At 35.9% G+C, this 72,089-nt stretch overlaps 1 protein-coding gene and 1 non-coding gene across 3 annotated transcripts; both read right to left on the reverse strand.

The window, feature by feature from the left end:
* Positions 1–15,104: 15,104 nt before the first annotated feature.
* Positions 15,105–15,211, reverse strand: LOC141688643 (small nucleolar RNA R71). The gene has a single exon (XR_012562076.1). It is a non-coding gene; the product is annotated as a small nucleolar RNA R71 (small nucleolar RNA).
* A 19,362-nt stretch (positions 15,212–34,573) lies between these two features.
* Positions 34,574–41,614, reverse strand: LOC141684009 (uncharacterized). Of its 2 annotated transcripts, none has more exons than XM_074488841.1 (8): positions 41,302–41,614; positions 40,455–40,754; positions 39,275–39,591; positions 38,041–38,193; positions 37,828–37,920; positions 36,590–36,648; positions 35,401–35,494; positions 34,574–35,000 (listed from the first exon to the last, which is right to left on the reverse strand). In XM_074488841.1, exons 1-8 carry the CDS (start codon positions 41,558–41,560, stop codon positions 34,785–34,787), a joined length of 1,491 nt encoding a protein of 496 aa, XP_074344942.1. In that variant the 5' UTR covers positions 41,561–41,614; the 3' UTR covers positions 34,574–34,784. The 2 variants fall into 2 exon arrangements, with proteins under 2 accessions (XP_074344942.1, XP_074344943.1); XM_074488842.1 differs by having other exon boundaries at positions 34,863–35,000; positions 35,356–35,494.
* Between the last annotated feature and the right edge of the window lie 30,475 nt (positions 41,615–72,089).

Raw genomic sequence — 72,089 nt, forward strand, 5'->3', positions numbered from 1 at the left:
ATGAGCTTAGTGAACTGATGGCTGTTAATGAGTACCAGAATCCTTCCCAGAGACTGACTCAGGGAAAAGTAGCAAGAATTCTGGAGTTGGACGCAGTAACTGTTATAGCTACCCAACTTAAGGCATTGACAATGAAGGTGGACACTTTGGCTAATTATGGAGTTAATCAAATTAATAGTGTCTGTGAACTTTATGCTGGTGCCCATGAGACTTATCAGTTCATAATTTCTAATAAATCAGCTCAGTTCGTGAGCAACTTCCAGCGATCGCAACAACCTGTGCCAGCCACCTATCATCCTAACAACCACAATCATCTTAATTTCAGTTGGAGTAATGTTCAGAATGCGGTTCAATAGCCTTATCAAAAGTATCCAGCTAAGCAGTACAACCCCCCTGGGTTTCAGCAACCGCAGTATGCACCAAAACAACAACTTCAGCTACAATAAGCTAATAAAAAATCTGAATTAGAGGAGTTGAAGCTTATGTGCAAGAGCCAAGTTGTTTCTATCAAGACCTTGGAAAATCAAATTGGGCAGATTGCTAATGCTTTGCTTAATCGTCATCCTGGTACATTGCCTAGTGACACTGAAGTGCCAGGAAGGAAGGAAGCCAAAGAGCAGGTAAATGCAATCACGTTAAGGTCTGGAAAGGTTGCGAATCCCGAACAAACTCAAGAGTTGACTAAAGAAGTTGAGGCTGAGAAAGAAGTAAAGCAGCAGGATGAAGAAGTGAAACCAAAGAAGACTATTGTTGAGCACACTCTGCTTGAGGGTAATACATAGGAGAAACAGATCTATCCTCCACCGCCTTTTCCTAAGAGGCTGCAGAAGAAAAAGCTGGACAAGCAATTTTTGAAGTTTCTGTTGGTGTTCAAGAAACTTCATATCAACATACCTTTCGCCGAGGCTCTCGAGCAGATGCCTAGTTATGCAAAGTTTATGAAGGGTATTCTCTCTCAGAAGGTGGAGCTAGATGATTTAGAGACTGTCACTCTCACGGAGGAATACAGTGTTGTGCTGCAGCAGAAGTTGCCCCCAAAGCTTAAAGTTCCAGAAAGCTTCACTATTCCATGTACTATTGGAAAAGTGTCTTTTGATAGATGCTTATGTGACTTGGGAGCTAGCATCAATCTGTTGCCTTTGTCAATCTTCAAACAGTTGGACTTGCCTGATCCAAAACCAACTTACATGACCTTGCAGTTGGCCGACCGTTCTATTACGTATCCGCGAGGTATTGTGGAGGATGTCTTGGTCAAGGTGGATAAACTCATCTTCCCTGCTGATTTTGTCATTCTTGATTTCGAGGAGGATAAGAAAATTCCCATAATCTTGGGAAGGCCCTTCTTGGCAATTGGTCGGACCTTGATTGATGTGTAGAAGGGTGAGCTTACAATGCGTGTGTTGGATCAGGATATGACTTTCAATATGTTCAATGCTATGAAATTTCCTACTAATAATGAGGAGTGCTTAAAAGTCGAGTTGGTCAACTCTGTGGTCACATCGGAACTTGATAAAATGCTAAGGTCTGATGCCTTAGAAAAAAACCTTATTGGGAAATTCAGACAGTGAAGATGACGAAGGAGACGAGCAATTGCAATATTTGAATGCATCTCCCTGGAAGAGGAAGATATATATTCCTTTTGAATCTTTTGGAATGGAAGAATTGAGCAAAGATCTTTAACGCCTCAAGCCTTCTATTGAGGAAGCTCCTACTCTTGAGCATAAGCCTTTACCTGAACATTTGAGGTAAGCTTTTTTAGGTGATGCATCTATTTTGTCTGTTATTATTGCATCTGACCTTTTAGATAGCGATGAGGAAAAGCTTTTGAGAATTCTGAGAGAGTTTAAATCGGAAATTGGATGGACTATAGCAGATATCAAGGGAATCAACCCTACTTACTGCATGCATAAAATTCTGCTAGAGGAAGGTAGCAAGCCTACAGTCGAACAGCAAAGAAGACTTAATCATATCATGAAGGAGGTAGTAAAGAAGGAAATTCTGATGTGGCTAGATACAGGGATCATTTATCCTATCTCTGACAGTTTATGGGTGTGCCCGGTTCAATGTGTACCAAAAAAGGTGGTATTAATATGGTAGCAAATGAGAAGAATGAGCTTATTCCTACAAGAACAGTCACGGGATGGAGAGTCTGTATGGACTACAGGAAGCTAAACAAGGCCACTAGGAAGGATCACTTCCCCTTGCCCTTTATTGATCAGATGCTTGACAGGTTAGCTAGTCATGAGTACTATTGTCTTCTGGATGGTTATTCGGGGTATAATCAGATTTGTATCACTCCAGAAGATGAAGAGAAAACTACCTTCACTTGTCCATTCGGTACGTTCGCCTTTAGATGAGTTTCTTTTGGTTTGTGTGGTGCACCAGCCACATTTCAGTGATGTATGATGGCCATCTTTTCTGACATGATTGGCCAGAATGTGGAAGTGTTCATGGACGACTTCTCAGTCTTTGGCGATTCTTTTGATGAATGCTTGCAAAATCTTGGACACGTTCTCAAGAGGTGCGTTGAGACCAACTTGGTTCTCAATTGGGAGAAATGTCACTTTATGGCGTATCAAGGCATAATTCTCGGGCACAAGGTTTCTAGTAAGGGTCTTGAGGTGGATAAGGCCAAGGTGGGTGTCATTGAGAATCTTCCCCCACCTATTTATGTTAAGGGAATCCACAGTTTTCTTGGTCACGCGGGTTTCTACAGGCGTTTCATCAAAGACTTCTCGAAAATTTTAAAGCCATTGTGCAGTTTACTAGAGAAAGATGTCCCTTTCAAGTTTGATGACGAGTGTCTTGCGGCTTTTGAGACATTGAAGAAGAGTATAATCTCGGCACCAGTCATAACTGCACCTGATTGGAATGAGCTTTTGAGATGATGTGTGATGCAAGTGACTATGCAATTGGAGCAGTTCTTGGGCAGAGAAAGAATAATATATTTCATGTAGTCCACTACGCTAGTAAGACTCTAAATGGTGCTCAACTGAATTACACTACTACGGAAAAAGAACTTTTGGCTATTGTCTATGGTTTTGAGAAATTTCGATCTTATCTACTTGGGACTAAGGTGACAGTTTTCACGGATCACGCCGCCATTCGATATCTTGTCTCAAAGAAGGACTCGAAGCCTAGATTGATTTGATGGGTTCTTTTGCTCCAATAATTTGAACTACAGATCAAAGACAGAAAAGGAACTGAAAATCAAGGTTCTGGTCATCTCTCGTATTTAGAGAATCCTAATGCTACTTCATTGGATAAGACCTTGATAAATGAGTCTTTTCCCGACGAACAACTGTTTGGAGTGCAAGAAGAAGATCCGTGGTTTGCAGATATTTTGGACTACCTTGTGAGTAACATCATGCCTCACAACTTATCTTATGCTCAAAAGAAGAAGTTTCTACATGAAGTGAAGTGGTATATGTGGGATGTGCCGTTTCTTTTTCACCAAGGAGCTGACCAAATCATCAGGAGATGTATTCCTTACAGCGAAACGGGGGGGGGGGGGGGATCTTGCGAGATTGCCACTCAAAGGCTTATGGGGGACATTATGGTGGAGAAAAGACAGTAGCTTGTGTTCTTCAAGCAGGTTTCTTTTGGCCAAGATTGTTTAAAGATGTGCACCAGTTCATTTTGAAATGTGATTGATGTCAACCTGTGGGTAATATGTCTAAAAAGGATGAGATTCCTCTTAATGTGCTTCTCGAGGTTGAGGTCTTCGATGTTTGGGGAATTGACTTCATGAGGCCATTTGTCTCATCTTGCAACAATCAGTATATCCTGTTGGTGGTTGATTATGTGTCGAAATGGTTGAAGTTAAGGCGTTGCTAATAAACGATGCGAAAGTGGTGCTTAATTTTCTTCGCAAGAAAATATTCACAAGGTTTGGGACTCCAAGAGTCATAATCCGTGATAAGGGGTCACATTTTTGCAATCGCAAGTTTACTGCTATGTTGAAAAGGTACAATGTGAATCATCGCATTGCTACGACTTATCATCCTCAGACAAATGGTCAAGCTGAGGTATCTGTAACACCCCCAAATCCGGGGTCGGGGATCCGGGTTGTCACGAGTTCCATTTCCCTTAATAACACTTAACCTTTATAAACAACCAACTACTGCGTACTGTGACCCCACAATATACACACATACCACAAGTTATAGTCTCAGAGATGAATACCAAAAATAACACAAGTCATTTTATTCCACAATGATAAACCATTTCACCTCAAAAGGGTTTCTGAATAATTTACATATTCTTTGCCATTATTATAATTCATAATATACATAAGTCCGGTTCATCAATAGTTGAAAGCCTAGCCTATTGGTAGTTCCTACCTCAGCTACGGCGGCATCAACACTTCCAGAAAACTGCGGAATGTTTCCTAACTGCTTGCGAATTGGAAGCTTGGTCCTGTTTATCTTTTCTATCTGTTGTTGTATGATGAAAGAAGAAAGAAAGGGTGAGCAACAAGCCCACCAAAATAATATGTATAATGATTAACAATATATGAGCATTCTCATAGTATTCATGAAAGTCTTGGTCAAGAAGAATTGAACCAAGTTTGACCTCTTAATGCGACCAAGTCGCAAAATATTTAGTATATATATATATACTTTTCAAAATCTTTGAAATCCTCTGCCATGCATAATATTACACAGAGTTCCAGTTTATAACTGTATAAAAATATCGTTGCAAGGTGATCTCATATATCTAACCTTGTCTCAACGTTTTTCTGAAAATCTTTGTCATGCATAAGATAATCATTAACTGGATATAAGTTGAAAAGATGAAGTTACGAGATACTCCAATATACTTATATCTTTTCCGAATACTACTTGAACCACCACCATTCAAGGTATAAACAGTTTCGAAAGTTCATCACATAGATGAGACTACAAGATAAGACTTGAATAGATTCAATCTTTGAAATATTGTTTAAAAGAAATGAAGTTACGAGATACTTCATTTGAGGGAAACATCATTATAACGGTTTGACCCTGTCAATGCTTCAGTAATCACCCATCTGTAGCCTTTCGATCGAATGCTCCGGGTAGTATTGCAGAAATATCCAAACTGGATGATGAACTCATTACGGGAGTTTGCCGCGCCAGGAAGACCACTTACGATGATCAGTCGCAGTAGTGCAACCCCACCATTTTCTACATGTAGAGGAGAACCTGTCAGATTTACTTGTCAACCGAACACTGGACTCCTAAGGAATGGACCGTCTTAGCGGAACTTCCAGGCCATTTGGGCCAATATAATAAGGCTGGGCCGGCGCCACCCGACCACTTACGCCACTCCTAGTTCAGATGAAATCCATGACTCTGAAACGTAAAGCTCATCCCCCTTTCCCCAAGTAGAAACTTGTTGATACGACTCCCCCAAGAAGTCGTATCTAGTTGGAAAGGAAAACTCACTGATATTTTTCAGGCGGTGCCTGTTAATGGATTAACCTCTTCCAAGAATTTTACTTCCCGAGTGTTGGGTAAGCAATCAAAAACCCTTTTTTATTAAAACAGCAATCTTGTTGCGAATATAAAATACACCACATAGCCGGATCCCTCAGGTTTTGAGCGAGTATTTAAAATCCCCTTCGAAAGGAAGATCTTAAATATAAAAATGAGTTTTGGGATCCGCCCTAACTTTTAAAATCATTTTGAAGACTCGAAAACATCTTTAAGAATGTTTGGAGTAATGCTGATTTAATGAAATAAATCAGTCCCTATATATTTAAAAATATCTGAATATTATTATCTAAATAATATTCCCATGAAGGATAATCTTTATAAAAATAATTGAAGTAAAAGTTTTAAAACTTATACTTGAAATGAATAATAAATAACCAAAGATATACTTATACGAAAGTACGATCTTTATTTGTATAATCGAAATAAGTTTGATTATCGAAACACTATTCTTTAATAAAATAAAGAATATCATTTAATAAAATAAGCGGAGTCATAAGTCCTCGAATGAATATTTAAAATAATATTCATTAAATAAAATAAGCGGAGTCATAAGTCCTCGAATGAATATTCAAAATAATATTCATTAAATAAAATAAGCGGAGTCATAAGTCCTCGAATGAATATTCAAAATAATATTCATTAAATAAAATAAAGTCATCGAATAAACCTTATTCGATTAATAGTTTTGAAAACTATATCTATATATATATATTATACTCGGAAACATCGACTCCCGGTTTAGAAAATGTTCACCTTTGGGTCCCCTATACTAAGGGTATACGCAACTACTGCTTATCTCTAGCATAGGTATTATGCAATTATAAGCATTGGAATCAACAGATAGATATCAAGATTACGAAATAGACATGCATATAAACCATATCAGCATGCTCCAATATATCACAAGATTTGCTAATTAACCATCATGCATCTATCACAAGATAATGCATATACATGTATACATCACAACAACAGTATAACGGGTAGAAAACTTGCCTGAGTGTTCCCGGATAGACTTAAGCTCAGAGTGGGCCCGATAACCTATGAACAACAACATAAGTCGGAATTAAACCCCGGTTGCTTAAGAAACTAGACTTTAACCAATTGAACCCTAACATTCGCTTATGATCATTTCTACGCTTAACAAATCACATTAGTCGTTCGAGAACCCTCGGCTCCACCATTTTTAATAAATTAACCATTAAGAATTTTAAGGCGATTCTTTCGCGAGTACCCTACCAACTGCCTAATCCACTTTACATAATTGTTTCATACTCCAATTAGTCATTTAAGGACCTTAACCAAGGTTTCAAAGTAAGGCGAGGGGTAATGGTTCGTTCGCGAAATGCCGTTACTTAAAACGGTCGTTTCTCCTAAACTGTACATCGGATTCAAGCGAACCACATATCAAAACGAAGCTTACGACATAATCTAACTAAACATGGCAAAGTCACAGATTTAATAATTAGATCTCTATCCCGAACACTAAGAACAAGCAGTTGTATGAAATTGGGCATTACGACGACTATGTTTACGCGATTACCAAGTTTTAAACCACTCCAAACAACAAGCATTCAACTCACAACCAACAATACAACCAACCCTCATCCAAACCTTACTACATCAGTCCCCAAACCTCAAGATTTTCCAATTTATACAACCCCACACATGAACAACTAGCTATACTTAAGTTTCATTAACTATAAACAAGATTTCAACATCCAAATCACTACAAATCCAATCCAAACTCTAAACACACAAGCATCATACTTCTCATTTACTATAACCATCAAAACCATCGTAATAGTCAAAGTAAAATTAGGGTTTGGAGGTGTTATACCTTCCTTGGAGTGATTAGAGTAGCTAGGAAGTCTTAGAGAGCCTCCTACAAGCTTGATCTTTCCTAAGAAATCAAGAACACAAAGTTAGGTTTTGAAGTTTCTAAAAGTCAGATTGAAAGAACTGTCAAAACGAGGGTCTAACCATGCTTATTTGGACGAGACTTGTGAACAAGAGTTGTAGGCCATCTCAATACCTTTCCAAAGAGCTATAGAACATACTATTTGAGTGAGTATTGAAGGAGATATGGTAGTTTGAAGTTGCTACTCTGGTTTTGGCCGAGAGCTTTTGTTCTTGGAAAGCAAAAGTCAACTTCTAATTTGTGTTTTGTGATTTGTTTTGCCTTGGCTTGGTTGCTACCTTTTGTTTGTTAATTAAATTGTTACCATGGTAAAAATTGTGTGGCTCACAATCAACCAACCAATCCTTCCCACTTTGTCATGCTCATGTCATCTGCTTATGTCATCTTGTTACACTTGTCTTCCTCTTGTTGGTGTGATGACATCACCGTCCATTAACCTCTTTGATTAATCCCTAATTACTTCGCTAATGACCGCTGATCTGTTATATGGTTCACTTAACTTTCGTTCTCGTTTATCGTTTGAGGGATCATACCCGGGATCTTATTACTTGGGTTCTCCTAAACCTTTCTCAATATTTTATATTCCTTTTATGATCTCTATTATAATCCTTAAATTAAATCCTTTTAATCATGTTACCTTATACTCAATTCTTTCGGTATCTGGTGGATTTTCGGGAAAAATTAAAGTGTTCGAATTTGGATTCTGACGATCTTTACATACACTTATTTACTTTATGGAATACGAATACGATCATAGAATTCCCATAATAGTACTCCTATATAGCGTGGTCTGATAATTTTCCTTAATCAACATCATCAGTAAAAGTTACTATTCATCCGTGTTTCAAAAATTGGGGTTATTACAGTATCTAACAGAGAGATCAAGCTCATTCTAAAGAAGGTTGTGTGTCCATCAAGGAAAGATTGGTCGTTGAAGCTTGATGAAGCTGTTTGGGCGTATAGAAGAGCATATAAGACTCCAATGGGAATGTCGCCGTTTTAGTTAGTTTATAGTAAGGGGTGTCATTTGCTGGTGGAGCTCGAGCATAAAGCTTATTGAGCTTTGAAGAAATTGAATCTGGACTTGGATGCAGCTGGAAAGAAAAGGATGCTTCAATTGAATGAACTTGATAAATTTCGACTTCAAGCTTATGAGAACAAAAAAATGTACAAGGAAAAAGTCAAGAGGTGGCACGATCGGGGTCTAGTGCTCAAGAAATTTGTGCCAGGGCAACAAGTTCTTTTATTCAACCCTCGCCTCCGTCTTTTTCTGGAAAATTGAAGTCAAGATGGTCAGGGCCCTTCATAATCAAAACTGTGTTTCCACATGGAGCGGTAGAAATTTTTGAGAATGATTCGGGCCAAGCATTCAAGGTAAAAGGTCAACGGTTGAAGCATTATTATGGTGACACGGAAAACCGTGAGGTGGTTAGTGCCATTTTATTGTCCATTTGATCTCAAGATTCTACATCGAGCTTAGACATAAAAGAAGCGCTTCTTGAGAGGCAACCCAAGTTTGTTGTACATTAGTAGGTAGAGGAAGCAAGAAGAAAGAGAAAAACACAAAAAAATGAGAAAAAGGAAAAAATTTGGGGTCAAGTACAGAAGCTGGGCGCGGCCGCGCGTTAGCGCCATGTTTCCAATAGCTGAGCGCGCCCGCGCTGGTTTTCCAGAAGTAGAGCGCGCCCGCGCTGTCTCAATGCGCGGCCGCGACGGTCCCTTTGCGAATTTTTTTTCCAAGTGGCAGTTATAAGGAAAAATCAGGATTTTAATTCCAAAATCAATTCAAACCCGATTTTTACTCATCCACACCCCATAATTCCCTCTCCCAATCAATTCCATTATTGCCACGATTCCCATAATCAATTCCACTTCAATTCCTTATCAAATTTGCACCCCTCCACCTATAAATACATACACTTATACATAACTTCTCCACCAATTCACAAACATTAAAACACGAATTCTCTCTAAACACTTAAGTTTTTATTTACTCTTTTTCAATCCGATGGCACCCAAAAGATAGAGAACTCAAGTTGGAAGCAGCAGCACCGATTCATCATCTGCTGGTAGTGTGAGGCCTAGGTTTTCTACTTCGGAGGCCGAGAAGGAGTATACGAGGCTTCTCTCGAAGCCTATTGCTAAGGAGAGGGGGGTTTTGCCATCAGGGAGCGATGGTAAGCTTTTGGAGATAATCCTTGAGATGGGCTGGGTTTCTTTTTGTGAGGCTCCCGCTGCTGTGCCCATGAGTGTTGTGCGGGAGTTTTATGCCAACGCGAAGGCGGAGAAGAATGGTTTCACGGTGGTGAGAAGGATGACTGTTGAGTACAGTGTAGAGGCTATCAGGAGGGTGATTGAGCAGCCTGCGAGGAAGGTAGGTCAGGACATATGGAACGATAAGACGCCGGAGGACTTTGATTTGGATCTTATTGTTGCTACTCTCTGTGTTCCTAAGACTCATTGGAAGTTCAAGAGGGGCACTACTGATTACTCCACGTTCCCTGCTTCATGCATGAACAGGTTTGCACGGGCTTGGAACTCGTTTATTTGTGCTAACATCATGCCATCTTCACATGTGCATGAGATTACGGTGGAGCGTGCTCGTCTATTTTGGGGTATTCTGCAGGGTGATTACATTGATTTGGGGATGGTGATATATCAAGGGATCCTGAGGTTTTTGAGAGGAGGTACTACTAGGGCTATTCCCTATGCGTCCATTATGATGATGTTGTGCCTGTCAGTTGGTGTTCATTAGCAAGCACATGAGCAGCTTCAGATTCCCAGTGCTCCTATTGACAGTTCTACACTGCACAGCATGGTCGAGTGGTATGGAGGGAAGCCCGATCCTAAGGGGCTTGGTTACTCTTATGCTCATCTGCCAGGTGGTGTGCCTATGGAGGCAGCTACATCAGGAGGTTCTCAGCATGCCCGACGAGCAGCTTGGAGGGCTCTGTATGGAGAGGAGGCTGGACCGTCAGGATCGCGGCAGCATCAGCAGTAGCAGGAGGAGGCAGCAAGAGCAGAGATGGGAGTTGGTTTAAGTTCGACGCAGTATATGCGTCTTGCGAGGAGGATGGATGTGATGCACAACATCCATATTCGTTTTGCACGCGATCTCACCCAGGCACTTGGGACTGCTTTTAGGGCCACTGGAGTTGACATTCAGTGGCCATTATTTGGTGAGGACTCCATGTATCCGTCTCTGGACACACCTGACACTCCACCCGTTGAGGGTGATGATTCTGATTCTGAGTAGGTATGCCTGATTTCTTACTATTACCTTCACTGAGGACAGTGAATATTTTAAGTTTGGGGGTAGTAGTTGAAGGAATGTGATTGTGTGAGTCTCATATAGTTTGCATGTTCATGATAGTTTAATTCATATAGTTGCATATATTTTGCGATGTAGTTGCATATATTTTGCCATGTAGTTTTTTTTTATTTTTGGTAGTTTTTATGATAATTTGTTCATGTAGTTCATGCATTTGCATTATATTATGATTCCCTTAGATAATTTTTTTGATTAATTGGTGATATTGATGCTAGTGTAGTGATGTCGTATTTAGTGATGTTGAGTCTTATTGGATTGATTTGCATGCTAGAGACACTTGTATTTTACTAAGTCTTATAGGTTGCTAGAGTGATAGATCATAGTCATGATTTGTTGGTTTGTCGAGGTTTAATCACTTGTTTATATTTAGAATTTAGGATATTCTCTTAATAATAAAAGACATATATATTTAAAAATTAGAGGAATTTGGATTTCGTTGCTAGTTGTGTGGCTAGGTGTCAATTGGCTAGTAGCCGGCTCATATTTTTATGAGTAGTCTAGGGTTGAATGAGATGGAGCGAAACACACTCATTTAGAAATTGTTAAAAAAAAGAAGAAAAAAGAAAAAAAAAGAAAAAAAAAAGAAGAAAAAAGAAGAAAAGAAAAAAAAGAAGAAAAAAAAGAATAAGTGTTATGTATAATTGATCACGAGTGGGCTCTTTAGTACTCGAGTTATTAAGTTCTTAGGGGACTTTGTGCCTAGTGACCTAAGGGTTTTATAGTCTGGGATCCGCTAACCTAACGCTCGCTACACGGGTGCTATTGTATAAGTCTTTTGTGGACCTCATTCATTGCACGATCAAATAAGCATATGTGTTTTGTTTTGTTTGAATAAAAGCATGAATCCATGATTAATTCCGACATAAGAATTGAAGTGTTATAAGTTATTTTGAGTCTAGCTTTTATTCTGTTTATAAACTTGCGATTGTTTTAATGAGTAGTGAGTTATGATTGTCGATCTAGTTGTGATAGTATATCTGTAAGCATTTGCACACACGCACGTCTCTGGTGTGTAGATTGATTTGTGAGATTTGATGGATCTTTATGCGGATAATTGCATTTGCTGAGGTGTTGCTAGTTTATTGGTTTAGTTATTCTTTGGGGATCGATGCATTCATATTAGTTGCATTCATGCATTTTTATTTCTTGTTCATTGAGTCTGTTTATGCTTGAGGACAAGCATCGACTCAAGTTTGGGGGTGTGTTAAGTGGCATTCATGACACTTATTTATACTCTAATAAGCTTTGAGTTGGTGTATTTGTACTCAAGTTATTTGTGTTTTAACGTGTTTTCAAGTGTTTTTGCATTTCAGGCTTTACTTCGTGAATCAATTGAATTAGCATTATTTTGATGCTAATATGGTGTTTAGGATGTGTTGAAATAAAAGCTTGAAAGATTGGCTCAAACTGCAAGGAATAAAGCAGAAGAAAAAATAAAGTTTTGGTAGAAGGCGGGCGCGCCCGCATTGGTATTGCGCGCGGCCGCGCCGGGGGGAACTGATTCTTTTACAATTCGAATTATGGACTCCTGGGAATGCATGGATTGCTATATAAACTTAACTTAGGTCATTTTTCAGGGGGAGATACAGATATCCAGAGTTTTCAAAACATTAAGGAAGGAGAGGACGACAAGAGGCCTTTTGGCACAATTCAACAAAGGCGAAGACGATCTAGTTTATTCTTGTGAATCTTTGTTTCGAGTTGTAATTTGGATGCTTATTTCTTGTTTTGCTGAACCTATATTCTTCTGTGTACTTTGGTTTATTTATTCGTATATAGACTATGTTTGCTATATCATGTTTTCATTGGAACCCACATTGGCGATGAGTTCAATTATGGGATAATCGTTATCGTGGGGTTCTAGCGGATTTATTTATGGATTTCTTTAGTTAAATTGTTTGAAGCCTTAATATGTGGTGATTGTATGATATCCTAGTTATTGTTGTGCTTATTCGTCTTATGAGCGTCATGAACTTATAAGATAGCGTGTTAATTCTTAATGAAGCGAAAGTAAATTTAAGGGTTTAAAACTTGTCATGCTAGCACAGGTTCATGTATTGATATGCATAATTCGTAGGTAATTTTACCCATCTTACTTGCCCTATGTAATCAAAATAGATAACTTGTGTTTAAACCGTTATGTTGTCAAATTCTATAGAAATATAGGGTCTCAATATAATTGGTGTCTATTCTGCTTCTATCTCTTTTGTGGATGTCTGGTAGAATGGTACTCGCGCAACGAAAGTTGGCGTTTATCAGTTTTTTGTTGTCTGATTAGTGTCATCACCATTGCATGCTAAGTTTGAGAATAATAAGGCTATTGAATGAAGTAATTAATGAATTTAGAATCCCATGTTTGTCATATATATTAATCCAGTCTATTTTATTCTCTTAGTTATAGTTGTTAGCGTAATTCTTAGTTATCAACATTCTCAATTTGTTATTGTCTTAGCATTGAATAATAACCATATATTGTTGCTTAGGTGCATGAATTAATTAGTTAACCAATACAGTCTCTATGGGATCGAATCTGATTTATATCTTATACTACTTGCGAACTCGTATACTTGTGTGTAATATTAGCACGTGTTTAGCGACTAACAGCGGTCGCGCCAGGTCAGGATTTCAGAATCCTGTTGCAAGTAGAAGATTGATTTTCTAGGCTTTTGGATTGATTAGGATGCTATATAATGATAAATTAAGGTCATTTTTAATAAGAAGCACGTACCGGAGACTAAGGAGAAAAAAATAGAGAAGACCTAGGAGCACAAATACAACCAAGGCGAAGAGGATCTAGTTTATTCTTGTAATTCTTTGTTTTAAGTTGTAATCTTGGATGCTAGTTTTCTTGTTTTGTTGAACCTACTACTCTTGTTTAACGTACTTTATTTATTATTCAGTTTATAAAGACTTAGTTTATTATACAGTGCTTTCATCGGAACCCACGGTGATGATGAGTTCGGTTATGGGTTGATCGTTATCGTGGGGTTCTAATGGATTAATTTATGGATTTCTTTAGTTAATTTGTTTCCACACCTTAGTGTGTGGTGATTGTATGATTTTCTAGTATAGGTTGTGCTTATTCGTCTTATGACCGTTGCGAACTTATAAGATAGCGTGCTAATCTCTATTAAAGGGAAAGTGAATATGGGGGTTTAGAACTTGCCTTGCTAGCATAGGTTCATGTATTCGTTATGCATGATTCGTAGGTAATTTTAACCATCTTACTTGCCCTATGTAATCATGATAGAGAATGTGCGCATTAATCCGTTATGTTGTCATATTCTATTGACATATAGTGGTCTCAATATAATTCATGTCTATTTAGCTTCTATCTCTTTTGTGGATGTCTAGTAGTAGGGTATTCGTATAACGAAAGTTGGCGTTTACTAGTTTCGTGTTATCTGATTAGTGTCATCACCATTGCATGCTAAGGTTAATAACAAAAAGGCTATTGAATGAAGTATTTAATGAAGTTAGAATCCTATGTTTGTGCCATATAAACTAATCAACTTTAATTCTCTTAGTTAATATTAGTTAGTAAAATCTCGTAGTTATAATTAATCTCAATTTGTTATCATCTTAGCATTGAATAATAGCCATACCATTGTTGCATAATTATATTGATTGAAATTAACCTAAAAGAGTCTCTGTGGGAATGAACTAGAATTAATTCTATATTACTTGTGAACGCCTATACGTGCGTGTAATATTAGCGTGTGTTTTCTTCCTAACAAGTTTTTGGCGCCGCTGCTGGGGACTCGTGGTTTACTTTTAGTTTATGTGATTGACATCAGTGGTCGTTAAAATTCACTGACTCGGATATTTTACTTACTTGTTTGTTTTTTGCCTTTTCAAGTACTCTAGGGAGTGTGTATGCTAATGGTTCTCGATCTCGCAAGAGAACACTGGATAAAGTAGAGGAGGAAGTTGTAGTAAAGGAAAAGGTCTGAGTTGAGAAAGTTGAAGAAGAAGCTCTTATTGCAATGGGTGAACCAGAAGCGAATACAAAGGCTTTGATGGACTATTGCCAAAGATCAATGATATTCTGTCTAGCATTGTCAGACCAGCCATCGCGGCTAACACTTTTGAAATCAAGGCTAGAACAATTCAGATGGTGCAGAACTCGGTTCAGTTTGGGGGTTCTCCAACTGAAGATCCCAACATGCATATTAGAGATTTCATCGAGATCTGCGACACTTTCAAATTAAACAATGTTTCTGAAGATGCTATTAAGTTGAGGCTTTTCCCATTCTCTTTGAGGGATAAAGCTAAGTGCTGGTTGCATTCTCTACCACCAGGCTCTATCACTAAATGGGAAGATCTTGCTCAAAAGTTTCTTACTAAGTTCTTTCCTATGGCAAAGACTGCTGCAATCAGGAATGCTCTTACTCAATTTGCGCAGCAATCAGGAGAGTCTTTGGTTGAAGCTTGGGATCATTATAAGGAGATGCTTAGAAAGTGCCCTCATCATGGGATGCCTGATTGGATGATCGTTAGTTGCTTTTATAATGGCTTGGGAGCACAGTCTAGACCCATGCTCGATGCAACATCAGGTGGAGCCTTATGGGCTAAGAGCTATGATGAAGCTTATAAGCTGATTGAACTGATGGATGCTAATGAATACCAGAATCATTTTCAGAGACTAAATTAAGGCAAGGTAGCAGGAATTCTAGAGGTGGATGTAGCTACTGCTATAGCTGCTCATGTAATAACCCCCAAAATTTTCAACTTTTTGTAACCCTTATGAATAGTGTTTTAGCTGAATGAGAAAACTTTTCATGCCACACTATGTAGGGGTTCTGTTATGGATATTCTGAGATTTTATTAGTACTCTATATGGTATATAAGTGTATGTAAAGATCGTCAGAATCCAATTCCGAACACTTTGACTTTTCCCGGAAATCCACTAGATACGGAAAGAATTGAGTATAAGGTAACAGGATAAAAAGGATTTAAATTAAAGGATTGTAAGAGAGGATCATAAAAGGAATATAATATATTGAGAAAGGTTAAGGGAACCTAAGTAATAAGATCCCGGGTATGATCCCTCAAACGATAAACGAAAACGAAAGTTAAGCGAACCGTATAACAGATCAGCGGTCATTAGGCAAACAATTAGGAAGTTAATCAAAGGGATTAGAGAGGATGATGTCACCCAACCAATGAGAAGAGGACAAGGAGGGAAAGATGACATCATAGCATGACATAAGCATGACATGGGAAGGAAGGAAATGTGGTGGAATATTAACCACACAAAATTAAGGGTAAATGGATAATTGACCTAAAATAAAACAAATCTAATTTCATCCACCAAGCCAAACAAATCATTTCTCATCAAAACAAAATTTTATTCTTCATCACCAAGGCTTGCTCTCGGCTTTTGCCATTTTCAAGAGAAAGGAATTTCAAAACTCAAGATCAAGGCTTCCTAAATTGGTAAGATAATTCCCTAGTCATCCTTATGCATATTTATGGCTATCTTATGAGTTTAAGCCTTCAATTCTTTCTCAATCTTCTTCAAGAAATCAATGAAGAAGATAATGAATAGTGATTTCAAAGTTTTTAACTTGATTTTTTCTTGTTTTCCTTTAAGATCCAAGCATCCCTAAGACTTCTCAAGGCTTCTTAAGGCTTCCTAGCTACTCCCACCACTTCAAGGAAGGTATATCATCTCCAAACCCTAGATTCCTTTGTATAATAAGATGATTTTGATTGTTATGGTGATATAGTAGCTTAATGCTTGTGGTTTAGAGTTTGGGTTGGAGTGGTAGTGAAATGGAATGGTGAATCTTGTTGTTTTGGTTAAAAGAACTTAAGTATAGTTAAATTCAAGCTTAAGCATAAGTATTGAACTTATTGGGGATGTTATGATGTAATAAGGATGGACTTTGGTTGTATGAATGGATTGGGGTTGAATTGTGATGGTTTTGGAATGGTTTAAATTTGGGAAATCGCGTAAACATAGCCGTCGTAATGTCCGATTTACTTTAGACTGCTTTTATTCATAACATTTGGACCCGAGAACTCCCTGCTAGATTATGACCATTGCCATGTTTAGATAGTTCATGTTACGAGCTTCGTTTTGATATGTAGTTCGTTTGATTCCGATGCATGGTTTAGGAGAAACGACCGTTTTAAGTAACGGTGTTTCGCGAACGAAACATTTCCCCTCGCCTTACTTTGAAACATAGGTTAAAGACCAAAATGGGTTAATTAATGTATGAAACAATTATGGCAAGAGTGTTAGGCAGTTGGTAAGATACTCGCGAAGGAATCGCCTTAAAACTCGTAATGGTTAAATTATTAAAAATGGTGGAGCCGAGGGTACTCGAGTGACTTAAGAGAATCAGTAAGCGCAAAACAAGTGTTAGAGTCTAAGTTAGTTAAAGTATAGATTTACAAGTGACTTTGGTTTAATTTCAACTTACTTGTTGTTTATAGGTTACCAGACTCGTCCCGAGCCTTTTATCACCCCCAGTCACTCAGGCAAGTTTTCTACCCGTTATACTGTTGTTGTGATGTATATGTGTATATGCATGATCTTGCGATAAATGCATATTTGTTATTAGCAAGTTCTTGCGATATATTGTAGCATGTGATATGGTATATATGCATGCCTGTTTCATATTCTTGGATTATATATCTGTTGGTTAAAATGCTTACAGTTGCATAATACCTATGCTAGAGATAAGCGGTATTGAGTTTACCCTTAGTATAGGGGATCAAAAGGTGAACATATTTCTAAACTGGGAGTCGATGTTCCCGAGTATAATATATATATTTATATATATATATGGTTATAGTTTTCAAAACTATTAATCGAATAAGGTTTATTCGACAACTTTAACTTTATTTTATTATTGAATATTATTTCGAATATTCATCCGAGGACTTATGACTCCTTTATTTTATTATTGAATATTATTTCGAATATTCATTTGAGGGCTTATGACTCAGTTATATTATTAATGATTATTAATTGAATATTCATTTGAGGATGTATGACTCTGTTATTTTATTTAATGAATATTATTTATGATATTCATTCGAGGTATTATGACTCCGCTTGTTATTTAATAATATTCTTTATTTTATTAAAGAATAATGTTTCGATAATCAAACTTATTTTCGATTATTCAAATAAAGATAGTACTTTCGTATAAGTATATCTTTGGTTATTTAATACTCATTTCAAATATAAGTCTTACAACTTCTACTTCAATTATTTGTATAAAGATTATTCTTTATGGGAATATTATTTAAATAATAATATTCAGACATTTTCTAAATATATTGGGACTGATTTACTTCATTAAATCAGCATTACTCCAAACACTCTTTAAAGTGTTTTCGAGTCTTCAAAATGATTTTTAAAAGTTAGAGCGGATCCCAAAACTCATTTTTATATTTAAGATCTTCCTTTTAAAAAGGGGATTTAAATACTCGCTCAAAACCTGAGGGATCCGGCTCTATGGTGTATTTTATATTCGCAACAAGGTTGCAGTTTTGGTAAATGAATTGATTACTTACCCAACGTTCGGGAAGTAATTCCATCTATCGAGTCGGCATAAGCAACATGGGCTCAGTGCATCCATGATAGTGTAAGTGGCTCAGTGGGAGTCCATCAAATGCATAAGTGGCTGAGTGGCAGTCCAGCATAAAGTCCTATTGCGACCAGGGTGATGACCAGTGGGGAATTCGTCCATCTACTAGTAGAAAAGGTTACTTATTGGTATCTTTGCCTGATCAGCAAGATATCGGGTTTATGCCACAATTCTTTTTCCCTTCCAAAAATTCATTGGATGTTACAAACTCTGTTCATACTTTACATGACAGAGGTTTTCAGGGACTGTATAAGGAAGATGTATATGTGGATATATATATCGGAACTTAATGAAGTATATCATAACTTCATTTCCTTCAATACTACTTCAAAGATTTAATCTATTAAAATCTGTCTTGTAGTCTCATCTATGTGATGAACTGTTGAAAGCTCGTTATACTTTGAATAGTGGTAGTTCAAGTAACTTTATAATTGATATAAGTATAGTGAAGTATTTGGTAACTTCATCCCTTGTTTTTACTTATATCTAGTAAGTAATTATCTTACACATGATAAAAGATTCTAGTAAGTATCCATTTAGATACTTGTATTATTGTTATCACTATGTATTATCTTGCGAGCTGTAAGGCTCACTCTTGCTTTATTTCTTCATCACACAACAACAGTTAGGAAAGATGGCCAGACTCCAGCAGATCTAGCGCAAGCGCGTGGGAAGCGTCCCGCGTCTTCCCTTTGATGTTGTAGCTGCTATAGCTGCAGAGGTAGATCTATTGGTAGATCAGGCATTCTACTTTTGAGAATCAAATTATGTATAATTATAACTTGTGGCAGATAATGGCAATTAACTGTAAATTTATCAAGTAATCATTTTGGGTTGTAATAACTTTTAATTGTGGATTCAAGGACTTGTACTTATTTCAATTTCATCTCTGAGACTATAACGGGTTGTGGTGTGTGTTAGTGTGGGGTCACAGCATAAGGTTATTTATTATTAATTAAGTGAAGTGATATTGTGGAAAGAAAGACCGTGACGACCCGGATCCCTGACCCCGGATCTGGGGGTGTTACAGCTCAGCTTAAGGCTTTGACGATGAAGGTGGATTCTTTGATTAATTATGGAGTTAATCAGATTACTAGTGTATGTGAGCTTTGTGGTGGGGCGCATGAGATGGAGCAGTGTGATATTTTTAGTGAATCAGCTCAGTTCGTGAGCAACTTTCAGAGGTCGCACCATCCAGTTCCAACCACCTATCATCCCAACAACTGCAATCATCCTAACTTTAGCTGAAGTAACACTCAGAATGCGGTACAACAGCCTTATCAGCAGTATGCAGCAAAGCAGTACAACCCTCCTGGTTTTCAACAACCACAATATGCTCCAAGACAACAACTCCAACTTCAACATTTACCACATGGAGGTAGAAATCAAGCTAATGAAAAATCTGAATTGGAGGAGTTGAGGCTCATGTACAAGAGCCAAGCGGTTTCTATCAAGACCTTGGAGAATTAAATTGGTCAGATTTTCAATGCCTTGCTGAATTATCAACCTGGTACACTACGTAGTGATACAGAAGTTCCAGGAAAGAAAGAAGCTAAAGAGCAGGTTAAGGCAATTACATTGAGGTCTGGGAAGGTTGCAAATCCATAAAAAGCTCAAGTTTTGGAAGATAAAGATGTGGCTGAAGAAGATGTGAAGAAGGAAGAAGAAGTGGAACTAAGGAAGAAAACTGTGGAACACACTCCTCTTAAGGGTAATACAGGGGAAAAGTAGATTTATCCTCCATCTCCTTTTCCTAAAAGGCTGCAGAAGCAAAAGTTGGATAAGCAATTTGTGAAGTTTCTGTAGGTGTTCAAGAAACTTCATATCAACATACCTTTCGCTGAAGCTCTTGAACAGATGCCTAGCTATGCGAAGTTTATGAAAGGTATTCTCTCTTAGAAGGTAAAGCTCGATCACTTAGAGACCATTTCTCTAACGGAGGAATGCAGTGTTGTGCTATAACAGAAGTTTCCCCGGAAGCTTAAAGATCCTGGAAGCTTCACTATTTCTTGCACCATTGGAAACTGGTCGTTTGACAAGTGTTTATGTGATTTGGGAGCCAGCATCAATCTGATGCCTTTGTCTATATTCAAGAAGTTGGATTTACCTAATCCTAAGCCTACTTATATGTCCTTGCAGTTGGCCTATTGTTCTGTTACATATTCACGAGGCATTATGGAGGACTTCTTGGTCAAGGTGGAAAAACTCATATTTCCTGCTGATTTTATAATTCTTGTTTTCGAGGAGGATAAAAAGATTCCCATAATCTTGGGAAGACCATTCTTGGCTACGGGCAGAACTTTGATTGATGTGTAGAAGGGTGAGCTCACTATGTGAGTACTGGATCAGGATATCACTTTTAATGTGTTCAATGCCATGAAATTCCCTACTGATAACGAGGAGTGCTTAAAAGTGGAGTTGGTCGATTTTTTGGTTACTTCAGAACTTGATCAAATGCTAAGGTCTGATGCCTTAGAGAAAGCCTTTTTCGGGAATTCAGATAGTGAAGATGATGAAGGTGATGAAAAGTTGCAGTATTTGAATGCTTCTCCTTGGAAGCGAAGGCTGGATATGCCATTTGAATATTTTGGATTGGAAGAGCTGAAAAATTCTCCAAAGCACCTCAAGCCATCTATTGAGGAAGCTCCTACACTCTAGCTTAAACCATTGCCTGAACACTTAAGGTATGCTTTTTTAGATGATGCATCTACTTTGCCTGTTATTATTGCATCTGACCTTTTGGGTAGTGATGAAGAAAAGCTCTTGAGAATTCTGAGAGACTTCAAATCGGCAATTGGGTGGACTATAGCAGATATCAAGGGAATCAGTCCTTCTTATTGCATGCATAAAATTCTGCTAGAGGAAGGAAGTAAGCCAACTGTTGAGCAACAAGGAAGGCTTAATCCGATAATAAAAGAGGTGGTGAAGAAGGAAATTCTCAAGTAGCTAGATGTAGGGATCATCTATCCTATTTCTGACAGTTCTTGGGTGAGCCCAGTTCAGTGTGTGCCGAAGAAAGGAGGTATCACAGTGGTTGCTAATGAGAAGAATGAGCTCATTCCTACTCGAACAGTTACGGGATGAAGAGTTTGCATGGATTACAGGAAGCTGAACAAAGCCACAAGGAAAGATCACTTCCCTCTTCCTTTTATTGATCATATGCTTGACAGGTTGGCTGGGCATGAGTACTACTGTCTTCTCGATGGCTATTCGGGTTATAATCAGATTTGTATCACTCCGGAGGATTAGGAACAGACTAACTTCACTTGTCTGTTTGGTACTTTTGCCTTCAGAAGAGTTTCTTTTGGTTTGTGTGGTGCACCTGCCACATTTCAGAGATGCATGATGGCCATTTTCTCTGACATGATTGGTCATAATGTGGAGGTATTTACGGAGGATTTCTCCGTGTTCGGAGATTCTTTCGATGGGTACTTGCAAAATCTTGGCGCAGTTCTTAAAAGGTGTGTTGAGACCAATCTGGATCTCAACTGGAAGAAATTTTATTTTATGGTGCATCAGGGCATTATTCTTGGGCACAACATCTCTAGTAAAGGTCTTGAGGTGGACAAAGCCAAGGTGGGGGTAATTGAAAACCTTCCTCCACCAATTTCTATTAAGGGAGTCTGCAGCTTTCTTGGCCATATGGGTTTCTATCGGCGTTTCATCAAGGACTTCTCGAAAATGTTTGAACCCTTGTACAATCTTCTAAAGAAAAATGTTCTTTTCAAGCTCGATGATGAGTGTCGAGCTGCTTTTGAGATCTTAAAGAAGAAATTGATCATGACACCTGTCATAACTGCACCTGATTAGAATGAGCCTTTTGAGATGATGTGCGATGCAAATGACTATGCAGTTGGAGCAGTCCTTGGGCAGAGAAAGAACAATGTATTTCATGTGGTCTACTATGCTAGTAAAACCCTTAATGGTGCTCAACTGAACTATATTACTACTAAGAAAGAACTCTTAGCCATTGTCTACGGTTTTGAGAAGTTTCGATCTTATTTGTTTGGGACAAAGGTGACAGTTTTCACTGATCACGCTGCAATTCGCTATCTCTTCTCGAAGAGGGCCTCGAAGCCTAGATTTATTCGATGGGTTCTTTTACTTCAAAAGTTTGAGTTGGAGATCAAGGACATGAGAGATACTGAGAATCAAGTCACTGATCATCTATCTCGGTTAGAAGATCCAAGTACAACTTCACAGGATAAGACATTGGTAAATGAGTCTTTTCCCGATGAGTAGTTGTTTGGGGTGCAAGAGGAAGAACCATGGTTCGCAGACATTGTGAACTACCTTGTGAGTAACATTATGCCTCCAGACTTGTCTTCTCCTCAAAGGAAGAAGTTTCTTCATGAGGTGAAGTGGTACATGTGGGATGAACCGTTTCTGTTTAGGCAAGGAGCTGACCAAATCACCAGGGGATATATTCCGTATAGCGAGACAGAGGGTATCTTGCGAGAATGTCATTCGACTGTTAATGGAGGCCACTATGGTGGAGAGAAAACGGCATCCCGCATCCTTTAAGCAGGATTCTTCTGGCCTACATTGTTTAAGGATGTGCATCGATTCATTTTGAAGTATGATCGCTGCCAGCGTATTGGTAATATGTCTAAGAGGGATGAGATGCCTCTTAATGCGCTTCTCGAGGTTGAGGTCTTTGATGTTTGGGGAATTGACTTCATGGGGCCATTTGTCTCATCTTGCAATAATCAGTATATCTTGTTGGCGGTTGATTATGTGTCGAAATGGGTGGAAGTCAAGGCTTTGCCGATGAACGATACTAAGGTAGTGCTTAATTTTCTTCATAAGCAGATATTAACAAAATTTGGGACTCTAGGACTAATAATCAGTGATGAGGGATCGCATTTCTGCAATCGCAAGTTCACTGCTATGATGCAGCGATATAATGTGAATCATCGCATTGCTATAGCCTACCATCCTCAGACTAATGGTCAAGCTGAGGTGTCTAATAGAGAGATCAAGCGTATTCTAAAGAAAGTTGTATGTCCATCATGGAAGGATTAGCCTTTGAAGCTGGATGAAGCTGTTTGGGCGTATCGAATAGTATACAAGACTCTGCTAGGCATGTCGCTGTTTCAGTTGATTTATGGTAATGGATGTCATTTTTCTGTAGAGTTAGAGCACAAGGCGTATTGGCTTTAAAGAAGTTGAACCTTGATATGGATGCAGCTGGAAAGAAGAAGATGCTTCAACTGAATGAACTCGATGAGTTTTGACTTCCAGAGTATGAGAATAATAAGATGTATAAGGAGAAAGTCAAGAGGTGGCACTATAAGGGTCTAATGCTCAAATCATTTGTGCCAGGGCAGCAAGTTCTTTTGTTCAACTCTAGTCTCCGCGTTTTTCCTAGGAAATTGAGGTCGAAGTGGTCAGGGCCATTTGTTATCAAACCTGTGTTTCCATATGGAGCGGTGGAGATTTTTGAAAATGATCCAGGCCAAGCGTTCAAGGTGAATGGATAGAGGTTGAAGCATTACTATGGGGATACGGCAAACCGTGAGGTGGTTAGTGCCGTTTTATTGAAAACTTGATCTCGGGGTTCTACATCAAGCTAGCGACGTAAACCAAGCGCTTCTTGGGAGGCAACCCAAGTTTATTGTACAATAGTATATAGAGGAAGAAGAAAAGAAGAAAACTCCAAAAAAATAAAAAAAAATGAAAAATTTCAGTGTCAACTATAGAAGGTATAGAGACTGCGCGTGCCTGCGCTGCCTAGCGGGGCAGCCGCGCTGGTTTTCCAGAAACATGGCGCGCCCGCGCTGGGATAGCGCGCGGTCGCGCTGGTCCCCTGAAGCTGAAAAAAATAGAAAAATCAAAAATCAAAAACACAATCAGTCTATACCCGAATTTCCCTCTCTCACCTTCCATATTTCCCTCTCCAAATCAGTTTCAATTACCCCATTACTCCCATTATTCCCTTAATCAAATCCCACTTCTTTTCTAAAACTAATTCTAATCCCTAACCCTATATATACACTTACTTATACACAATCTTCTCCGTCATTTTTTCAATTCTCAAAACTCTAAATTTCTCTTACTTATATCTTTTCTCTCAAACTTATTCGATTACCATGGAACCCAAGAGACAAAAAACTCAAGTTAGCAGCAGCACCACAGATTCTTCGAGTGTTGGCAGTGTAAGGCCTAGGTTTTCTACTCCGGAGGCTGAGGCGGAGTATACGAGGCTGCTTTTGAAGTCCATAGCCAAGGAGCGAGGTTTTCTGCCATGGGGAGAGATGGTAAGTTGTTGGAGATGATTGTGGAGATGGGTTGGATTGCTTTTTGTGAGGCACCCGCAGCTGTGCCCATGAGTGTGGTTCACGAGTTTTACACGAATTCAAAGGCTGATAATAATGGTTTTACTGTGGTGAGGGGGTTGACGGTGGATTACAATGCTGAGCCTATTCGGAGGGTGATTAACCAGCCTGAGAGGAGGCCAGAGCAGGAGGATTGGAATGCTAAGACCGGAGAGGATTTTGACCTGAACTTGATTATTGCTACATTGTGTGTGCCTGAGACGCATTGGAGGTTCAAGATGGGCACGAACGAGTATGTCACTTTCCCTACCTCGTGCATGAACAGGTATTCCCGCGCATGTAACTCTTTTATTTGTGCTAACATTATTCCTTTATCATATGTGCATGATGTTACGGTGGACCGGGCAAAGCTGTTGTGGGGTATTCTGCAGGGTGATTATGTGGACTTGGGGTCCGTGATTTATCAGGATATGTTGAGGTTTCTGTGAGGGAGCACTACGGGCTGTATTCCCTATGCGTCCATTGTGACGAAGCTGTGTGTGGAGGTTGGAGTTCATTGGCCCGCACACGAGCAGCTGTAGATGCCCAGTACACTGATTGACAGTTCGACAATAGCAGTGATGCAGGAGTGGTACGGTGGAAAGCCGGATGAAAAGGGGCTGGTTATTTTTTGATCACTTGCCGGGTGGACGACCAGCGGATCAGACATATGCTGGTGGTTCAGTCCAGGCTAGTAGGGCATCTTGGAGAGTGTAGAGGGGTGAGCTTAGTTCTTCGCAGCAGCGGCAGCAGGATGTTGAGGCCAGTGCTGGTTTGAGTTCAGCGCAATATAGGCGCTTGATGAGGAGGATGGATGCGATGCATGACATCAATAGTCGGTTTGCACAAGACCTTACCTAGGCGTTGGGGACTGCATTCAGAGCCACAAGAGTTGACATCCAGTGGCCAGTGTTCAGTGAGGATTCTGTGTACCCGCCGCCTGACACTCCTGACACTCCACCCATTGAGGGTGATGACCCTGATTCCGAGTAGGTATGCCTGATTCCTTACTATTATATTCACTGAGGACAGTGAATATTTTATATTTGGGGGTGATAGTTAAGGAATATATGTTATATGTGAGTCTTATATAGTTTGCATATCTATGATAGTTTAATTCATATAGTTGCATATTTGTCATGTAGTGGTTTAGTTTATTTTGGATGATTAGTATGTTGCATTTGAAGGGTTTTTAGCACATAAACGCAACAAAAATGTAAATTTAAATTTTAAAAAAAAATCGAAACCCTCCGCAGAATCCATGCGAAAAATAGTATTTAATTCGTAGTTCAGTATGTTTACCTTAAGAAGCTTTACGTTAATGGAAAGATGAAGGTCTTTAATAGCGATCCAAGAACGATGAGCGGAGATCCCTAGCAGCTGCTCCTCAAGTGTGAAGCACTCCACCGGTATCCACCAAGAGATCAATGTAATGGAGGAGGAAGAGGTTGAGAGAATTAGTTGTCTCCCTCTATTTCTACTTTAGAATTAGGGTTTTTATTTGGGATGAGGCAAATAGGGTTTATAATAGTATATTAATAGGCAAAATTTTCAGCTGAAAATTTTCCATAAAATATTATTATTATTAACCCTTTAATTGATTATTCTTATTAACCAATTAACTAATAATTAAAACACCTTTTAATCATTAATCCCTTTTCTAAACACTTTAGAAAAATAATTCTCTCACTTGATTTAATTTCCAAAATTAAATTCTTAATTAATAATATTAAGAATTAATTAAATCTCATTTAATCAATTATTAAATCTGCTAATTAATTATTTATTTCACAAATAAATAATTACCAGCCACTATTAATTAATTCCTCCACCATTAAATCATTCTCTTTTATGGTGTGACCCTGTAGGTTCAATATTAAGCCGGTAATAGAAATAAATAATAATAAAACTATTTTATCATTATTTATATAAATTCTCTAATTTATTAAATATGATTAATTAATAAATTAATCATATTTATTCTACATCGTGAGGGATACTTCTCAGCATATCGCGACTATCCGAATAATACGAATTCACTGCTTAGAATACCAAGAACCTATTCAGTGAGTAGTTACCGTACAATCAATTCCTTCTACCCTGCAATGTCACGATTAAATACAAGGCATGGAACTTGTGTCAAGCCTATCTTATTTAATCATTTGCTTTCCCATTCACTATACTTAGTTCTATTTAATATAAATTAGAAACTCCTTTCTAATTTCATTCACTCTGGCCAGAGATTCCTGAACTAGCATAAGTGGATCAGCATTGAACATTCTCTTCCTTCATTGGAGGGGGTAGATCATTTATTGATCATACACTCTCTTCGTGTACAAATTCCTATACCCAGTAGAGCCCTTATAATTGTCCATGGAGACTAAGAACTAAACCAAAGCATAGTTCAGTATACACAAGATGACTATGATGACCTCAAGTCTAAGGATACTTGTACAACTATCACTATGTGAACAACTGCTGATACGTGAGTGAACTCCATCAGTTGTTCAGCTGTGTGAGTCATGTTCAGTGAACTTATTCTATAATAAGCACCTACATACTAGTTATAGTGTCACCACACAAATGTCTATGAGAACAGACATCCTTCATAATGAAGCATGCATAGTATGTACCGATCTTTGCAGATTACTAATTACCAGTTAGTAATCCTACGACCAGGAAATATTTAAGTTTAGAGTTATCATCTTTTAGGTCTCATTATTATGATTTCATCATAATCCATAAAAAGCTTTACTCTAAACTATGGTATATCTTATTTAAACACTTAAATAGATAAAGCCCGCAATAAAACCAAAAGAAGTCTTTTATTAATATCAATGAAATCAAAACAGATTACATACAAGTTATTCCTAAATCATCATACATGATTGGACTTAGGACACATCTCTTTCAGCATTTAGTTGAATTTGCATTATAACATGATCCCTTAAGTTTACTTTACCGATTGATTTGTGATATTGATGCTAGTGTAGTGATGTCATATTTTGTGATGTTAAGTCCAATTGAGTTAATTTGCATGCTAGAAGCAATAAGAATTTCATTAAGTCTTATAGGTTGCTTGAGTGCTAGATCATGATCATGGTTTGTTGTTTGTCGAGGTTTAATCATTTGTTTATAGTTAGAATGTATGATATTCTCTTAATGATAAAATAACATGGATATTTAAAAATTGAAGAAAAACATTGGATTTCATTGCTAGTTGTTGTGGCTAGGTGTCAAATGGCTAGTAGCCGGGTCATATTTTATATGAGTAGTCTAGGGTTGAGCGAGATGGAGCGAAATGCACTCGTTCAGAAATTGTTGAAAAAATATATGAAAAAAGTGAAAAAATGAAAAAAAGAAAAGAAAAAAATATATGTGTTGATGCATAATTGATCACGAGTGGACTCTTTAATACTCAAGTTATTAAGTTCTTAGGGGACTTTGTGCCTAGTGACCAAAGGCTTTTATAGTCTGGGATCCACTAACCTAACGCTCGTTACATGGGTATTATTGTATAAGTATTTTGTGGACCTCACTCATTGCACGGTCAAATAAGCATATTTGTGTTGTTATGTGTTATGAATAAAAGCATGAATCCGTGTATAACTCCGATATAAAAATAGAAGTGTTATCAGTCATTTTGAGTTTAGCGTTTATTCTTTTTATAACCTTGTGATTGACTTGATGAGTAGTGAGTCATGATTATTGATCTAGTTGCGATAGTATATCTATTAAGCATCTGCACCCACGCATATTTTTAGTTTGTAAGTTGATTTCTGAGATTTGATTGATCTTTGTGTGAATAACTGCATTTGTTGAGATGTTGCTCGTCGGTTGGTTTAGTTAATCTGAGGGGATCATTGCATTCATGTAGTTGCATTCATGCATTTTTATTTCTTGTTATTTGAGTCTATTTATGCTTGAGGACAAGCATCGGTTCAAGTTGGGGGTGTGTTAAGTGGCATTTATTTACACTTAGAAGGCTCTATAAAGGCTTGAATTGGTGTTTTGTACTCAAGTTATTTGTGTTTTTGATGCTTTTTTGTAGTATTTCGCATTTCAAGCATAAATAAGGGATCAAGGAGGCTTAGCATTGCTTTGGTGTTAACTTGGTGCCAGGAGGGTGTCTAGGAAGTTTGCTTGTGGAAAGCCATCTCAAACCAGCCAAGAAAATAAAAAGCTGAAGCTTTTCCAGAAGGTCAGCGCGCCCGTGCTGTGAAGCGCGCGGCCATACCAGGTTGGGATTTCAGAATCCTGTTGCAAGTAGAAGATTGATTTTCTGGGCTTCTGGATTGATTGGGCTGTTATATAATGACAACTTAAGGTCATTTTTAATAAGAATGACGTACCAGAGACTAAAGAGAAAAAAAATAGAGAAGACCTAGGAGCACAAATACAACCAAGGCGAAGAGGATCTAGTTTATTCTTGTGATTCTTTGTTTTAAGTTGCAATCTTGGATGCTAGTTTTCTTGTTTTGTTGAACCTATTACTCTTGTTTAACGTACTTTGTTTATTATTCAGTTTATAAAGGCTTAGTTTATTATACCATGATTTCATCAGAACCCACGGTAATGATGAGTTCGGTTATTGGCTAATCGTTATCGTGGGGTTCTAATGGATTTCTTTAGTTAATTTGTTTCTATACCTTAGTGTGTGGTGATTGTATGATATCCTAGTATAGGTTGTGCTTATTCGTCTTATGAGCATCGCGAACTTATAAGATAGCGTGTCAATCTCTATTGAAACGAAAGTAAATATAGGGGTTTAGAACTTTCCATACTAGCATAGGTTCATGTATTCGTTATGCATGATTCGTAGATAATTTTAACCATATTACTTGCCCTATGTAATCATGATAGATAATTTGCGCATTAAACCGTTATGTTGTCAAATTCTATAGACATATAGGGTCTCAATATAATTGGTGTCTATTCAGCTTCTATCTTTTTTATGGATGTCTGGTAGTAGGGTATTCGTAGAATGAAAGTTGGCGTTTACTAGTTTCGTGTTATCTGATTAGTGTCATCACCATTACATGATTAGTTTAAGAACAAAAAGGCTATTGAATGAAGTATTTACTGAAGTTAGAATCTTATTTTTGTGTCATATAAATTAATCAACTTTAATTCTCTTAGTTAATATTAGTTAGTAAAATCTCGTAGTTATAATTAATCTCAATTTGTTATCATCTTAGTATTGAATAATAGCCATACCATTGTTGTATAAGTACATTGATTGAAATTAACCTAAAAGAGTCTATGTGAGAACGAATTAGAATTAATTCTATATAACTTGCGAACGCGTATACTTGCGTGTAATATTAGCGCGTGTTTTCGTCCTAACAATCACTTGTACAAGATTATATATAACCATAAATAGAAAAGATTCTGGTGTACTTAAATATTTTACAGTTGGCTATTGTAAACAACACATCAGCTTGCCTTGGACTTTATTAGAGTAGATTTCCCATGTCAGTTCAAAGAATTCCTTAAGCATAGTTATGTTAAGGCTATGTCTTACATACAGAGTTAAATTCATGTTAATTAGATGATCGCTCCAGTCTTGACCCAGAAAATAAAATTTTATTCTTGGTGTGGTTTAATTTCAGGGTCCTAATCCAGAAGAGAAACCACCAACAGCTGCAGGGGAGTCTGGATCTGTAACCGATGCTAAAGCTACTAGCCAGACCTCGGAATCTGGAGTCTCAACTGATAAACACCAAAATTATGCAGTTCTAGCTGGTACTGTTACTCTCTTGGGTGCCCTTGGGTGGTATCTCAAATCAAACAAGAAACAAGAAGAAGTCCAAGATTAGTTGATTTGCTCGTCATTACAGTTGCCTAACTAGAAGGTGCCTCCGAGTTTCCAACTTGTTAACGATGAAAAATAAGATAAAAGACCCTCTTCTGAACTACCAACAATATTTCTGTTCTGCAAGTAAAAGCAAAAATTTGTAGACCTTATCTTCTTTCTTGGTCTGGAGAAGGTACGGCCATTTTCATGTTTACCAAGTGATTGTTTCTAAATTGTCAATTTTTATAATATGTTGTTGTGCTTCCATATCTAGTCTTAATTAGTACATCTCTAAGCTTAAATTTTTAATCCTATATTTAACTTTCACAGTTTCAGTAGAATGTCCAGGGGTGGGAGAGCAATATCATGCATTGCCGTTGATGTCATGATAGCATTCATTATTTCATTAACATTAACAATACTTTCTTTTGTAGATTTGGTTTTGCTGGAAGTTCCATTTGATTCCAAAACTCCGCATTATTATCACAATCTCCTCCAGTTCCATTCCATAAATGCAGGCACATCTGATGCCTCTGATTTCATGTCTACAATAGTGGCCACTTGTACAGTAAAAGCCCCTTATGAAGTTGGAGCCTTTGCACTAATTATAGACTTAAAGTTTGTAATTTAGATGTTTATATTTTAGTAAAATCCAATTATGTGTAATTAAGGTCATATTGTTGATGTTTGTATTTTGGTGGATGTTTGGATGTAAACTGGTGCTAATATATTGGATATTTGGATGTTAAAAAACTTGTGGTATAGGATATTAGAAAACTGGTGGTATTAGATGTTTGTTGATGAAAATAAAATTGGCTATTATGATATAGTTTTGGTTTATATGTATGCAAGAACATGATTCATATACCAATCAAACCTAACAAATAACTGATATCATATAGAGGTTTGACATCAGCTTATTACATAACAATTGATGTCTCTTATGAACAAAACATCAGTTTAGTTTAAGATGACAGATGTTAAATTACATCTTTAACAACAGTTCAAAAGTTATCTTAAATACAAGCTTACATAACTGATGTCTAATATTATAATTTACATCAATTCATAAAATAACCAATGTTAAAAGTACTTTTTATAGCGTCCTAATTTTCATGAATGGTATCTTTGTCTTTTTTTTCCTTGTGTGACACATGCTTAAATTGATAGAAATTAAAAGATAAACTATTATTGAACTCGTGTTCATGTGTTAAAATGTAATATATTTGAAAAAAGACATCAGTTTCTAAGTTAGAACTGTTGTCTACTAGTATCTTAGACATCGGTCTAAAACCGATGTCTGGACCTTTCTCTACACATGCAAAGACATCGCTTTTAAAAAATTTTAACATCGGTTTATAACCGATGTCTTTTGACCTGTTTCTTGTAGTGACTTCATATCCCTCGAGGCTATCATACAACTCCCTCGTCTTGTACTGGTTCTGAGGGTGTGGCTCTGGCTTCCCTATTTGCACACGAGATACATCCGCATACCACGCCATGTAATCAGCCTCAGAAGTAATGTCAACTGAGTCATCAACATCTAAATCTGAACAGAACCTGGCCCATCTGCCAATATCAATGAACCACCGAACAAGTCAATCCTCTCCTGCAAACGTGGCCTCCTTAGGCCCCCTGTAACCATCCATGTTCACTGGCGCTCATGGAATCTGGGGACTGGCACCAAACTGTCTGCTCACCCTGTCTGGATGCTGCTACTCGACCATATCATAGCATACGAGGGGAACTCGACCACACCCTGTTAAATGTGCCTGTATTATCTCACTATCCATAACCTCCTCAAATCTAGCATATGGCCTCCAAACTACCTCATCACCAGCAACACCATCAAACTCACCCCTATAAAATGGCAAATTGTGGTGAGGACCTTCCTTTCTACGCTTCTTTGTAACACCCTGATGAGTAGAATATGCCCATCCCTTAGCAACCAGATAATCCTCCCGACCGGGGGACCGTGCTGGAACGCCAATGCGAGAAAATCTCTCGTAAGACCAAACCTGTAACAACCACGCACAACAAGCAATGGTCTTACTACCCTTCCTCACAGCATTCTCTAATCCCCTGTATAAGTGAGCTAACACAGCTGCACCCCAACCATAGTAAGGAATCTCCCGCATATTAATCAGAGGGTGGATGTACCGAACATGAACAAAAGACCTGCTATTCGTAGGGAAGATGATACAACCCATCACAAATAAAATATACGCCTTCATATGTACAAATGTGGCCAACATATTATTCTTCTCGGGCTTCTCTCTACCATATCTGTCAAACAACCAAGATAGCTTAATATTATTACGATACAAAGCCTCCCCCACATCCTCATCGGTCAAAGGCTCAAACCAATTACTAACAAAATAATGAGCCTTGTTCTCTATCACCCCACATGTCAATGCATCCCCCTCAACATGCAAGCCCAGAATAAAGTCCACATCCTCCAAAGTAATAGTCATCTCCCCATGTCTCGTGAAGAAAGTGTTGGTCACCAGTCTCCAACGCTCTACCAAAGTCGATATCAACTTGGTAATAGTATCCAAAACAACATGAGGGTCTGCAAATATCCCAAACCCGAGCATGTGTAACAAATCCCTATGTAGTCTTCTTAACTTCCAATCCTTCAAATACTTATTTCCGGAATAGCTATCCAACTTCACTCTCCGTACACCGTCCCAAACATCCTCACTAACATGATATCGGTTATCTCAAACAACGTTATGCACATTCGGACCCTGCAACATATTTCCGAAATCATCAAAATTAGCCGCACCTAAAATATTGTAAACAAAATTCAATCACCATGTATTCAACATTAAATAATAACAATAACTTTGAATTAAATTACAATCAAAACAACAAAAAAATCAAATTAAATAATAAAAACAACTTCGAATTTAAATACCATTAAAACACCGAAAAATTCGAATTAAATACTAATAATTCAAATTAAAGAATAATTTCAAACTGAAATAATTCAAATTAAATAATAATTAAAATTTGAACTAAATAATAATAATTCGAACTGAATTATTTACCCAAAATTCGAAAATAATTTTCAATTATTTCCCAAAATTCAAATTTAATTTCCAATTAATTCTCAAAATTCGAAATTAATTTCCAAATAATTTCCAAATAATTTCTAATTAATTTTCCAAAAATTCGAATTATAAACTTACCCTAATTTTCAATTAAATCACTACACATATTTGCTTATCCCTAATAAAAGCAACCCTAATTTTGGAAGTAAATAAACCCTAAATCACACCTAATTTTCGAATACAATTAAAGCATATACACGTATTATCGAACAAAACTACCGATTAATCAAGAAAATAATTATGAATTTGCTTGAATAAAATCATATCAACACCAAAATATAAAGAATTAAAATTGATAAATAAAAGGGGATCGATTATATACCCGTAATTAGGACGAAGGGCACGATTCAAATGGAGTGTTTGCTTCGTTTGTGTGTTCAATCTGCATTTTCTGTGTATTTTGTGTGTGTTTTGTGTTGGTTGCTGTTATGTGTTTTTGTTATGATTTCTGTGTGGTTTGCTAGGTAACTGCAAGAAAAAAACGACCCCAATCGCGGACATTGTCCGCGGTCCGTGTGCGAGGGGTATTTTGGTAATTATAGCGGACCGCTAACATTGTCCCCGATCCCATTCATATTTTGTTTTTAATCTTAGCCGTTGGATCAACCATCCAAGGGCTTAAAAATCGTTTGCTGCACACGTTTCTGCACACGTCTCTGGTGTATAATATGAAACAACACACACATGTTATGATTCCGATGTTAACTTGCAAACCATATGTTGGGCTGTGCCTGTTTTTGGCTTGTCCCTTGTAACAAGATAAAGAGTCCAAAATTACTGTTACATTTTTAAGAGTCCAAAATTACTGTTACATTCTAAAAAAATAAATGCATGTAGAAAACGAGTCCGAATAAATACATATAGAGAACGAGTCACGTGCATACAATTATTCGCAGGCAGTAACATCTATTATAGAGACTCTATGAGACCATACACATACACATTTGACAAATGTGCATCTTATGCTGGTTCTGCATATATTGAGAAAAAAAAACTTCTCTTTGTATCAAAGATGTGTGAAATATACCGCTGCTTCGAGATTGAACAAGGCAGCATAGAAACATGATATTACAAAATGTAGGACATCAACAACCTCAATCAATATTTACTCTTTATATTTCATGTATCCGGATATTTCATGTATCCGGTAAGCTCCAACCATATACAACAGGATTATAATGATTAACATCCTAGCTACAATTACTAAATGGCAATTTATATTCCCTTCTGTACAGCAATTACTAGAACTATTAATATAGGACAACATAAAAAAACCATATAGGGAAGAACTTCGCTAAATGCACCTTCATTAGTAACCGTCTCTTCCTGGGAATACGCAGTTTTATCTTTGACAAAAGCATCAAAATAATTTTGGTAACCTGTGCTTGTCCGAGAAGGCATCGATCCTCTAACCTTCAACATTTCCATGGCCTGCAACAAGTTATTTAGATATTAAATTACCTACAAGAATAAATAACTGACACGGGCATCACCTTATACTTGTTTAGATTCTTATCATATCTGACATAAAAAGATATAATATTTGATGCAATTACTTGATCGCAAACTTCGTCATACATCAGTAAACTTATCCTATTATAAACTTATATTATACACTCAATAACGTTATTACATAATGAAATTATCTAAGTTATTATATAGCCGAAATTACTACTTGTAGGTGGTTTAAACTCATTTTACTATTACCATTTTGCTTTGAGATTACAATGTACATATAATTGGCACTTTTCTGCCCAAAACAATCCATAGATTCTTTGATGCTCACCTAAGACTAATATTGCCATTATAGTCAGGGTCCACAATGAGGTACCTGGAAGCCAAACACGAAATCCCTAGCTTGCTTCCTCACTCTAACATTGGAATGAGATTGAAGCTTTTCATACATTCCACGAGCGTCGTTCACCCTGTCATGTTGTAGCTAATTATTATCTATACTGGAGCAATAAGAAGATTACTATGCAATACAACGAATAAATAAACAAAAGCTTATGAACGGTCTCCTTTACACTACAATACCATACAAGTGTTATGAAAATTTACTGAATAAACTACATTTAACATTTGTTTTTAAAAGAAGTGCATGTGTCTTCTAAGATGTAATTAATACCAGCATGATCTAATTTTAGCAAAATAGAAAACTACTAATAAGTAATTGAAGCATTTCCGAGCAACCAAGGGTTGAAAGAGAAAGAAAATTTTACTAGCTACAAACTTCGATATTTATACATGATCAAGGACTATTGATACATGGGATGCTAATGTATTCTTTAAGTAAACACAATATCAAATTTTAATTTACATTTGGGAAAGAATAAATATTTTATAATGCCGTTGATCTAAATTAAGCAAATAATTTACAAAATCTCATGTTTAAGATCTGATACCTTCTGTTTCACTTGGTGCACGTAAACAAAATTTTACTATATTTGAACTTTCTAGCTTCACAATGACATCTCATTTGAGCTTTTCTGTAACACGATTGTATTACTTAAATTATAATTGTGATATATACTAAAAAATTTGTAGGTACTCTAACATAGTTCATACTAATCTTCATACAAAAAGCAGAGCTACCTAAATTCCCATTTACTAAAAACTATAATTTTGCCGATAAGTTTGGGGGACCAGGTGGAGTAATAATTTTTTCCATTTGGTTGACTATTATGCAATTATGACAACATAGGGTGATTAGACAAGAGCTACTCATTTTCTTCCACTGAAGATGCTCCACTCATAGGATGCTGATCATTCCGAATCAAGAAGTTGGTATGCATCTAGGGAGATCTATTAATAAATGGTTACACCTTGTAACACCATTTGGATAAGTCAAGTTATTTTGTTTAAATTTGGCATTGCCTTCAGCTGATGTTCTGCTCTCAATCAACTTGCATTTCTAAAAGGTTTCTAGATTGTAATTTGAGAAAGAATTACATGTCTGCATATGCATGCTATATCAAACACAAATAATATCAGAAGAAAGTATTCGTCAAAATAGGTACCTGGTAAGTGAATCTTGGCATATAGACCATTGAAGAGCAGCTAAACCATGAAGTTCAGTCTGCAACAGAACATATCATGCTGTTACACAAGAAATTTTAGGAAGAAGAAAATCGTGAAAGAGAATCCTACCTATCATATACAACCAACACAAAACCAGCTACTGGTAACTGCGTAGTAGATTACAACGATTCCTACGGCTAAATTAATAAGGCCCAGAAACACCTTAAAAAACAGATGGAAGACAAGAACGTATTGTGTTTATTAATAATTTTTTAGCTTCTTTAACCCCATTCAAGTACTCTGGACCCTTCTTGCTGCAAGAGAAAATAGGAGAGGATAGTGTGCGTTCAAAATGATCTGGTATTGTTTGTTACTGTTCATTCTTCATTGTTTAGCAGAGCTTGTTTATTTGCTATCTCTTCAATGAATTATTGAATTCCGAGTCCTCGAATCATAGTTCTCATATTTCTTAAGCCGTCAGATCACTCAAAAAAACACCATTCTAAAGAAAACTGATTTTAGTTAGTAGCAGTACTGAGAACCAGCATAAAATAGCCCATGTTGGCAAGTTATGTGAGCTTTATACAAGTCTTCAGGATCTTTAAATAAGGCCAATTGATTTTATTAAAGGTTTCAGATGTTCCATCATTAAGATATACCAGCATCTGTTGGCCTAATTATATTATTTTAGTGTCAAGGCCAATCACCTCTCGCTCTTTCTCAAAAAAATGTCACCACAATATATTTACCTGCAAGTTTGCAACTTGGCTAGCGAAAAAATACCTGAAACATAAAGTTACATCTGTTTAACCCAAATATCTAATTTTTATTTAATAGAAGCTATAATTAACCTTCCTAAATGAAGGAACATCAGTTCCTTCATGCAACATCATTTCCATATTTAAATTATAATATCAGCTGAATGGTTTTTGCAGTACAATTCCATTTGGTATTAATGATCATGATATTGAAATTAGTCACATGCACATGCTTAAGGAATTTTAGAATAATTTTTATGTTCAGTTTCTTTTATTGTTTCTAGAAACACATACTAACCACTGAAGTACCATTGGATTGCTAGTTATCGTTTTCTAGCAACATCTTTTTTATAATTATTTAATTAGCCTGATAAATTTGACAGTACTATTTAATTTGTGGTACCAAAAAACATAATATTATAATAGCATCATTGAAATGCTTACAAGAATAGTAATAATAATTGTAATATTCCGATTACCTGAAATGGTAACTTATCCATTACACTTTCATAAAACGGCAGAGCTTCCTCGAGCATCCCTCGATCCATCAGCAAGTCCCCGTCATTCAACACCTACGTATAAGATCACTATCAATAAGAAAGAAAGCTTTGCAATATATTTCAAGTGCAAAAAAGGATTACTAAATAGTCCTTTAAATCTTAACACCGGTAATTAATAAGGATATGGTGTACCTTCTGACATTCAGATTTTAGTTTCGGGTCTATGTTTAAGCCAACTTTCTTTTTATAGGCAGCAAGTAGTTGTCTTGTACGAGCTTCTTTGGCAGCCTTATCTTCTGCTGTCTCAAGAGCCTCCCCAGGACGTATTACTTTACCACCACCATACTGAAAACCAACAAAAAAATGCATGCTCAAAATGAAATTGTAGTTGAAGCCGCTTAAATAACATTGTAAGGGGGAGGGGTAGAACAATTAAGTATTAATTTTTTCTTGTCAACCTTCTGAGTTTTTCCAGACTATTAAGGGCCAAACTTCAGTGGACCTAAAACTTAGAAAAACGAACAGGGTCAGCCGCTCTGTAAGCACTCAACCCTACGAGACCCAAGTTCCAACACTATGAAATAAGAACTACCAATTAAACTCCTGTTGGCTAAGAAAACCTGCAGACATATTGGACCTCTTTTTTCACACAACAGGAAAGAAAATCATAATTAAAGATATTCTTGGTATTTTGAAGTTACAGACAGTCACTACAAAGTTGGCTAGACCCAGCATCTGCCACAAGATCTGAGTTATGTCTAGGTGATGATGGCTTTGTATTTTATTTTTGGTACTTAACCTTCATCTACCTTTCCTTATAATTTGTAGATAAGTGAATGTTGCTATCAACATTTTGTCACCATTGATAAAATAATACCTATTGCATTTGTTTCCTAATTGCAGCATAAACAGAAACCAAAATGATTATGCATCAATTAAACCAACCAGCTAATTACCAAAGACTTTAATAGAGGATAAAAGATTGCATAGAAAGCATTTACTACAGACTCGGATAAAAGCAGTAGAATTATCTCATTTGAGCCCTGATATGATCACAACATATAACACGCATGTGATGTTGATGGCGGTATCATGTTCCCTCTGCTTACAAGGGTTAAAAACTGCATGTGATTATGTTTTGTTCTTCTTGAGGACAAAAGGGCATGTATGTGAAAACATTTAGATGCATAAGCACCACTAGAAGGTGGACCGCATCAATGAACATTGTAATTATTTATCTTTTAGCAAGACTCAATCACAAACCTGATGTGCAAGATATATAATGCAATCCACTAATAAAGTAAGACAGACATGTAATTTTTTAAATGCAATCTGTATATATATACAAGTAGCAACTGCAACCTGGACAAATTTTTGTAAAACCGAGTTCAAAGAATAAACAAAACTGTGCAGGGCAGAACATTACTGTTTTTGAAATGTTGCTAGGCCTGGGGAAAACTCCCCATGTAGAAACCTTTGGCTTATAAACATCCTGATTTTCATCCACAGTCGTAGGATTTGATTTCGTTGTAGCTTCAAACTTGCTAGTATCCCCTACTATAATCTCCACCTCATCTGTATCAGAAAAAGGGTCCATCATTGGAACCAAACCTGGAGGCAGTCCCCTGCTACTCCTCTTATCCGAAAAGTTAAGACCCACAAAATCAATGCTCGAAACAGTCATTTTCTCCTTCTTAGCTCTTTTCTCGACCCTAGGAATTTCGCTTGTTCCTCCTTTGGATACTGATCACAAAAAATCCTTGCAACTTTAATTATCAGCAGAGCAAGGCCATTAGGAGCAAGTCCGATAGACTAGCTATTCATGCTCCCAAGTCCTAACTTCAAATTTAAGGAATGAGAGTAAAATGAGTGCTCCAACAATCTCAAAGTGGTTCCTAAATCACTAGGAGCATTCATTCATTACTTATTTTTAAGTAATGTCCCCTCCTATTAAGGATCTCCTACCTAATATTTTCTGCAAACTATAAAAACTACTCTCTCTCTCATATATATATATATATATAGTACTTTTATTGATAGAATGCACTTTTAATAATAAAATATTGAATAAGGAAGGAGTATAAAGAGTACTGTTGGAGACAACAATCTTTATACATGTCCTAAGTTACTAAGAGCTATTTTTTTTATATTATTTAAGGATTTAGTTAAGCGACTAGACTAGCTCTAATAACGTAATACACATATCAATCTTTTTCAAGATTTAGTGGTTAGTCCCCACATAAAAACCAAAATACAACAAATGATCTTTATTTAAATATATTAATCAATTTATAACAAATAAACATGCACAAAGTTCAATAAAATGATTACATGAATATAATCTTCAATGGTATAGAGTAAAAAATCCACTCACCCACGCATACACAAACAAACACAAATTTTAACAGAATAATTGCATCAATATGACCTTCTCTTGTCCGGATGCAGTACTTTATAAAGTTTATAACATTAAGAAATAGAAAAAACTAATATTGAATCAACAGATGCAACAATCTCTTTATTCAATGCACATATATACATACACATATCTATCTATTTCTCTATACATATTTACACAAGTTTTTTCCCAAATATACATCCCATACCTGCATTTCCTTCACTACTTTCCACTCCTTTAATCTCCGCCAACCCCCCTTTAGTCTCTCCGTAATCTTTAGCTTTCTCCATTGCAACTCTAAAGGCATCAGCACCATCCTTACTCTTACCACTAGAACCTCCAAACTCTGACCTGTCAAATTTATTCACTCTATCATCAGCTGGCTGTTGAACACTTACTGGCTTTGCAATAGTTTCTGATTCCTTGTATGCCTTTGATCTCTCAAACGCAAGTTTTACTGGATCAACAACAGGGGGTTCTACAGGTTTATTAGATGATAACGAAGCGTCTGCATACACACAAATTTCAAAAAAATGAAAGCATCAATACAATCCTCATTACAATAGAGTCATTAATCAACAAACACAAAAAAAAACACAAAATTTGACAAAATGAAAACATCAATGTAATATTTTTTACAATAAATTATTAATGCACACACTAAAAACACAAAATTCAACAAAATGAAAGGATCAATACAATCATCATTACAATAAAGCCAACAAAGTATTGGTGCAGTGGTTGAGCTCTCGTCCCCTTGCGGGAGGTCAAGAGTTCGACTCTGGTGTGTGTAATCAATTAGCAAAAAGACACACAAAATTTGATAAAATGAAAGCATCAATATAATCTTGATTACAATGAAGGTATTAATCGACACACATAAACACACATATTTCAACAAAAAAGAATGCACCATTTCAATTACTAATACTAAGAATATACAAAAAAGAAAAATAAAAATCCGATCTTTAGCCAAGAAATAGACTCTACAACTCATTTATCAGTGTAAATATAATCTATCTATATATATTATATAGACACACACACACACCCACCATTTGGATCATCAGAAACACTCTCTGGGTTGGTGGTAGTTTTGAATTTCTTGTATGACTTGGCTTTCTCAAATGCAAGTTTAACAGGATCAACAACTGGTTTTTTGGGCTCTAAAGGATTGTCAGATGATGATGAACATTTGATGGGCTTCAATGTTGAGCTTCTTGGGCCTGAATACTGAGATGATGATGATGATGATGATGTTTTTGTTGGTTTTATAGGGCAAAGCCAGGGGGAATTGGGTACTGAAGAAGCCATCGCCACTGCTTTAACAACTGTGATTTTTCGTCTTTTGCAGGATAATGGAGTCCTCATTATTTATTTATATATATATATTTTTTTTTTTTTTGCCACAAAAAAAAAGACTTTTATTATCTCAAATCATTACCTATTACATTATAAAAGTCTATATGGTCCATCTACTATCGGCTATTGAAGAGTTATACCTGCTAAATAGTGAGCTACGCTATTGGTTAACAGTTTAACAACTTTAACATTACCTTTTGAGATTATAGACCAATTAAGATAGCTCTGCATTCGTTTACTACTCTTCCCAAATAGCTAAGGGCATTATAGGAGCTATGTATCCACTGCACCAGCAACAAATAATCGGTCTCCACCACAAAGTCTAACTTCTTCCGCTCCTTTACCCAACTTAGAGCTTCTCGAACTCATATTGCCTCTGCAAGAGCTGGGTTTATCGTCCCCCGGCAACACTTGGAAACTGCTTCAAGAAGCTTACCACTATGGTCACGAACAACCAAAGCAAAACTATATCGTGCAGGGCTATCAAAAAGTGCAGCATCAACATTAACCTTAACTCTATTCACTTCTAGAGCTTGCCATTTATCCTGACCTTCGTTTTGAGTGAGAAAACTCAAGGTATTGTTGAAAGACTTGTCTTGGACATACTGCCACTTGTTAAGGACAGATATTGCTGAAAATAACACTTCTGAAATATCCATTCTTTTTTTATTCCACACTAGATCATTCCTATTATTCCAAAGCATCCAGCACATCAAAACTGTTATTTGTATTGCATCCTTAGTTCTCTGGTCAAAAACTAATTGGAGCACTCAATAAAGGATTTGAAATTACCCACCACTATTGGCAATGCAGCTTTATTCCAACAGCTATCAGCAAAAGAACATAGGACTAACGAATGCAAGATTGATTCTTGGTCGATATTACATACTGGACATAAGAGATTTACCGGAACTTGTTTTTCTCTGAGCATATCCTTTGTACGAAGACAATTACTTGCAGCACGCTAGAGGAAATTCTTGACCTTGGGTGGAATTTTTAAATTCCATAGTTTCCGCCAAAAGCCTTAATTGTTAGCGCTTTGAACACTGTAAATCGCGTTTGTAAGCAACGTGTATGCACTCTTTACTGAGTAAATTCCTAACTTTTTAGCTTTCCAATACCAGTTATCAGCATTGGAGTTGTTTAAAGGAATTTACAAAATGAGGCCTGCATCATGATCATCAAATAAATCGTGTATCAAATCACTGTCCCAACTATTTTCACCTGTAACCATGAGAGCTGAGACATTTTGATTAAGAAGAGCTTCATGTGTAGAGTGCACATACGGATCATCTGCATCTGGGAGCCAAGGAACTCCCAGAATTGATAAAGATTGACTGTTTCCCACTAGACAGCAACTACCTCGATTGATCAAACTTTGAGCTTCAAATATGCTTCTCTATATATAACTAGGGTTGCTACCTAGTTTTGTTGTCATAAAAGATCCTGAAGAATAGTATCTTGCTTTGAAAATTCGGGACACTAACTTTTCTGGGTGGACCAATAATCTCCAAGATTGCTTGCCAATAAGAGCGATGTTGAAGTCCCTGATACTTCGAAAGCCCATTCCACCATTTGTTTTCCTCGAGGTCATTTTGTCCCAAGACATCCAATGTATGCAATTCGCTTTTTTGGAGTTAGTTCGCCACCAAAACTTGCATATTGTTCTTTCCAGATCCTTACAAATCTCTAATGGAAGCAAGAAAACACTCACAGTGTAGTTAGGGAGTGACTGTGCCACGGATTTTAGCAACACTTCTTTTCCTCCCTTTGATAAATTGCTTTTATCCCAGCCTTGTAAACGTTCCTGCAACCTTTCTTTTATATAGCCAAAAGCAACTGATTTTTTTTATTCAAAAAACTTGGTAAGCCTAAATACATATTGTTATCTCCTGCCTCAGTAAACCTCAGCTGTTGCCTCAATTCTGCTTTAAGGCTGCTACACACATTTCTACTAAATTGCACAGTAGATTTATCAACATTAATCTGCTAACCCGAAGCCCTCTCAAATAACTACAACATAGTTAGAACATGGTGTGCTTGCTCCACGCCTGCTTTACAGAAAATGTAACAATCATCTGCAAAAAACATATGTGAAATAGGTGGAGCTGTTCTAGCTACTTTAATTCCTTGGATCAAACCTTTACCTTCATACTCACGAATAAGAGATGGTAGTCCTTCCATATAAATTAGAAATAGACAGGAAGAAAGATGATCTCCCTGTCTAATACCTCAAGAAGATCCAAAAAGCCTGCCAACGTGAGAGACTTGATACTGAACAGAAGAAACACATGCCATAAATAGCTGAGTGACTTTTTGATTAAATCCCATTTTATTCAAAACTGTTGCCAAGAAATCCCACTCAACGCGATCATAAGCTTTGCTCATATTAATTTATAGTGCCATCCATCCTTGCTTTCTTGTGGTTTTTCTTTTCATGTAATGAATTAATTCATGTGCAATCATGATATTGTCAGTTATAAGCCTTCCAGGAATGAAGGCACTTTGAGTGTCCGATATAATCGCATCAATGATCCTTTTGAGTCTGTTAGCTAGAACTTTAGAGATGATTCGATAAACCACATTACACAAAGAGATGGGGCGTATATCGATCATAACTTGAGGGTGCTTTTTCTTGGGGATAAGTGCTATATTAGTTTGAATGAGTTGATTTTCAACGTGCCCATGCTCGAAAAAATGCTGCACCACTGTCACTGCATCTTGCCCGACAACTTTCCAAAATATTTGATAGAAACCAGGAGTGATTCCATTTGGCCCTGGACTCTTGTCCGGGTACATATGGAATAACGCCTCTCTAACCTCCTTTGCTTCAACTGGACTTAATAACATAGAATTCTGAGTTTCTGTGACTTTATTATCAATACATTGTATGATTTCAGTCCAATGTGTTACTGAGGCTGTAAATAACTTGGATAAGTAGCCCGTTATGACATCTTCCAACCCAAAATTCCACTGTACTTCTTTCCCATTCTCGTTCTTTAAGCTGCGAATTTGGTTAAAGGTACACCTATTTTTCATTGAGGCATAAAAGTATTTACTATTTTGATCCTCCTCGCGAAGCCACAATTGCTTTGATCTCTAACGCCAAAAAATTTCTTCTTGAGCATATACTTCCGATGGCTTTTTTTTCTCTTCTTTCATTAGCTCAATCAATGCATCATCTTGCCTACCTTTTAAGCTTTTCAGAATTCGTTTACACTGACGTTGTTAGTCCCTAACAATGCAAGAAGAATTACAGAAGGGGGTTGAATGGAATTCTTGAAACTTTTTCACAAAAATATAAAATGTTCTATCTTAATAATATATAACTGTGTGAATTGATTTACAAATTTCGGAATAATAACTTGAAATGAATCAATACACAAGTAATTAAAAATACAAGTCTTTAAAAACTTTCTGGTGGATTTGACTGTATCCATCAGAGATATATATTATATCAAGAGAACTCTGTGTAGCAATTAGCTCACAGCTGCTTACAAATTTGAACAACTAAGTTTACAGAGAAATGCTAAGAATAGAGCTTACAAATGTTTCTCTGAGAGTTATAATCTTGCTCAGTTGCTTGTTGTTCTATTTGCTACTTCTTGGTTTATATAACACCAAGATTACAAAGTAATAAGACAAGATAATAAAATAAAAACTATCAAGTCTAATACTGTGCTACTTCATTACTCTATTCCAGCATCTTTGAATATCTTCATAATAGCATGAAAATGAAAATGCTTCTTTGTTCTCTAAAACCCAGTTGAATAGGCTTCCAAATTCCATTTGCATATACTCGACGCATGTGACTGTGTTGTCACTGACAACAGATGTTTGAATTCTTTATCCGTCGGGTTCATGATCATCCGTCGGGTTGCCTTGTTGATCATTCGTCGAGTGGCATTGTTGTTTATCCGTCAGGTAGCTATCTGGCACTTGACTTCATTTCATTTATGCAGAATTACAAGACATCATCTATGTACAATTAATCAACCTATTCTGCATATCTAGTTATAGTCAACATGACTTGAGTACTACTACAGAATCTAAATAATACGTATGCAGAAATGTGCTACAGACTTATTGTTACACAAGCTACTCACTCGATGGATAATAAATCATCATCCGTCGGGACTATATTGAGTTATCCGTCGGGACTATAATCCTTATCCGTCGAGTGCTACATTTTTCACTAAGTAAAATCTACCAAGGTGTTTTGTTAATGAAATCATCAAGTTCACAACATATCCACAACAATCTCCCCCAATTTATGTCTACTGGAATTGTATCCATAAATTAAGAAAAACTTGATGATAACAAAATACCCTAAAAATACAACTTTGAAAGTAAGTAGATAAAACTGTAAAGTGCTTCAATTAACAAAATGTACAAAAATTTGCTCACAGTCATTTTCAAGGTGCTCCTCTAGCCTGAGTAGATTAGTCTATTTCCTTGAAGATCTGGATCTCTTTCCAAGCTTTCTGTTGTTTTCTTCTATCTGATGAATAAACCTTTATCAGTACAGCTTAGCTTTCTTGAAGAATCTTGTGAAGTGGCCATTGAATCTCCTTTCCTCCCTTGTACTTGAAAACTAACCTTTCAGGTAGATTCCTGTAGGCATCAATCCCTCTTACTTCTTCTAGTTCATCTAGATAGAGATTTAGATCAGAGAATTCATTGATGTCACACAAGTACATGTAATCTCCCTTGTTGACTTTGGATTGTGCTTTAGTTAGAGATTTGGATTTGAGAGGTGACAACTTCACTTTCTTGACTGCTCTTGACTTTGTTCTTTTTGGCTTGCTGAGGACTGGCAAATTGAAGTCAGGAATTGGTAGACTCTCCCAGTCTATTGGTTCATCCTTAGGCACAATAGGTTCACCATGAATGTTCCTGTTGAGAGGAATATGTCCTAAGTCCAATCATATATTAGGATTTAGGAATAACTCTTTATGTAATTTGTTTTGATTTCATTAATATTAATAAAAGACTTGTTTTGTTTTTATTACGGGCTCACTCTATTTAAGTGTTTAAATAAGATATACCATAGTTTAGAGTAAAGCTTTTTATGGATTATGATGAGATCATAATAGTGAGACCTAAAAGATGATAACTCTAAACTTAAATAGTTTCTGATCATAGGATTACTAACTGGTAATTAATAATCCGCAAAGATCGGTACATACTATGCTTGCTTCATTAGGAAGGATGTCTGTTCTCATAGACATTTGTGTGGTGACACTATAGCTAGTATGTAGGTGCTTTCTGGACGTGGTACTTTAAATAATGGTCTGTATAAATGTGACATAATTTACTTTAGATTGAACAAACTAATAAAAGAAAAGGGATGATGAAAATCTCACTTTATTGTGGCACTGCAGTCTCCATTTAGTAGACATGGAGAGAGGGCTGTAAATTTGCTAGGAATGGTACACACAGATATATGTGGACCAATGTCTCAGCAAGCCATGGGTGGATTTTCATACTTCATTACTTTCATAGATGATAGATCTAGATTCGGATATGTGTTTGATGAAACACAAGTCTGAAGCCTTTGAAAAGTTTAAAGCGTATAAGTATGAAGTGGAGAAACAAACCAAACATCGTATTATAATTCTTCGATTAGATCGAGGTGGTGAATACTTGAATGGAGAGTTTCTGGATTATCTCAAAGTAAATGGTATAGTCTCCCAGTGGACGCCTCCAGATTGGTATCTGAAAGGAGAAATCGAACTTTGTTAGACATAGTTCGGTCCATGATGAGCTATGCGAATCTTCCAGTAATCCTATGGGGTTATGCATTGAAAACCTCAGCATATTTACTGAATAAGGTGCCTTCCAAATCTGTTCCTCAAACTCCGTATGAGATATGGAAAGAAAGGAAACCGAGTCTTAAACACGTTAAGATTTGGGGATGTCCAGCTTATGTCAAGTAAGTTGACCCAGATAAGCTGGAATATCGATCCGTAAAATGTAGTTTTGTGGGATATCCTAAAGAGACTTTAGGGTATTACTTTTACACCGATCATCGGGTTTTTGTCTCCAGACATGCTACCTTCTTGGAAAAGGAGTTTATCCTTGAAGGAAACAGTGGGAGCAAAATTGAACTTGATGAAGTTCAAGAAGCACAAACTACTACGGATCAAGTGGAAACACCTGTTCTGACTGAACAACCTTCTGTGGAACAGCCCATTCGTAGGTCAAGGAGAGTGTCTCGCCAACCTGAGAGGTAATATGGCCTTGTCATTGAGAATGACAATGAGTTGTCGATCATTGATGATGACGACCCTGTGACCTATAATGAGGCTATGAGTAGTGTTGACTCGTAGAAATGGCATAGTGCCATGAAATCCGGAATGAAATCTATGTTTACGGGATATAAAAGAATGATTAGAGCAAAAGGCCAGGTGGAGACCTTTAAGGCCAGGCTTTTGGAAAAGGATTCAAACAAAGGCAATAGATTGACTTTGATAAAATCTTTTACCTGTAGCCCTGTTAAAATCAGTTCGGATTTTGCTTGCGATTGGTGCTTACTACGACTATGAAATCTGGCAAATGGCCAGATGGTTTTCTTTCCAAGAGAAATGAAAACCTAGTGTGTAAGCTGCTGCGAACCATATGTGGTTTAAAGCAAGCTTCTCGTAGATGGAACATCCGTTTAGATGAGACAATCAAAGAGTTTGGTTTTATGAAAAACGTTGATGAACCATGTGTCTACAAAAGGGTTAGTGGGAGTGCGGTAACATTTCTTATATTGTATTGAAATAGAGTTGACACACATAACAACATAGAAGACCCACTCACAAAGCTACTTTCTGAAAGTCACTTTGATCGTCATAAAGACTAGATGGGTATTAGATACCAGAGTGATTGGCTTTAGTACAAGTGGGAGATTGAAAGGAATATGTCCTAAGTCCAATCATGTATTAGGATTTAGGAATAACTCTTTATGTAATCTGTTTTGATTTCATTGATATTAATAAAAGACTTGTTTTATTTTTATTGCGGGCTCTATCTATTTAAGTGTTTAAATAAGATATACCATAGTTTAGAGTAAAGCTTTTTATGGATTATGATGAGATCATAATAGTGAGACCTAAAAGATGATAACTCTAAACTTAAATAGTTTCTGATCATAGGATTACTAACTGGTAATTAATAATTCGTAAAGATCGGTACATACTATGCTTGCTTCATTAGGAAGGATGTCTGTTCTCATAGGCATTTGTGTGGTGACACTATAGCTAGTATGTAGGTGCTTATTATAGAATAAGTTCACTGAACATGACTCGCACAGCTGAACAACTGATGGAGTTCACTCACGTGTCAGCAGTTGTTCACATAGTGATAGTTGTACAAGTATCCTTAGACTTGAGGTCATCATAGTCATCTTGTGTATACTGAACTATGCTTTGGTTTAGTTCTTAGTCTCCAGGGACAATTATTAGGGCTCTACTGGGCATAGGAATTTGTACACGAAGATAGTGTATGATCAATAAAGGATCTACCCCTTCCAGTGAAGGAAGCGAATGTTCAAGGCTGATCCACTTATGCTAGTTCAGGAATCTCTGGCCAGAGTAAATGAAATTAGAAAGGAGTTTCTAATTTACATAGAACTAAGCATAGTAAATGGTAAGCAAGTGATTGAATTAGATAGGCTTGGCACGAGATCTATGCCTTGTATTTAATCGGAACATTGTAGGGTAGAAGGAGTTTATTGTACGGTAACTATTCACTGAATAGGTTCTTAGTATTCTAAGCAGTGAATTCGTATTATCCGGATAGTCGCGATATGTTGAGAAGTATCCCTCACGATGTAGAATAAATATGATTAATTAATTAATCATATTTAATAAATTAGAGAATTTATATAAATAATGATAAAATAGTTTTATTATTATTTATTTCTACTACCGGCTTAATATTGAACCTACAGGGTCACACCATAAAAGGAGAATGATTTAATGGTGGAGGAATTAATTAATAATGGCTAAATAATTATTTATTTGTGAAATAAATAATTAATTGGCAAATTTAATAATTGATTAAATGAGATTTAATTGATTATAAATTAATTAAGAAAAGTTCTTAATATTATTAATTAAAGGATTTAATTTTTGGAAATTAAATCAAGAGAGAGAATTATTTCTAAAGTGTTTAGAAAAAGGATTAATAATTAAAAGGTGTTTTAATTATTAATGAGAATAATAAATGGGATAATAATAATAATATTTATAGGAAAATTTCAGCTGAAAATTTTGCCTATAAATATACTATTATAAACCCTATTTTTATTCTAACCCCAATTTTTAGAAAAACCTAATTCTCTCCACCTCCTCCTACTCCTTAACGTCGTTTTCTTGGTGGATACCGGTGGAGTGCTTCACGTTTGAGGAGCAAATGCTAAGGATCTCCGATCGTTGCTTTTGGATCGCATATTAAAGGTTAGTAATCGATCCCTATGTTTTTACCACGATTTATATGCTTTTAATTTAGATTTTATATGTGTAAAAGTGTTTTACCATGCCTCCGCTGCGATTAAAATCCAACAATGGTATGAGAGCCAGGTTGTATGCATATAGATCTGTGGTAAAAATTTCAGAATTTTATGTGCTTGTATGAATTAATTATGATTTTTACAAGTTATATCATGGATTAATTTTGTCTGATGAGAAATCGTTTCTCAGAAAAATTTTGAATGTTGATCTGGGTTCTACAAGTTTTGTAGATCGTCTGGGTATTTTTTTCATAATTTTATGATGTATAGATTATTTATTATGAATTTTTGAAGATCTTGTAATTAAATTCGTAATTAAATAATCATATATATATATATAAATTGTAAGTATGTATATATATATATATATCTGCTGCATCTGCTGTGTTGATATTGCTGCACGGAAGCAAAGAAAATGTCAGGCGCACGCGGCGATCGAGAGAAAAATGGCGGCTGTTATGACAGGCGCGTGCAGCGCACGCAGAAGGGGGGGGGGTGTCGCGCATTCCTTGAATGCGTTACACCCTGTGGCGCATTCACGGAATGTGTTACACCTTTTAATTGGTTAAAAGGGTTGTAACGCATCCCCGGAATGCGTTACAGGGCTTGTAACGCGTTCCTGTAATGCATTACAGCCCGAATGTCCACATTAAAATTGATTTTCTGGGAGTTTCGTAACTCCATTTTAGGCGTGCAATATACCGTTGGATTCGTTTTTCCGAGACGGATCTAATGGAGTGATCAATTTTAGTTTATATAAAAGTTTTGTACTGTTTATATTTCCGAAAGTGTTTTAAAGCTGTTTTTAACTGTTTTAACTGTTTTTAAATGCTTCATGTGATACATAGAGATGTATAATGCTTAGACTAATATGCTAGATGATGTAACATGTCTACCTTGATGTTTATTCATGTTTATATATATGATATATGCTTAGTTTATCATGTGATGATAGATTTAGGTGAACTTAAAATGAACATAAGGCGCTTGTTAGACAATCTAGTATAGTGAAAGTGTTTCATAACCTTAATAATAATATTATGAATACAATCATGAGATTCTTGTGTTTATGAAACACGTAATTGAATATAAATTTTTGATATGAGAGAAAGGATGATTCTGTCAACAACAGATTTCTATCTGTAAGAAAGGGTTATTAAGTGACGTCTCTTGACAATGCTACACCCGATCTGGGAATCATCTAATTATCGATTATTGATTTGAAATATTTAATTTAAAAGGAAGAATCTCTTTATAATATGATTATGATTGTAACGTAATATAATCCCTCTAAAATTAAATAATATCAAGTATTAATTGGCCAATGACACAACGGGCTTGTGTCGGTCATAGCCTTCCAACATGATAGAAAGTAGTTCTTATTTTTAAATCATTGTCATTTTGTGCCACAGCCGAGGGCTTTGATTTCGAAATAAGAAATACTTGTCTATTACATAGAGATGTGTACATTGAATAAGAATCTAAAGGTCGTTACGTGCCACAGCCGTGGGCCTTTGGGGACTGATTCAATTGTACGGAATGTTGGGTTAGACTTGACTTAGAATATTGAGTTTGTCGTGCCACAGCCGTGACTCAATTATTCAAGAGGCTAAAGTTTTATTAGGGAATAACATTAGATATAATTGACAAGAGTTGTCTGCCTATTGAACATTACATGGCGTTTCGTGCCACAGCCGGGGTTGTGTAATGGAATGTAGGATCCCTATTCCCACTAGCATTATGAATGCTTAATTTTTTCACGTAGGGGGTTGAATAAATTAGATGAACTAGTGGGAGCCACTTATGAATAAAGACCCGATTCATATAGTGTTTTAAAATGAAATCGAATATTTGCTAAGTGTTGTTATGTGTTTATCACTTACAGATTTACTTTGTACGTCATGTCTTCTGCACTATCACTCAGGAGCATACTAGATGCTCACAAGTTGACTGGTCCTAATTATGCTGACTGGCTTCGAAACTTGAGAATTGTTCTCAGGATTGAGAAGCTGGAATACGTGATTGACTCACCTAAGCCTACTGAACCTGCTAGTGATGCACATAATGATGAACATGTTGTGTATCGTAGGTGGATAGATGATGCAAATGTTGCTCAATGCATCATGCTAGCTTCCATGAACATTGAGCTACAGAAGCAACATGAGCATATGGATGCTCACACTATCCTCATACATCTACAAGAGTTGTATGATGTGGCGGGGAGGACAGCTCGATATGAGATATCGAAGGAGTTGTTCGGTTGTAGGATGTCTGAGGGATCATCTGTGAATGACCATGTACTTAAGATGATCAATTTGATTGAACGTCTTGGACAACTTGGTTTTGCCATGGATGGGGAGCTGAGCCAAGACCTGGTCTTGCAATCGCTTCCGAGTTCGTTCTCGCAGTTTGTTGTGAACTTTCACATGAATAAGTTGGATGTCAGCCTGCCTGAACTCCACAACATGTTGAAGACTGCGGAATCGAATTTTCCCCCTGAGAAGAGTTCTGTTCTTCTAATTGGTGAAGGTTCCAATCCTAAGAAAAGGAAGAGGAACTCTTCCAAGAAGAAGAAAGTAGGTGAAGAAATGCCGGTTCCACCAAAAGCTGAAGACCCCAAGAGCAAAGTTGTTTGCTTTCACTGTAACAAGGTGGGGCACTGGAAGAGGAACTGCAAGGTTTACCTTGCAGAATTGAAGAAGAAGAAGGGTAGTGAGACTACCGCTTCTGATTCAGGTATGTTCATGATAGAAGTGAATACGTCATTAAATCAAATTTCTACTTGGGTATTAGATACCGCCTGTGGTTCTCAAATCTGCAATTTGTTGCAGGGACTAAGGAGAAGTAGGACTCTTGAGGAAGAGGAGGTGATTCTACTGATGGGAAATGGAGCAAGAGTTGTTGCTGAAGATGTAGAATCATTTCATTTACATATGCCTACGGGCAAGACTATTATTTTTAAATAATTGTTATTTTGTTCCCTCGATTGTGAGGAATATTATTCCCATGTTAGACTTGGCTGGATTTTCATTTATTATTGAGAATAATGAATGTTCTATTCTTAGAGATAATATTCTTTATGGACGTGGTACTTTAAATAATGGTCTGTATAAATGTGACATAATTTACTTTAGATTAAACAAACTAATAAAAGAAAAGGGATGATGAAAATCTCACTTCATTGTGGCACTGCAGTCTCCATTTAGTAGACATGGAGAGAGGGCTGTAAATTTGCTAGGAATAATACACACAGATGTATGTGGACCAATGTCTCAGCAAGCCATGGGTGGATTTTCATACTTCATTACTTTCATAGATGATAGATCTAGATTCGGATATGTGTTTGATGAAACACAAGTCTGAAGCCTTTGAAAAGTTCAAAGAGTATAAGTATGAAGTGGAGAAACAAACCAAACATCGTATTATAATTCTTCGATTAGATCGAGGTGGTGAATACTTGAATGGAGAGTTTCTGGATTATCTCAAAGTAAATGGTATAGTCTCCCAGTGGACGCCTCCAGATTGGTATCTGAAAGGAGAAATCGAACTTTGTTAGACATAGTTCGGTCCATGATGAGCTATGCGAATCTTCCAGTATTCCTATGGGGTTATGCATTGGAAACCTCAGCATATTTACTGAATAAGGTGCCTTCCAAATCTGTTCCTCAAACTCCGTATGAGATATGGAAAGAAAGGAAACCGAGTCTTAAACACGTTAAGATTTGGGGATGTCCAGCTTATGTCAAGTAAGTTGACCCAGATAAGCTGGAATATCGATCCGTAAAATGTAGTTTTGTGGGATATCCTAAAGAGACTTTAGAGTATTACTTTTATACCGATCATCGGGTGTTTGTCTCCAAACATGCTACCTTCTTGGAAAAGGAGTTTATCCTTGAAGGAAACAGTGGGAACAAAATTGAACTTGATGAAGTTCAAGAAGCACAAACTACTACGGATCAAGTGGAAACACCTGTTCTGATTGAACAACCTTCTGTGGAACAGCCCATTCGTAGGTGAGGTCTTATCACTAGAGTTGTATGTAGCAGTCGTCCACATCTCTTCAACAACCTCATAGAAGATGGTGGGTGATTCTAGCATTGCATAGCTGAGTTTGCAGTTATTCACAAAATCTATCATTTTGTGGTAGTCACTTGAATATTGAATCCCCTTGTTTACTAGAGCCGTGAAGTTGTTTTTCTCATAGATGTATCTAGTTTGTGACATGATCTTGACTACTGGTGCCATTGTTAGAGAGTGGAAATTGCAGAGATAGAGATGGTAGTTGCTTTAGAGAAAGAGAGAATTTTAAGCAGATGATTTGAGAATGATAAAAGAAAAGCAATGAAAATGAATTATGCTTTTATACTGTCTTAAAAATAACTGTTAAAAATAATAAATTGAAATATAGTAACCAATAAGAATTGCCCAAAATAGCCGTTTAAAAAAATAAACTGTAAAAATTCCACCAATTATCCGTCGTGTTATGCTTACAAACTGTAAGTATACTCGATGCATAATGTTCAGGAAATTAATGGCTAGGATTCAGACAATTCGACGGATGAGGATAAACTGTTATCCGTCGAGTCATAAAATATTCCAGAAGAATAATTGATTTTTATTAACAAATAGTATTCCGACGAATGATCAAACTCGATGGATAAAGATCATCCGTCGAGATGTAAATTTTGACTTAACCAAAATTCCGTCTGAGACTGAAAAATCAATTAAATTTCTGGCTACAATTCAACTTGCAAATTATCTCATAAAGATTCAAGAGTAATTTAGCATACCTAACTCACTTACCAACCTTGAAAAGGTGGATTCATCCAGTGGCTTGGTAAATATATCTGCAAGCTGCTTTTCACTTAGAACAAAATGTAGTTCCACAGTACCATTCATCACATGTTCCCTTATGAAGTGGTACTTGATGTCTATGTGCTTTGTTCTTGAATGTTGCACTGGATTTTCAGTGATGGCAATTGCACTTGTGTTATCACAGAAAATGGGAATTCTTTCCACTTACAGACCATAGTCTAGTAATTGGTTTTTCATCCATAAAATATGTGCACAACAACTGCCAGCAACAATATATTCAGCTTCAGCTGTAGAGGTAGAAACTGAATTTTGTTTTTTACTGAACCAGGACACAAGCTTGTTTCCTAGAAATTTATAGGTTCCTGTTGTACTTTTTCTATCAATTCTATAACCTGCATAATCTGCATCTGAATAACCAGTTAGATCAAAACCAGAATCTCTAGGGTACCAAATGCCAAGTTTTGGTGTTCCCTTGAGATATCTGAAAATTCTCTTAATAGCTACTAAGTGAGATTCTCTAGGATCTGCCTGAAATCTAGCACACAAACATGTAGCAAACATTATATCTGGCCTACTAGCTGTTAAGTACAGAAGTGAGCCAACCATGCCCCTATAACTTGAAATATCCACCGACTTTTCAGTAGTGTTTAATTCAAGCTTAGTTGCACTGGCCATGGGAGTTTTTGTAGATGTGCAATCCATTAGATCAAACTTCTTTAAAAGATCATAAATATATTTAGTTTGACTAATGAATATTCCATCACTAACTTGCTTAACTTGCAAACGAAGGAAGTAAGTTAGCTCTCCCATCATACTCATTTCATACTTACTTTGCATCAATTTGGAAAACTTTTTACAAAGTTTTCCATCTGTAGAGCCAAAAATAATTTTATCTACATAAATTTGACCAAGTATACTAGAGCCATTAACATTTCTAAAGAAAAGAGTTTTGTCTACAGTACCTCTAGTGAAGTGATTCTCTAAAAGAAACTTTGACAAAGTGTCATACCAGGCTCTAGATGATTGCTTCAGTCCATAAAGTGCTTTCAAAAGATAGTAAACATATTCTGGAAAATTTGGATCTTCAAAATCAGGAGGTTGACTGACATAGACTTCCTCCTCCAAATCTCCATTCAGAAAGGCACTTTTGACATCCATTTGATAGACCTTGAAATTGGCATGGGCTGCATAGGCTAAGAAGATTTTGATGGCTTCAAGTCTTGCAACAGGAGCAAATGTTTCATCAAAATCTATTCCTTCTTGTTGACAATTTCATTTGACTTGGGGATATCAGATTCATCCTTAGTCATTTGAGTTGGACATTTGAAACCATTCATTACAGCAGAATTATCATGCATATTTTGATTAACAGGGAATGGCATGCTATTAGTAAACATGTTATTCCAGTAAGACATGATAAATGGTATTTGTGGCATACTAAATGCAGCATAATAAGGATTTGGTGCAAATGGCATATTAGCAAACTGTGCATTCATATTATGTGTAGGCATAGCATTCATAGGCCTAGAAGGCATGACATTCATGTTGGGAAAATGAGGTGACACAGATGTGGAAGTAGGCATGGCAGTTTTGCAATTAACAGACAAATGATTTACACTACCACACTTGACACAGATTTTTCTAGGAGCATATTTATCAGGTGTGTAGTTGTTGTGCTTGTTAATTCGTACTTTACCATTTCTATTGTTTTTCTTTTTAGCCTCTGTTTTAACCTCAATCTTTTCTAGTATGTCACTCAATTGTTTGACAGTCATATGTCCAACATTAGCCTTTTTCTCCTTCTTCACTTGACTGGATTCTCCTGCAACAAAATTCTTGAAAACTGATCCATATTTCTCATTTAACTTGACAAGTTTGGCTTTACTCACAGGCTTGCTCACAGTCGACGGATGAGGATTTATATCACTCGACGGATAACCCTTTTTGTTATCTGATGGATGTCCCTCATCATCCGTCGAGTCTACATCTGTTAGCAATCCTAAAACCAAATTGGATTCCGGCTTCTCCTTATTCTTCTTCCAGGCTGCATCACAAAAGGTCTCAATACCTTGAACTTTGGTGATTTGAGCATGAACATCTCTAGATGTTTTCCTTGCCTTAATCACCTCCTATTCTCGTTCAAGCTGCTTCTTCAAGATCTCTTCTTTCTTCAAGGACTCAGTTAATTCATCCTTAGCAATTTTACACTCAATTCTCAATTTTTCAAATTCAATGAACTGAGACTCTAGCACATTATTCCTCTCACTTAAAAACAAATTGTTTTCTTTGATTTTAGCATTTTCCTTAGTAAGAGACTTAAGTGCAACATGCAAATGATATAATTATGTAGACATGTCATTTATAGCATCATTACACTCAGCTTTAGATAAATTTGCAAGGTTAGTGGTGATTACCTGATTACTTGAAGAACTTGTCTCTGTTTCATCAGACTTGGCCATTAGGGCTAGATTGACATAGCTGACATCCTCATCCTCATCCAGACCATCTGTTGCTTAGTCATTTTCTTATGTAATGAAAGCCCTTTCCTTTTGTTTGAGCAACTCAAAGTATTTCTGTTTATAATCCACAAGCTCAAACTTCTTTTTGCTGGAATCTGACTTCCTACACTCACTGGCAAAGTGTCGTGCCAAGCCATATTTGAAACACTTGAATTTTGTTTTATCCACCATGTTTCTATTTGGCTTAGCTGCTCCAAAGTTCTTCTTGAACTTGAGATTGGAAAATATTCTGGAAAGAAATGCTAGATGTTCATCAATATCTTCCATGTCATCTTGGCTCAAAGAATCTTCATTTTCTGCTACCAGCCCCTTGCCCTTGTTTTCACAGACCTTTGAAGTTGATTCAACAACTTCCATTTTCATCTCCTTCTCTTTCTCTAACTTAGCAACCAATGCAATGGATCCTCCTTTCTTCTTTCCTCTCTCCATCCTCTCATCTTGCTCTATTTCAAGCTCATAAGTTTTCAGGATGCCATATAGTCTCTCCAAAGTAAACTCCTTATAATCTTGAGAGTTTCTCAATGAGACTTTCATAGATTTCCATTCCTTTGGAATAGATCTAAGGAACTTAAGATTGGAGTCTTTTGTATGATAGACCCTTCCATGCAACTTCAGAGCATTTAGTAGTTTTTGAAATCTACTAAAAATATCAGTGAGGGACTCACTATTTTCACTATGAAAGTGCTCATATTGCTGAATTAGCAGCTGCATCTTGTTTTCTCTAACTTATTCAGTGCCATCACAGATAATCTGTATAGTATCCCAAACTTCCTTGGCAGTTTGCAATTATTGATGTTGTCAAACATGTCACCATCAACTTCATTGAAAAGGATATTCATGGCCTTCTTATCTTTCCTGACTTGTTCAATATCAGGATCAGACCATTCATACCTTGGCTTGGGGACAGATGGCTCATTTCCAGTTGCAGCTCTCATTGGTACATGATGGCCTCTTTCTATGCAATCTGCATAGGCCTCATCTTGAGAAAGTAAATGAAGATGTATCTTTACCTTCCAGTGATGGTAATTATCTTTGTCCAGAAAAGGAATCTTGACTCCAACATCCTTCTTGTTCATCTTGCTGTTTTGTTGTGATCTTTAAACTCTTTGTTTATTAAGAGCTTGCTCTGATACCAATTGTTAGTCCCTAACAATGCAACAAGAATTACAGAAGGGGGTTGAATGGAATTCTTGAAACTTTTTCACAAAGATATAAAATGTTCTATCTTAATAATATATAACTGTGTGAATTGATTTTCAAACTGCGGAATAATAACTTGGAATGAATTAATACACAAGTAATTAAAAACACAAGTCTTTAAAAACTTTCTGATGGATTTGACTATATCCACCAGAGATATATATTATATCAAGAGAACTCTGTGTATCAATTAGCTCACAGCTGCTTACAAATTTGAACAACTAAGTTTACAGAGAAATACTAAGAATACAACTTACAAATGTTTCTCTGAGAGTTATAATCTTGCTCAGTTGCTTGTTGTTCAATTTGCTACTTTTTGGTTTATATAACATCAAGATTATAAAGTAATAAGACAAGATAATAAAACAAAAACTATCAATTCTAATACTGTGCTACTTCATTACTCTATTCCACCATCTTTGAATATCTTCATAATAGCATGGAAATGGCAATGCTTCTTTGTTCTCTAAAACCCAGTTGAACAGGCTTCCACATTTCATTTACATACACTCGACTCATGTGACTGTGTTGTCACTGTCAACAGATGTTTGAATTCTTTATCCGTCGGGTTCATGATCATCCGTCGGGTTGCCTTGTTGATCATCTGTCGAGTGGCATTGTTGTTTATCCGTCGGGTAGCTATCTGACACTTGACTTCATTTCATTTATGCAGAATTACAAGACATCATCTATGTACAATTAATCAACCTATTCTGCATATCTAGTTAAAGTCAACATGACTTGAGTACTACTACAGAATCTAAATAATGTGTATGCAGAAATGTGCTACAGACTTATTGTTATAGAAGCTACTCACTCGATGGATAATAAATCATCATCCGTCGGGACTATATTGAGTCATCCGTCGGGACTATAATCCTTATCCGTCGAGTGCTACATTTTTCACTAAGTAAAATCTACCAAGGTGTTTTGTTAATGAAATCATCAAGTTCACAACATATCTACAACAGATGCACTCGTCTTTTGAAACTTCCAGTAATTTCTTGCCCCCAGCTTGACAAAATTTCTTAACATTCATCCATTTTTTCATAAAAAAAGTGACTTGATCCACTGTTCCACACACCTTCTACAATCTGTTGACAGATGGGCTCGCATAACCACGCGTTTTCAAAATGAAAACATTTTACAGGAGAGAATACAGCAGCCTTATGCAGTTCCAGAAATATGGGACTATGATTAGAAGTTGAAATTTCAAGGTTATAAAGCTTGGAATCTGTGAAAACATTCAGAAAATCATTTGAAACAAGAGCTCGGTCTAACCTTACTTCTATCCATGCAGACGTTCCAACTACTCTCTTCCAAGTGTATGGGTATCTGATCAAGTCCATGTCCTGCAAGTTACATTCCTCCAGCATATCTCTAAAACCTTGTTTTAAACTCTGTGGATATGGTCTACCCCCTGTTTATCAGTTAGTGCCACTACATTGTTCATGTCTCCTATCAGACACCAAGGCAATGTTGTACTTCTTGCTAAAGTACGTATTAAGCTCCACGTTTCATGTCTTCTTCTTCTGTCTGGTTCCCTGTAAACGCCTGTTATTCTTAAGTTGTCTCCTTGCATATTCTTTACAAATACATCTATATGATTCTTATTAAAAGAATTTAAAGTAACCTCATCCTTATATCTCCAAAGTAAAGAAATACCTCCACTATGGCCCTGCGTTTCTACTACTACATTCCCTTCAAAACCAATAGAAGACTATAACTTTTCCACCGTGATTTGCTTATATAATATTTCACATAAGAAAACAAAGTTGGTTATTTTTGGATAATTATTTCCTTAAGGAATTGGAAAGCCCATGGGGTCCTAAGCCCATGGCAATTCCAGCTTAGGATGCTCATGATGATAGGCGAGTATCCCCAAGAGTACCTGCCATGTACACGTTTTTTGATTCAGTTTTATCTCCATATGTTTCAACATGTTCCTCTGATGAAATATTATCGTTTAAATCCATTAAGATATCCTGGTCCACGCCCATGTTGCTATCATGACCCAACCCATCTCCGGTCCTCCTTTTTTTGGTCTCTATTACTGTTATTTCTTTTCTGTTAATATGCCCCATTGTCAGTGGAGTTTTCAATTCATATCCCACCTTTTCATTTGAACTTTGAAATCCAGTTGCTCCTACAATCACTCCACTAACAGATTCCAAGTTTGTTAGAGGAAATACCGGATCCTGATTGACTGCATCGCCATCCTTGCTGTCACAAATAAATATATAAATATGCACACCAATTAATTGTGTTTATAAGTAATTAATAATAAAGATTATAATCTAATAAATTTATTAAATCCTGAATCCGGTCATAAATGTCATGTAATTCAAAAAAATGACATCAACAATAACATGACATATTTGAATCCATTCTTTAACTATACTAGCTTAAATCCCGTGCATCGCACGGGGTCCCGTTAATATTTAAAATTTTTATTTATCCAGTCATATTATAATTTTAAAATATTTATATAGATATATAATTATAATAAATTTATAAAAACAAATATGATAACACGTGATCGTAGTTTAGTACAATTAGTATATTATATCTAGTAGTTTACTGATTTAGTAATTTAGCGGATATATAATACTACTTTTTTTAATTATAGGATAAGGCGTGGTCGTAGTTTATTAGGATAAGTAGACTACGTGTGTAGTAGTTTAATAATTTAGTAGTTTAGCGGATATATATCACTATTTATTTATTTTCTTAATAACCAAAAATTAGGGAATAACCGTTGAACCAAATTATACCTCATTCCGGTTATTATAGTATAGTATAGATATTCATATTTAGTGTCTCATTATACTATTTACCTAAATTCAAAATTAACTCTGGCCATTCTGCAAAAAAAAAAAATTAACTCTTGCCAAAATTCAAAATTTACTCTTTTATCTCCGATATCCCTATCTCCCATCAATTTTTGAAGCTTTAGACGGTTGCTTCATTCTCTAGTGCTTCATCCCTCTTCTCAATCCGACCATCAACCTTAAATCCGACCAAACGTCCATTCTGGGTCATTTTTATATTCACAGTATTGAATATTGCGGGTAATGATACTTGATTTGTAAAAAGCGGCAAGAGACAAATTGAATAACAATATTTGATATAATTATATTATCATATGGAGTAAAATTGTGGTACAAGTAATTTATAAATTCTTTTAAAAATCTTAATTATATGATAATTTACAAGGTTATTTCTATATAACTCTTAAATATCTTAAAGTATCTTAATTATATGATATCTTAAATATATTAATTATATGATAATTTACAAGGTTAAGTTTTTATATAACACTTAAATATCACCAAATAACTTTTAAATTGTATAATTACCATAGAATGTAACAAATTATGTCATAATATAAGATTATGTCATTTTGAGATTTTTTTATTAAACTAAAAATATTAAAAATAAAATAATATTGTATCATAATTCAATATTACATGCACCGCAATGATTAATTTAATAATATATTTCGGTAAATAAATCAATGCCCGTGCGCGAAAGCGTGGGCAAAAAATACTAGTGTTAGTAAATGGTCAAACATTTTAATTTTAAAATAAGAAATTATTTTGAAATTTTATTTATTTTAAATTAGCATAATACAAGTCGAATTAAATTTGTATTATAAATAATTATGTTTATATATTTTATATAATAACATGAACATATTCGAAAAATTGTCCACAATTCCTAATTTTCTATGCTACCCTGCCAATATACCCATATCAATTTTCATAGATTTTTCTACCCACTTGATACGACTATTCATCAATTGTATATGTAATATACATATATCTACAAAACATCTCAGTCTCATCACGAACAAACTCACCTCTATAATCAGCAAATCAATCAAGATCCATCAAGCATCATGCATACAACCTATACATACACCAAACATGAAAAATCCACCCAAACAATTATCAAACAGGCGGAATGCATATGTACTTCTAACCATTCATGTACCATTTATCATTGAATTATGAAGGAGAATAAATGGTCTCTAATGTAGATGAGTTGGTAAAAATCGAAACCTTTAATTTGTGAAAACGTTGATTAAACAACACTCTCTCTTTATGTATGTGAACATGGCGTATGACTGCATCATCGACTTATTCATTCATGATACTACTGCGACATCAGCGTATTTTGACAAATACTCTTGTACTCAGTGTATTTTAATAAATACTCTATCTAATCTTGCTCATTTATAGGCGTATCTTTGAGTGTGTAGAAACAACTATTTTCTTGCATGTCCATCCACTACTTCTTTGTGTTGGGAGTATCAATTTGATACGCCTTACAAGGCGTAACTATCTGTCAACTATGACCTAATATACACATGCCTCTCTCTACAGTGACCTTACAAAAAGACACGTCGTTGTTGAAGGCATATTATGTGGGCATTTAGGGAGGTAAACCCCGCGTCTGGATATTTTAGCTTGGTCAATTCTAAAAATGAGTATAAAGGTTTGTCACCCAACATATTCAGAAAGTCAAAGTCAGCCTTTTATAAATTTCTTAATGAAAGATTTAGTAGTATTTTGAGAAATTATCAAAAATAGTAATTTTTTTATTTTTTTTGCGATTTTACTATCGTCTAAAAATATTTACAAATATACGGTGCAAATCAGCCATATATGCAAGTAGCTATTTCCCGTTTTTTTTAGTATTTGAGGTTACGTGGAGTTGCAGAAAATCGTCAAAAGTTGCATCTAATTGAATCGAGTTGCAGAAAACCATACTTTTGCAAAAAAAATGAAAAAATAGTATTTTTTCAAATAAAATAATATTATTGCAAAAATTTCTAGAAAGTATTAGTATTTTTGTAAAAATATTTTTGAATTGGGTATTTTTCAAAAAAGCCATAGTATTTTCTTATATCTTTTATATTTTAAAATATGGGGGAGGACAAGGGTTACAAGCGCATGGAGTGGTCAAGTGGACATGACCTATACCCAAAACATTCGGCCGCTTCTCTCCTTCCCCTTCCAGAATACCTAAAATTTAATTTTGAGTTTAGGGGTTGTCATCTGATAAAGTATGGAGATAAAGAGCTTATATAGCCAAGAACCAAACATGATAAAAGAAAATATCCTAACAAGGAAACTATTATAATAATGAAACTATCCAATAATATAATATCATTATATATGTTAACTTCCCCCTCAAACTTATGATGCTGAATCGAGAGTTTGCCAACCAAGAGATGGAGCCACGTAACCAAACAAATCCAAAGTTGAAACACCAGATTCAAGAGCATCCAAATAAATCCAAAAACAAAGTTGTGAATCCAAATAAACCAAAAACTTCCAAACGAATCCAAAGACGCAATAACAAAAGAGAATACAGCAACAAAAGAGAAATCGTCCAAAGACGCAACAACTCAAGAGAAAATAAAGCAATCAAATTACCAAAGCAACAAATCTGCAACCATCGAAAACAACATCAAAACTGTGTGCGAAACTGAATCCAAATCAACAATACAATAGAAAACAAAATCTAAATAAGTGAATCCAAGTCAACAAACTATATCAAATCCTCGACAAAAAAATATATCCCAATTCAAATTGTATCCAAATCTAGTCAAATCTCGCAAAGGGCCAGTGTGCCTAGAGGATAAGGATAAATTTATAGACTAGACAATTATATGTTATCAGTTAATTGGAATAGTATTCTCTTATAATAGATACACATAGTTCAACGCATTCAAATCCAGACTGGGATTGTAAAAGTAAAGCATAATTACGTGTAGTATTGAAACAAGTGGATTGGGAATAGAGATAAACCTGAAATGGTGAATGACTAGGAAGGTCAAGTAGCCTGTCAATGGTAATACAGATAAATTAGGACTGAGTGATATGGAAGATAGTTAAAGACCAGAGGTTTATCAATTAAGACAAGTATTCCTAAACTTTTTTCTAAAATACTGCAAATATTTCTTCATTATATTCTAAGTTCAGAATAGTTAAATGTTTTTATATTTCGCTGCAATTACTCTTATTTATGCAAGAACCTCTTTGATCTTATTCCTTGATTATCGATTGATCTCTTGAGCAAATACACATTCTTTCGGGTTATTTGCGAACCCTGAATTGGGATGTTTTGAAATCAAATGACTTGACATCAAAATACTCCATGGACTGGATGGTTACGATGAGGGCCAGGAATGAGCTGGACCCTAAGAGCCAGGGATGGATGGACCCTTGATTATTAGGCCATAGTTTCCTGGTACCCCATATGTTGGTGGGTCTATGCAGTTGGATATAGATCCGCACTATATCCTGACTGATTAGCAGGTTATAGTGCATATATTGGTTTCTAGTGTCCAGTCTAATTTATTATTGATCGCCATTAACGGCATTCCTTCTTGAATAGTTAATGATTATAAAATTAAAAAAAGATTTGATTCAAAGAGATGAATCAGTGAAACGTTCACTGTTCTTTTACAGAAAAATGTGATTTATGATTAAGGGCCAATGAGGGTCGATGTTTTATTCGCTCAACTGTTTTAAATAAATAAAGATGTTTTGAAAACATTCAAAAATCGTTTCCAGCAGTTTTTTTAATCTGATACCTAGAAACCATTCATAATACTTGCTGGGCATTTTTGGATCACTCTTGCTTTGTGAATTCTTATTTCTTTCAGTATCAAATGAGGACAAGAGTGAATAAATTCTAATAGATAGCAAAAGTGGAGAGATTCCAGCTGAAGGAATTTGGAGGTGTCAGAGTGAACAATACGAGGAAGTTAGTAAAGAGGTAAGGAAATTGTATTTAGCTATTGTAATTTTAGCAGGTTAGATTCTTGTTTCATACCATAACCTGTAAGAGATCCGGAACAATGAGGGATTATTTGTATATTTGTTTTAATATACAGGTTTATATTATTTAAAGTTATTTAGTGACACACAATCCTGACCCCGAATTTGGGGGTGTTACAGGTAGCATACATGATATCATGTCTACTAATAGTCAGATATAGGAGTGAGCCAATCATACCTATATAGTTAGTTATATTAAATAAAGAACCAGTATTTTAATCTAACTTGGTTGTAGTGGCCATGGGAGTTGATGCAGTTAATGCAGTTGAGCAATCTTACATTCCAAATCTTTTGAGTAGATTCCTGATGTATTTGGATTGATTTATGAAGATTCCTTCATCAGTCTGTTTAACTTGTAACCCCAGAAAATAATTCAGTTCTCCCATCATACTCATTTGATACCTAGACTGCATTAGCTTTGCAAATCTCTCACAAAGTTTATCATTAGTAGATCCAAAAATGATATCATCAACATATATCTGTACTAATAACAAGTCCTTACCATGGTATTTATAAATGGAAGTTTTGTCAATTGTACCTCTTGTGAAACCACTCTGTAGCAGAAATAGAGCAAGGATTTCATACCAGGCCCTTGGAGCTTGTTTCAGTCCATATAGTATTTTATCCAATAAGTAGACATAATCTAGATACTTTGGATCAATGAACCCTGGAGGCTGTTCAACATAAACTTCCTCCTTGAGTTTTCCATTTAAGAATGCAGTCTTCACATCCATTTGGAACACCTTAAACTTCTTGTGAGCATCATAGGCAAGAAATATTCTATTTCCTCAAGCCTTACAACTGGAGCAAATGTCTCATCATAATAAATGCCTTCTTGTTGTGAATAAACCTTGGCAACCAGTCTTGCTTTATTCCTTGTAATAATGCCCTCACTATCAGTTTTATTTCTGAACAGCCACTTTGTGCCAACTATAGATCTGTTCTTTGGTCTTGGCACAGGAGTCCTGACTGAAAGGATATCTTCGATATAATATTTATTTTAGTATTTGTACGATTAAACATAAAATTAAGAACACCTAGATCCTCTCCATTAGGACATGAATTTAAATAATCCAAATCAAAGTAAAAAAGTCAAACTAGCAAAATCATGTTTTTTAAAAATAAAAGAGATATTCTATTTTTTGCAAAATATTAAAACTATATCTTTATGGAATATATCTCTAAAGGCAATATGATCTGTGTTGCAACAGGAATATGGCAACAAGCTCGAATAAGGAATATATCAGAAATATTCTTTAGAAGTCTCGTGCTATATAAAAAATATTTAACTCTTCGCTCCAAAATATATCTCTACATATATCAAAAGAGTTTTTACTCAAATATTATTAATATTCATGTTTGGAATATTAATATCCAGTTCTGCAAATCATTTCAGTATACTTACAATAATTTTCTCCCCGTTCCTAAAATTAGCATTTCTCGGAGAAAATTATTCAAAAATACTAAAACACATTTCCTATCATCCAAATAAATTTTATATATTAGAAAATATATTTTAAGTATTTATCTAAGTCAAAACTTTGGTCAAAAGATCCATCTCCTTTATTTCAAGACCAATGATATTTTCACTCGGAAGAAAGGCTGACAAAACAATTTTGTTTTTAGATAAAATACTTCCACATGCTAGAATTACTTCAAATTTGGTATGGATCATTTAAATAGTATTTTATAAGTATGATAAAAATTTTGTAGTATTCAGAGAATTTTTGTCTGGGCACAAAAATCGAGACAGTTGGTCCCACAGTTGACCACGTTTGACCTAGTTACCATTGACTAAAGTTGAATAAAATTCCAGGACATTATTTTATATTATTTAAGTATTTATCATATTTTTTATGGTATTTATTTTGGAGTTTTTAAGGTGGTCATAATTAATGGTGTTTAATCCTTAATGAAAGTTATTAAACAATAACTAAAAGAAAAGGAATATATATATATATATATATATTCAAATATCTCAGCTGAGATTTTGAATCCATAAAGTTATTTGTCTTATATGGCTATGTCAAAGAAACACAACCTACTTGCCAAGTCATCAATCCAAGTGACATACACCATCCACCATCTATTTTCCTCAAATCTCCACCATTCAATCCACCCAACTTCTCCTATAAATAAACCCCCACCCCAAACCATTTTCTTCAAGATAAAGAGCCACAAAGTTTCTGGGAATTTTTTTAAGAAGTGCTTTTCTTCATCTCTTTCAAATTCTATACACACACTTTTTCTCAAAAACCTTCTCCCTCTTCTACATACTTAGATATATACAAGGTTTTTGAAATCCAAGCTTAGCTTCACCCAACCAAGATTTATCCCACCAAGTGAGCTCATCCACTATCACTTCCCAGCCTCCCGAAGGGCTGCCCAAGTTCGACCAAAGTGCCAAAATCCGGCCGAACCTCCGACAAATTTTTCCAGCGAACTTTTCTGACCGTTCTTCGAAAGTGGAAACTTTTTAGCTTCTTATTTGAGTTCTTTTTATTTGAGCTTTGTACTTAATTTCTCTACTTCATCTTAAGCTTTAATACAAGATCTCTTATAAATAAAGTTCTCAAGAGAACTAAGATTCGAACTCGGAATTCGAATAAGTACTTGATCTTCACATAAATCATCTCAAGAAGAAGATCCATAAACAAAACTACTTCATCTCCAAAGGGGAGATTATATTTGACCCAAGTTCACGAGTTAGCCAATTATTTTTATTATTGGACCTTGGCTAACAATTATTCATGCACATAAAATATTACGAAGTAAATTTTAATCCCTCCTAACATCTCTGGTGTTCCGGGAGATTATAACTCGATCTATAAACACTTCGTAATTTGTCAAATATCAAAACGGATTAAGTTCACGAGTTAGCCAATTACTTGCACTTTATTTAATTGGATCTTGGCTAACACATTTCGTGCACATAAATTATTATGAAGCATAGTTTTAATCCCTTCTAACATCTTTAGTGTTCCGGGGGATTATAACTCGATCTATAAACACTTCGTAATCATCCATTAAAATTAAGGACGAATCAAATCCATGAGTTAGCCAATTAATTTCACGATATTTAATTGGATCTTGGCTAACACATATCGTGTATATAAATAATTACGAGTTATATCGTATAAGCCCCTTCTAACATCTTTCAGTGTTCTGTGGGGTTATACTACGATATCTATAAAATACTCGTAATTATTCGTCCAAACTTCGAAAGCACAATCTTAAGCCAATTACTTGCACTTAACTTATTTGGATCTTGGCTAAGAATCATAAATCTTATAAACGTGCTTGAAGTTAAAAGAGTACACTTTGACCTTATAATGGTCAATATACAGGTATACCTTTAAACCTTAAGTTGATATACTTAAAGGTAAATTACAACTCCGAGGTTGTAATTAAAGTATTCTTCGATCTATAAGTACTTAATCGAAAGAAGAAGAATACTAAAGAAGACATAAGTCGTAAGTGCTTAAGATAAAAAGACTTCTCATATTACTCCACAACTTTATTAGATCTATAAAGGAGTAATTATAAATATACTTGACCATCTTGTATTATTCTAAGTCAAGTATAACTAATTAGTTTTAATATTCTTATTTGGATATTATACTACTTGTGGGCTAGTACAATAACATACTAGTTCAAAACAAACCTTTCTCTACTTTTTTGTTTCGTGGATTATCTTATTAGTTTTGTAGTGAGGTGAAGGGACGTGAGGTGACTCTCGTTCTAAGACCCAAGTCCTAGACGTACTAATGGGGAGTTAGTAGTCTTCGCACCGTGAAGAAGAGGAAAGACCCAAGACCGGATCACTAAGATCCAAGACCGACAAAAGCTAAAGAAGCCAAGTCCACACAAAGGCTCTACAATAACTTTAAAGAAATAGCAGGAAGTTATTGTCTAAGATAAGTTGTGTAGGTAATATATTTATTTTGAGGTGGTGACCCTTTTGTTACGCACCAAAAAAATACTTGTAAGGGTGTAAAGACTTCTCCGCCTACTAAAGGAGCGAGTTTATTATAAGGGAAAATCCTGAGTCCGGGAGAGGAGCTCGGGGACTGGAGTAGGGGTGAGCGAATCTATTAGAGGTTGCGCCATCGCGAACCAGGATAAAATCACCGTGTGGTATTTTCTTTCCTTGCATTTTATTTTTCCGCACATATAAACTGCATAACCACACGATAAAGTTTTAAAAAGGGATAAATTATTTTAAAACGCCATAAAAAATTTTAAATTGGTAATTAAGCTATTCAACCCCCCTTCTAGCTTAAAATATCCCTCATACGGGACCTTACAATTGGTATCAGAGCAGTGCTTTTTAACGTGTTTGTTAAGTAATTTGCAGATTTACGAGAACAACAAAAAGTGATCCGGAATGACGTATGTTAATCCCATTGGATGTGGTGAAGGTCTACCTAGCTCATGACCTCCTCTATTTAATGGCACCAACTTTGCAACATGGAAAACGAGGTTTCTCATTTATGCTAGATCTCAAGGAGTCAAAGTTTGGATGGCTATCGAAGACGGTGTTCACATTCCTACCAAAACTATCGATGACATCATCATCGAAAAGAAGGTTAGTGAATACAACTTAGAGGAAGAAGCCACAATGAATATAGCCTCCAGGGCGGAAATGGTTCTCACAAGTACACTTGCAGAAAAAGAATATAAAAGAGTAAATAATTGCAAGTCGGCACAAGAAATGTGGAACAAATTAGTGGTAACCTATAAAGGAACCACTGATATAAAAGATTCTCGGATGGATACATTGATCCAAGAATATGAGAACTTTAAACTCCAAGAAGGAGAAAATATTATCGATATGGAAACAAGATTTACTCGTATTATCAATGAGTTATCTCAACTTGGAAAGAATTATACTCAAAATGAAAAGAATAGAAGAGTGCTCAAATCTCTACCTCCTAGTTGGAAGGTTAAAGTCACTACTATAAAAGAGATGCACAACTTAAATGAATATAATATTAATAACCTATTCGTAAATCTTCGTGCTTACGAAGAAGATAATTTTCCAGAAAAGGTTGCTCCAAAAGTGGAGGATAAAAAGAAAAATATGGCTCTAAAAGCCATATTATTTGATGAAGATGAAAACTATGAGGAGTTAAATGAGGAACTCCAAAATCTCGATGAGAGTGAAATTGTTCTACTCACGAGACAACTTCGTCGTGTGCTTCAAATCTACAATAAAGGCAAAGGCAATCAAAATATAAATACCTATAGTAATGCCAATGCCTCTACAAACCATCATGTTTACAATCCTCCAAAACCTAAAGATCCATCTCCGGAGGAAACAAAAGATGTGTGTTTCGAGTGTAAACAACTCGGTCATTATAAAAGAGAATGTCCTAAACTTTCAAAGGGACGAAGTCTCGTGGCCAAAAATGGTTGGGATCTAAGTGAAGATGAAGAAGCTTTGGAAGCTAGTGAAGAAGTGGTCAATCTATGCTTAATGGCTCTCGGAGATGAAACTACCTCAACGGAAATCTCCTCTTCAAATCAAGAGGTAACATCTAACTATGTCTCAATTAAATCTTTACTAGATGAATCTAATTTATCTTTCGTAGATATGAATAAGCATGATTTAATTGAACTGGTAGTAAGTTATAAGAATAAATATAAAGATGTCGAACAAAGGTTTCACTTGTTATGGTCCGAGAAGATGAAAATTGAGGAAATTCATCATACTGAAAATAAAGAATTGACTCGGATGATAGACTCAAAAGTCCAAGATGAGAATGAGATTACATCTCTAAAAGATCAAAACCATCTCCTTAAGATTGAGGTAAATAAACTTCAAGAAAATATACTCAATCTTGAAACAGAGAATATATCATTAGTTCTCGAAGACGAAGAGATGGAACGTGAAAAGATACAATTGAATGATAATATTTGTAAGCTTCACGTTGATCTATTGAACCTAAAGATTCTAAATGAATCAAATGTTCAAGATGAAGAAACATCTTATAAAGACAATCTTGATAAAGAAAATGAGCTATTAGAAACCAATAAGCTTAAAAGTGAAGCTCTAAGGTTGAAAAGAGAAAATTATAAACTCATAGCTCAAGTTAAGGATCAAGAAAGAATCCTTAACAATAAGATTGATGCCTTAAAGAAAGAAAATAAAAATCTTGAAGAAGTCATTCAAAGATTTACGAAAGGCAATAAGATGTTGGATCAAATGGTGCATACAAAAACCTCATATAATCATGAAGGTTTGGGATATAATAAGAATTTTCCTCCTAAAGGAAATATTCGGAGATTTGTATCACCAATAAAGACTTCACCCAAATCACCATCTTATAAATGTTCTTATTGCAATAAAATGGGACATACAATTCAATATTGCAAATTCAAGAATGGTGAAATTAAGGGGAAGCATGTATGGATTCGCAAGGAATCATACAAGAAAGATGATAAACATATTCCTCACAAAAATATGGAATATAAGAATCCAAGGCAATAATGGTCTCATCAACCAACTATGTTTCAAACTAGAAACACATAATATCATGAAAATGGTAATGCATTTAGAAGGTAACAACCTTTTAGTAGAAATGCTTATG

Source organism: Apium graveolens, chromosome 9, assembly GCF_009905375.1.
Source record: "Apium graveolens cultivar Ventura chromosome 9, ASM990537v1, whole genome shotgun sequence".
Lineage (NCBI taxonomy): Eukaryota > Viridiplantae > Streptophyta > Magnoliopsida > Apiales > Apiaceae > Apium > Apium graveolens.

What these genes read in the sequence shown, in the direction of transcription:
- LOC141684009 (XM_074488841.1), bottom strand. Translation starts at nt 41,560, where the DNA reads ATGGCTTCTTCAGTACCCAATTCCCCCTGGCTTTGCCCTATAAAACCA. An exon ending in TGTTTCTGATGATCCAAATG is followed by an intron (nt 40,755 to 41,301) that starts GTGGGTGTGTGT and finishes GTGTGTATGCAG; the next exon opens with ACGCTTCGTTATCATCTAAT. An exon ending in CTAGCAACATTTCAAAAACA is followed by an intron (nt 38,194 to 39,274) that starts GTAATGTTCTGC and finishes GTTGGTTTTCAG; the next exon opens with TATGGTGGTGGTAAAGTAAT.